Genomic DNA, 72,089 nt, shown 5'->3' with positions numbered 1-72,089 from the left:
TTTGCTGCACAAAGGGTTCTGCCATAGTTGGTGGCTCTACAATTGTAGTACAAATTATTTTCCAGAATGGTCCGGCCAGTTCACTATTCCATTCACAACCGTGCAGTAGTGTCCCATTTAATTCCATATCACCTCTAGTACTTCTAATTATATTTTGTCATGTTAACCAATATAATAGGTAAAAACTAGTATCTTGGATTTGTTTTAACATACATGTTTCTAATCAAAAGTGATTTCTATAATTTTTATATTACTATTTGTAATAGTGATTTCTTCTTCTGAAAATTTCCAATCTGCCTTCTGAAAACTTATAATTTGCTATATTTACTATATTTTTGCTATATTTTGCTATATTTTTTCTCATTTTCCTTCTTACTTTGATAGCATAAGTTTTGTATGTGATTTAAAAACAAAACTGATGTAAATAAAATGATTCATCTTACTTCCAGTGATCCTATTATTCTCTTCATTGGTTGGAAACTTTCCTTGTATCCATAGTTCTGTTACATTGTTTTATATTTCCATGGTTTGTCATGATATCACCCGTTATATCTTAAACATTTATCCATTTTGAACTTTTATTTGTAAACAATATAAAATGTTAATTGTTAATTTTTGCCTAGTGTCTTGCAAACTTTTTTTTTTTTTTTTTTTTTTAGTTTTCAGGAGAAAAAAGTCAAATAGAGAGTACTTATTCCAAAATTTGGATCTATCAGTTTATCAAACACAAGATTACTATTGTCATCACTGCTATATATTGTGTCCTTAATCTATTCTACCACTCTCTTTTTAGCAAATAGAAGATTATTTTTATGATTACCATTTTGTAATTAGGTTGAACTGTTAGGTCTTCACTTATATTTTCCTCATCAGTTCCTTAGATATTGTCATCTTCTTGCTCTTTCATATGAATTTTGCTATAAAATAATTCCATGGTAGTCACTTGCTATGGCATTGAATTACTAAAGTAACTTGAAACACAATTTTTTTTTATTATTATTTTGAATCAGCCCATCTATGAGCTATTAAAATTTCTTCAATTGTTTAGATCTGGCTTTTTTTGTAATTGTCTCCAAATATTGCTGGGAATTGTCTTGTAAATTGATACCCTAGTATTTCATATTGTTTCCTCTTATTCTAAATGGAATATTTCTTTTTATCTCTTCTGTTGATTTTTGTTGCTAGTAGATAGAAATTGATAATTTGGATGGGTTTGTTTTCTATTTTCAAAATTTGCTAAATTTGATAAGAAAATTATGTTAATTAGGGTATTCTAAATATATCATTATATCATTCATAAAGAGGAATAGTTTTGTGCCCTTCTTGCCATAACTTTTTTCTTGAGCTATTGTTATAATTCATATTTTTGGTACAATGTTGAATAATAGTAGTGATAACCGAAATTCTTTCTCCATCTATCCTTATTAGGAAAGCCTCTGGTTCATCTCGTTACTGATGATATTGAATTCTGATTTTTATATGCTTTAGTTTTGCTTTAAATATATGCTATTTATCATTTTGAGAAAGTATCCACTGATACCTATATTTCCCAGTGTTTTAAACACAAATGAATATTGCATTATGTCAAAGGCTTTTTCTGTCTCTTTTAATGTAATTGTATGATTTCTATGCTTCTTCATCTTGCAAAAAATACACAAAACAAATATAGAATATTTTTGGAGAAAAACACTACCAATTGGTGTTGAAGATAATGGCTTCATATTGGATGTGGAAAAATTATTAAAAGTGATTAAAAAAAGAAAATAAAAGGAAAAATGTGAAGAAAATATTTTCATTTTTAAGCATTCCTTACTCTAGTAATGTCAGCCAAATTGTAAAACATACTTAAACTAATAAAATATGAGACAATCTCTTCAGATTAATTTCCTACACTTCTCATATTGCTATGGGCCAGAACTTGAAACAAGGTACTAAGTGGAGTTACTAAGTGGAATTGAGGAGCCAGTGATTAAATCTAGTTTAGCACTGATTTAATCCTACAACAAATAATGGTTTCCTAGTGATATAATGATTGGTGTATACTCAGTGTGGAACATATAAGAAAGAACTCTCAGTGCCAGAAAGGACAAGTACAGTAGAAGCTCTCTGAACCTCAGCCAGGGATTCAGTCCAGGAGATTCAGAAGTCAGAGAAGGCAGTTGGAGAAATTCAGAAGCCAGCGAAGGCAGTCAGGTGGAATGAAGGAAGACCAGAAAAGTGGCTAGAATGAAAGGGAAAAGTAATGCAGAATGTTGAAGGGGATGAAGGGAAGGGGAAAAGAATAAAATAAAAATGCTGCAAAGTAGAGAACTCAAGAACAATTTAAGAGGAAATAAAGAACAGTTGGATACATGTTAATATAATTTCATCTGCATAAAAAGAAAGAAAAAAATGGGAAGAGAAACAAGAGTGATACAAGAAAATTACAGCTTAGAAGAGGAAGCAAAAAATCTTGAAGAAAATAATACCTTAAAACTAGAATAGACCAAATGGTAAAAGATGTACAAAAAGTAAGAAGAATCATGAAAAGCAGAATTGGCCAAATGGAAACAAGCACAAAAATTCAATGAATAAAAAAAAAGTCATTAAAAAGTAAAAAATGAAAGACAAAGTTCAACAGCTCATTATAGAAAATAATTTCTTAAAGATGAGAATTGAGGAAGTGAAAGCTAATGACTCTGAGATATTAAGAAATAATAAAACAAAAGCAACATAATGAAAAAAGCTAAGACATATTCCTTAGGAAAAAACAACTGATCTGGAAAATAGATCCAAGAGAAATAATTTTAAAATTATAAGATTAACTAAAAATGATAATAAAAATGATTAAACACCATCTTTCAAGAAATTATTAAGGAAGACTGCCTTGAAATTCTAAAAGTAGAATGTGAAATAGAAGTAGAAAGAATCCACTTATGACATCTTGAAAGAGATTCCAAAATGAAAACTCTAAGGAATATTATTTCAGAGCAACCTGATAAAGGGGAAAAATATTCAAAAGCAGTCAGAAAAGAAGCAAGTCAAAGGATCATGGATTCATTTTGGGTTTAACCTTATTTAGCTGTTTCACTTAAAATTAAAATGTTTAAAATGATATTTAGAAAACAAATCCTCAACAAAACTGAGTATAATCTTTCAGGGGATAAAATGGATGCTCATAAATAGGGGACTTTCAAACATTCCTAAAGAAAAGAGCAAAGCTGAATAGAAATTTTGACTTTAAAAAACAAGAAAAACACCAAAAGGTAAATGGGAAAGGGATTTAATAAGGTTACACTGTTTACATTACAAATGGGAAGATGATGTTTTAATTTATAAGAACATTACCATTATTAGGGCAGTTAGAAGGAGTATATATATATAGAGAGGGTACAGATGTGAGTTGAAAATGATGGGATGGGGGGGCGGAGCCAAGATGGCGGAGAAGACACACGCGACTTTCTAAGCTCTTCTCTTACCCTTTATCAAATTATACGGCCTCAAAAATAGTCTTGATCAAATTCCCAAAAGATAAAAAGTAGAACAACTCAAACCGGCCGAAGAAAATCTGGTCTTGCCAAAAAAGTTGGTTCCGGGGCCAGGGGAGATCGGCGCAGACTGGGAGAGAAAATTAGGTTCCGGGAGAGTCTCAAACCGAGGGTGAAGGCCACAAGCAAACCGCATACAGGGTTTCCTTGGGGCTTGTGATCCTGCACAGCAGGAGGGACCCAGCCGGGTTAGCCCAATCCACAGTGGGGAGCTCCGGGCTTGGGGCCATAAACTTTCCAGGGGCCGATTTGCATCAGGCAGAGATGCCTGGGGCAGGTTGGGGGTGGTCTGCAGTCAGCTGCTAATACTCACAGTCCCACAAGAGGCTCCGGCCTGGGGCGTGACACCTTTCCCATTAGTTCTGGCCCAGGGCAACCGATAACCACTCAGCCCACCCCAAGCAGTTTGAAAGCTGGCGGGGCTAATCCACCTCCTGTTAAAAGGGAAAACCTCCACACAGAGGCCTCCCATACCTCGGAGGCGGAAATCGGTTTCCTCCTCCCTTATTCTGCAGAGGAAGCTGGAACCCCTTGCCTGGGAGACCTACCCTAAAGGCTTTAAAACATGAAAAAAAGATGAAAAGAATAATCTACAGCTTCTATGCAGAAAAAGAGCAGGGTAAACAAACCAAGAAGACCTCAAACAACAAAAAATCATCAGACTGTCCTCCCTTTACATAATGCTCTGAAGGGGCCATTAAAAGTCTCAAAAGAGGTTAGAAGATAAATGGGGAAAGGAAAGAGGAAGCCCCTAAAGAGCAACAACCCTGAAATACGGTTGGAAAAGTTAAAAAATTCTCCAGGAAGTGGGGGAAACAAAATTAGTGAATTGGAAAAAAAAAGAACTCGCAAGAAAAGAGGGATCTGGAAGTGGAAAAAAGGAAAAATAATTCACTAAAAAAAAATTGGGTGAAATGGAAAAAATTCCACAGACCAAAACAATACATTCAAAAAACCCAATTTGGACATATAACAGAAAGAAGTAAAAAGTTATTAAAGAAAATAATTTTTAAAAATTAGAACTGAAAAATTGAAACTAAGTTCATTGAGACAGCAAGAATCAGTCAAGCAAAAAAAAAAATGACAAACTGGAAAAACCACGAATTATCTATTTGCAAAAACGACAGACTTAAAATAGATCTAGGAGAATAATCGAGGATTTTTGGCTTTCTGAAAAACCATGATGAAAAAAGTTTGATACTATTTTACAAGAAATCATCAAAAAGAGAACTCCCAGATGTAATAGAATCAGAAGATAAAAAGGCTTGAAAGAAACATCGAACCCCTAAAAGAAACCCCAAAAATAAAAACCCCAAGGAATATTGGGCAAAATTTCAAACTATAAGATTAAGGAAAAAATTTTAAAAAGCAGCCAAAAAAAAACCAAGGTGCCACAATAAGGATCACCCAAATCTGGCTGCCTCTACATTAAAAAGGGAAAGAAGGGCCCGGAATATGATATTCCGAAAGGCCAAGAACTTGAGATGCAGCCAAGAATAAACTCCCAGCTAAGCTGAGCATTTTCTTCCAGGGAAGAAAGATGGACATTTAATGAAACAAATGAATTCCATTTTGTTTCGGAAGAAAAACCAGAACTAAACAAAAAATTTGATCTCCAAGAATAGAACTCAAAGAGTTTGAAAAAATAACTCTTAAAATTGTATTTCTTTTGTGGATATACAAAAAAGAATAACATTAAAATTTGATTGTACTGATATAATAAATAAAAAGGGAAGGTAGATATGGAAAAGGGATGATGGCAGGAATAAGGTGGGAAGGAAGGGATAAAAAGGGAAACCACATCCCACAAAGAGGTTAAGGAAACTTATCATATCTGGGGGAATTTAGGAGGGAAACATTGTTGAATCTTTAATCAGGTTGGCTCGAAAAAATAATTGACATTTGTTTTAGGAGAAAAATTTCTCTCTCGCCCTTAAAAAAAGGGGGAGGGAAAAGGAAAAGAAAAAAGATAATAAAGGGAAGGAAGGGGAAAGACTCAAAGGGGGAGGAGGGATTATAAAGAGGATAAAGTATCGGAACAAGAGGGGAAAAAGTTTTAAAAAGGGGGGAAAGAGGGGTTGGGGGGAGGCAAGAATAAGTAAAGCACAAATCTGGGGTTAATTAGGATTTGGAGGAAATAAATTTGTAATTTAACCATAAATGTAAATGGGATAACCCCCATAAAAGAGGGAGCAGATAGCAGAATTGGATCAAAAATTAGAACCCTACAATGGGTTGTTTACAAAAACAATTTGGGGATGCAATAGGTAAAAGTAAAAGGCTGGAGCAAAATCTTTATCTTCCAGGTAATCAAAAAGGGGTAGCCATCCTTATCTCAGATCAAGCAAAAGTAAAAATTGATCTAATTTGGGAGATAAGGGGAACAAACCTTAAAGGGTAACATAAACAATGAAGCAATATCAATTTAAACATATATGCACCAAGTGGAATGGCACTCAACTTCCTAAGGAGAAGTTAAGAGGTTGCAAGAAAAATACACAACAAAACTGTAATAGTAGGAGATCTCAACCCCTTGCACCTCAGAATTAGACAAATCAAACCACAAAACAAATGAAAGAAATTAAAGAAGAAATAGAATATTAGAAAAATTAGGTATTTGGATCTTTGGAGAAAATTGAATGGGAGATAGAAAGGGAATATACTTTCTTCTCAGCAGTTCATGGAACCTATTCAAAATTGACCATATATTAGGACATAAAGACCCAAAAATTAAATAAGAAAGTAGAAATAGTAAATGCTTTTTTCATATCCTTATGCCAATAAAAACTAATTCAACAAAAAGTTGGGGGAAATAGCCAAAAGTAATTGGAAACTAAAAATCCATCTTAAAAGAATGATTGGGTGAAGAACAAATTATGGGCCAATTAATAATTTCACTAAGATAATGGACAATGATGAGACATCATACCAAAATTTGTGGGATGCAGCCAAAGCGGTAATAAAAGAGGGTTTTATATTTTAAACTTACTTGAATAAAACAGGAGAAAGAAAAGATTAATTGAATTGGGCTTGCAACTAAAAAAAAAAAAAGACCAAATTAAAAACCCCCAATCAAATACTAAATTGGTTCTAAAAAATTAAAAGGAGAAATTAAAAATATTGAAAGTAAAAAAAACTATTGAACTTTAATAAAACTAAGAGTTGGTTCTATGAAAAAGCCAATAAAATAGATAAGCCTTTGGTAAAATCTGATTAGAAAAAAGGAGGGGAGGAAATGAAATTAGTAGTCTTAAAAATGAAAAGGAGAACTTTCCACCAATGAAGAGGAAATTAAGAGAAATAATAAAATTTATTTTGCTCAACTTTTGGCCTTTGATAACCCAAGGAAATGGTTGGTACCTCCAAAAATACAGACTTCCCCAGACTAAAGAGGAAGAAGAAATTGGTTTGAATAGTCCCATTTCAGAAAAAAGAAATAGAACAGGCAATTAAAACAACCCCTAAGAAAAAATCCCAGGACCAGATGGATTTTTGAATTTTCCAAACATTTAAAGAACAATTGGCCCCAATGCTATATAAATTATTTGATAAAATAGGGAATGAAGGAGTCCTACCAAATTCCTTCTAAGGCCACAGACATGGTACTGGATACCTAAACCAGGTAGGCTGAAAACAGAGAAAGAAAAATTAAGACCAATCTCCTAATGAATATTTTGATGCCAAAAACTTAAATAAGATATTAGCAAAAAGACTACGAAAAATCATCTCCAAGATAATACACTATGATCAAGTAGGATTTATACCAGGAATGCAGGGCTGGTTCAATATTAGGAAAACTATCAATATAATTGGCCAGAATAACCAAATTAACAAAAACCATATGATCATCTCAAATAGATGCAGAAAAAGCTTTTGATAAAATCCAAATTTCCTATTAAAAACCGAGAGTATAGGAATAAATGGACTTTTCCCAAAAAATAATCAGCAGCATCTATTTAAAACCACGAAGCATCATATGTAATGGAGACAAACTGCAACCATTCCCCAATAAGATCTGGAGTGAAACAAGGTTGCCCAACCATCCCGTTACTATTTAATTTGTATTAGAAACCTAGCTATAGAATAAGAGCTGAGAAAAGAGAAAAAGGGAAAAGAATAGGCAATGAGGAAGCCAAATTATCACTCTTTGCTGATGACGATTATACTTAGAAACCCCAGAATTCTGCTAAAAAGTTTTGAAATAATCTACAACTTTACAAAGTTTGGGTTATAAAATAAACCCACAATAAGTCATCAGCATTCTTATATAATACTAATTAAAATCCAACAGTCAGAGTTACAAAGAGAAATTCCATTTAAAGTAACCACCTTGATAATATAAAATATTTAGGAAATCTATCTGCCAAGGGAAAATCAGAAACTTTATAAGCAAAATTACAGACCACCTTTTCACGAAATTAAGTCTGATCTAACCAATTGGAAAAATATTAAATGCCTTTGGAAGGGCCGAGCAAATATAATAAAGATGAAATATTACCTAAACTAATCTATTTATTTGGCGCCATACCAATCAGACCCTAAAACCATTTTAAAATGACCTAGAAAAAATAACAACAAAGTTCATATGGAAAAACAAAAGGTCAAGAATTTCAAGGGAATTAATGAAAAAAAAATCAAATGATGGTGGCTCAGCTGTACCAGATCTAAAACTATATTATAGAGCTGCAGTTACCAAAACTATAGGTTTGGCTGGGGAATATTAGTTGATCAGTGGAATGATTAGGTTCAAGGGATAAAACAGTCAACAAATATGGCAACCTAGTCTTTGACAAACCCAAAAGATCCCAGCTTTTGGGATAAGAACTTACTGTTTGATAAAAATTGTTGGGAAAATTGGAAACCAATATGGAAAACTTGGATTGATCCATATTTAACCGGTACACCAAGATAAGGTCAAAATGGGTTTCAAGACCTAGGCATAAGAATAAATTATTAATAAATTAGAGGGAACATAGGATATTTACCTCTGACCTGTGGAAGGGGAAGGTCTCTATGACCAAAAGCAGAATAGAGATCTTACTGAAAACAAAAATAGAAAATTTCGTTATACCAAACTGAAATTTTGACAAACAAAACGAATGCAGACAAAATTTAGAAGGGAAGCAATAAACTGGTTATTTTTTACAGTCAAAGGTTCTGATAAAGGCCTCATTTCCAAAATATATAAGAATTAACTCCAATTTATAAAAAATCAAGCCATTCTCTAATTGAAAAATGGTCAAAGGGATTAAACAGAAATTCTCGAGAAGAAATTGAACTATTTCTAGTCATGGGAAAAAGATGTCCAAGTCATTATTAATCAGAAAATGCAAATTAAAGACAACTCAAGATACCACCACACACCTGTCAGATTGGCTAAGATGACGGGAAAAATAATGATGATTGTTGGAGGGGATGGGAAAATGGGACATTGATTCATTGTTGGTGGAGTTTAGAACAAATCCAACCATTTTGGAGTAGTTTGGAACTATGCTCAAAAAGTTATCAAACTGGCATACCCTTTGATCCAGCAGTTTAAACTACTGGGATTATATCCCAAAGATTATAAAAAGAAGGGAAAGGGACCTGTTGGCACGAATGTTTGGGCAGCCCTTTTTGTAGTGGCTGAAACTGGGAAACTGAATGGATGTCCATCAGGTTGGAGAATGGCTGAATAAATTGTGGTATTGGAAATTAGGAATATTACTGTTCTGTGAAATGACCAACAGGATGATTTCCAGAAAGGCCTGGAGACTTCCGAACTGATGCTGAGTGAAATGAGAGGACCAGGAGATCATTATATTTCCAACTACTAGATGATGGACCAAGTTCTGATGGATCAGGCCATCCTCAGCAACGGATCAACCCAAATCATTTTAATGGAGCAGTAATGAACTGAACCAGCTATCCCAGAAAAAGAACTCTGGGAGAATTAAAAACCATTACATTGAATTCCCAACCCCTATATTTATTAAAACCGCATCTTTGATTTCCTTCACAAAGCCAATTGTAAAATAATTCAGGAGTCTGATTCTTTTTGTACAGCAAAAATAATGTTTTGGTCATGTATATTTATTGTGTATCTAAATTTATATTTTAATATATTTAAATCTACTGGTCATCCTGCCATTTAGGGGAGGGGTGGGGGGTTAAGAGGGAAAAAATTAAGAAAGGGGTTTCAATTGTTAATGCTGTAAAGTTACCCCATTATATTGTAAATAAAAGGCTAATTAAATAAAAAAAAAAAATAGGGAGGGACCTCTAAAAAATAAATTTGAATGAGAAAGAAGAGTGTACTGGAAAAAAGATAAAAATAAAGTAAATTGAAATTAAATTATCCTTCTAAAAAGAGGGAAAGAGCTTTAATGGGAGGAGAAAGTGGAGGACACTTCAACTCTATCAGAATTGACTCAAAGAGGAAATATTCTATACACTCAATTAGATGCAGAAATTTATCTTATTCTACAGGAAAGTAGGAGAGGAAAGATATAAGCGAAAGGGAAGATACTCACAGAAGGGAAAGCTTTGGAGGAAGCAATAGTTAGAAGCTTAATATTTGTGAGGACGGACAGGGTAAAAGGAAAAGAAATCCTGCAATAACGAGGAGGATAGGATGGAATGAAATATAGTTAGCAATCATTCCTGTGGGGGAAAAATAAATCAAGTTTCTCTAAGACATAATCTCTCAAATACAGAAAAATGAGTCAAATTTTAAAAATAAGAGCCATTTCACAATTTATAATTTAAAACATTCTCACATGAAGTATTCAAAGATGCACATAGTCATATAAAAAGATAAAGGCCTCATTTCCAAAATACATAAAGAATTGTATAAACTTTAAAAAAATACAAATAATTCCCCAATAGATAAATTGTCAAAGTATATGAACAGACAATGTTCACATGATGGAATTAAAGCAATCTATAGTCATATATATATATATATATATATATATATATATATATATAGTTCTAAATTACTAATGATTAGAAAAATGCAAATTAAGACAACTCTGAAGTACTACTTCACACTTCTCAGATTGGCTAAAATAACAGGAAAAGCTAATGATAAATGTTGTAGGGGATATGGGAAAACTAGGACACTAATGCATTACTAGTGGAGTTGTGAAATAATCTAGCAATTGTGAGGAACAATTTGGAATTATGCCCTAAGGACTATAAAACTGTGCATATGTTTTAATCCAGCATTGTCACTAATGAGTCTGTATCCCAAGGTAATCATAAATGAGGGGAAAGTATGGACATGTGCAAAAATATTTGTAACATCTCCTTTTATGGTGGAAAAGAATTGGAAAATGAGTAGATGCCCATCAATTGGGGAATAACAGAATAACTTATGGTATCTGACAGTAATAGATTATTATTGTTCTATAAAAATATAATGCACTGAAGCTGAGCAAAACAAAAAGAATTAGGGATACATTGTAAACAGTAACAGGAAGATTTTGTGATCAACTATAAAAAACTTGGTTCTTCTTAGGAGTTCAGTGTTTTCAGGCAATTTCAATAAACTTTGATTGAAAAACATCATCTACAGCCAGAGAGAGAAATATGGAGATTGAATGTAAATCAACACATGCAATGTTCCCTTTTTCTTTCCTTTTCTTCTCTCTCTAATTTTTTTTGTTCTGATTTTTCTCTTAACATGATTCATAAAAAATCTATTAAAATGAATATACATGTATAACCAGAAAAGATAAATAAAAACACTATAAATATTATTGACTGTAGAAATGAAAATTAAAACACTCCTAGTATATCCTATCCATTAGACTGGCTAATAGGATAAAAAGATGAAAAAAAGAAAAATTTGGCAGGGGATGTGGGAAAATTGAGACATTAAGTTATTTATTTAAGTTATGAACTGATTCCACCATTTTGTAGAGAAACTTAGAAATATGGCCAAAAGACTATAAAACTACACATATCCTTTGACCTAGGAATATCCAAAACGGATTTTTTTTCCATTTTAATGGAAAAGGACCTATAGGAACAAAAATACATAAAACAACTCTTATGGTTTAAAAATAATTGAAAATTTAAGAGATACCTATGAATTGGGGAATGACTAAACAAGTTGTGTTATATTAGTATGATGGAATACTATTAAAATAAGTGATTAACTAGATGTTCTCTGAAAAGAATATGAAAAGGTTTACATGAACAGATGGTAACTAAAATGATAGATCCAGGGGAACATTGTACACAACGATAGCAGTTTTTTAAGATGGTCAACTGTTAACTCAAAATTCTCAATTAAAAAATTAAAAATTTTGAAATCTCTTGATGGACAATTGCAATCTTTCCCCTTAAAAGTGGGGGTGGGTGAAGAAAAGTTTTTATTTAATTTTTTAAAGATTTTTTTAAAACTTTGGGTATTTTTTGTAATAAATTAAAAAAATAATTTTTAAAAGTTTGGGTTTTTAATTTTAAATTGTTAAAAACTGATTTATAATATAATTAATAAAAATTATTTTCCAAGGTTTTTCCCTGTATTTGGTGGAACCCTTTAAGAAAGGAACCATTCAAGGTCTTTTAAAAAACCAAGCTTTGGTTATTAGGAAAATAGTTTATTTTGCAAATGTCTCTACTGCTTTCTCCTTCAGACTATTTTTGACTGTGCAATTAAAAGTTATTAATTCTGAGATATCTCCTGAGATATTAACTTAAATGATTATGTGGCCTATCTTTGATTTCTGGGCAGATTCCTCAAATGATTTCATTAAAGGGGGAGTTTTAAAAAAAACAGTATTAGAAGGACTCTCAGACCCAGGATGGCATTTTTCTTAAATATGGATGAAATATTCCTTTGTTATTAAAATATATACATCATCACTAAATCCTGGACTCACATGGAAACGACTAAATAAAGAAGTGCAACTGTTGGGGGGAAAAAGTACTTATGTGAAAGAAGTGAATGAGAAATTGGAGAAGAATTAGACTCATGTGGACTTTTTTTAAACTACAATGAATTAACTATGGACTTTTCTATCTCTGAGATGACAATAGAACGCATGGTGGTGAATAGTGTTTTTATTGCACTAAGCTGACATCTTTCAGTACTAAAGAAAACACATCTGATTTTTATCCATGGAACAGTTGACTTCATGGAGAGGTAATATATTTATAAAAGTTATTCACATTTCTGATTTTATCCCAAAGTATATTTTGCCTTAAGATTATAGAGTAGATGCTCCTCTGAATGAATGTTTTATCACTTGAGAAGCAGGAAAGATTCATTTTATCAAAATAAAGAATTAAATCATTACCAATAATTCCAAGTGTTTATAGTTTTACGTGATCATATTTACTGTAAGTAGTTAAGAATATAACTGAAGAAATAGATTATTCACCAAATTATTTTAAAATGTAAAATACACAGGGCAGAATTTACAGGATTATCTATTGTGAAGTGATGTCTTTACAAAAAAAATCTAGAAAAGCATTAAGATAAGGCTTAAGAAAATACTCAGAAAATGGCATATGCTATTGATTTCAGAATAGAGTTTTAATGATATAGTTTAGGCTACTGACTAAGAGTATCTTCAATCATAGTCTTATATTTCTGTGGATTAGCCTCTTTTCCCATTTGGAATCATTACCAAGTATTTTCTTCTTTTATAAGAACAAAATATGTTATTATAGTGGAAATGTTTTGGGAAAGTAAGGCATTGATTCCTCAGTTTGAAAGATTCTATATTCAAAAATAACTAAAATGCATATTCCACTGTCAATGGGAAAATACATTGCCAAGGAGTCACCTAAAAGAACTGCAGTAAAAAAGTCATTGATGCACCAAAATATTCATTAAAGTAATTTTTGTAGCAGCAAAATGTAAAAACAATCTTGATGTCCAATTATTGTGGAATTCTTAAATATTAAAGAATGTGTACTATTAGAAAATACGAGTATCTAGATTTAAGATGAAAATTAGCTTTTTTATGTTTAATTAAAGCAGAGCAAAATGAGTACAATATTGAAAATTATTTCCACAGGGATAGCAAAACTGTAAATAGAACAATTGATCCAACAAATTTATAATGAGAAAATTATCACAGAAAATAATTAGGAAATTTTCTCTTTCATTTATTACAAAGAAGAGAAACTATGGGCAAGATTTATTTCATAAACTTTCAATTATATATATACACACATATATATATGTAATTTATAAAAATTTATTTCTAATACACATTGCTTTATGAATCATGTTGGGAGAGAAAAATATGAACAAAAGGGAAAAACCATAGGAGAGAAATAAAAAACAGAAAAAAAGAAGTGAACGTGGTATGTGTTAATTTACATTCAATCTCCATAGTTCTTTTTCTGGAGGTAGAATGCTTTTTCTATCCAAAGTTTATTGGGATCATTTTGGATAAATTAACCACTGAGAAAAACCAACTCTCAGTTGATCATTGCACATTCTTGCTGTTATTATTTACAATGTATTCCTGCTTTTGCTTGTTTTGCTCAAGAAATAGTTAATGTAAATCTTTCCAAGCCTTTCTAAAATCAGCTTGTTCATTATTTTTTATATAACAATAATATTCCATTATCTTAATATATTACAACTTATTCAGCCATTCTCCAATTGATGGACATTTGCTCATTTTCTAATTCGTTGCTACCACAAAAAAAATTTCTACAAGTATTTTTGCACATGTGGGCTTTTCCCCTTCTTTATGATTTCCTTGAGATACAGACCCAACAGTGGCACTGCTGAGTCAACGGATGTGCAAAATTTGATAACCCTATGGTCATAGTTCTAGATTGCTCTCCAGAATGGTCAGACCATTTCACAACTTCACCAACCATGCATTCCTACATGCTTTCTAGCATTTATCATTTTCTTTTCATGTCATTTTAGCCCATCTCTCTAATCAATGATTCAGAAAATTTCTTCATAAGACTATAGATGGCTTTAATTTTGTCATCTGAACATTGTCAGTTCATATCCTTTGATTATCAAATGGGGAATGACATATAGAAGGGAGAGATATATTGAGAAATGAAAATTATATGAAATATGATGAATAAGATGTTTATGCTTCATAATTATCTTTATAGGTAAAATCTGACTGCTGTCAACATACAGAAGATTATTCAACTTTTATATGCCAAATTAAAATTTGGAGATAGAATTTCTATCATTTCTTTTCCCCACCCCATAAGCTCTGCAAAGCAATTAGTGCTTTATTATTATTATCAGTTTTCTGTAAAGGAAAGTGAGGCCCATAAACATAAAACAGATTGTCCATAAAAAGGGTCAGATGTTGGAACTGAATTCAAGATGCTCATAACCACAAGTCTCATGTTATATCCAATAAACTCTTACTTTCCTCATTTCTCCCCAAAACCACACACACATGGAAAACAGGAACAATGTAACTGAGTTTGTCCTCCTGGGGCTTTCCCAGAATCCTGAGGTACAAAAAATTCTATTTTTTGTATTCTTAATTATCTACATTTTAACTGTGGTGGGCAATAACCTGATTATTATAACTGTTATTGGAAGTAAGAACTTGAAATCTCCTATGTACTTCTTTCTTGCCTTCTTGTCTTTTATGGATTTCATTTATTCCACTATCATTGTCCCTAAAATGACTTTAGACATGCTTAATGAAAAGGCAACCATTTCTTTCCAAGCTTGCATGGTCCAGCTCTTTTTGGAACATCTCTTTGGTGGTGCTGAAGTTTTCCTCCTCATTTTTATGGCATATGATCGCTATGTAGCCATCTGTAAACCCTTGTATTACTTAGTCACTATGAGATGGCATGTGTGTGTTCTGCTGTTGGTTGTATCCTGGATTGGAGGTTTCATGCATTCATTAATTCAGCTCCTTTTTATTATTAGGCTCCCATTTTGTGGGCCCAATATAATTGATCACTTCATTTGTGACATGTATCCTTTATTGGAACTTTCCTGTACAGATACTGATATAACTGGTATCTTAGTGGTTGCCAATGGAGGAGCAATATGTACAATTATCTTTTTATTATTGCTTATCTCTTATGGGGTAATTCTACATTCTTTAAAGTCTCAAAGTCTGGAAGGTCGACAAAAAGCCCTTTCTACTTGCATCTCCCACATCACGGTTGTTGTCTGCTTCTTTGTTCCTTGTATTTTCATGTATGTTAGACCTGTTTGTACCTTCCCCATTGATAAATCTGTAACAGTATTTTATACTATCATCACTCCTATGCTGAATCCTCTAATCTATACCCTGAGAAATACAGAGATGAAAAATGCCATGAAGAAGCTTTGGAAAAGAAATGTTTTGTTCAGCAATAAGGTAATGGTTGGTCCAGTTAACCAATGATATTTTAGAAAAGAAATGATAAATAATTGTTATATCCTTAATATCCTTTTCTTAGGCTAGAAAATCAGATCCTAAATATCTGAAGAAAAAACACCCATTTTTGTTCTTGTTGGAACTTTTTAAAAAATGTTTTATTGAAAAAATGCTAATTATATCCAGATGTAGTGATTTTAACTGCAAATTGTAGCATGTTTTTATTTTCTTTTAATTTCTTGCCTTCTCAATGGGTGATGAGAAGATGTGCCCAAAAACTTAGTCTGGAAATAAAATGTCATGATTCATTAGGTAAATATCAATTTAAATTAAGTAACATTTTAGGAGCAATTAAGTCCTCTAAAAAAGGTACAAAGATAATTTTGGGAATAATATTGCCCCAGTATACATAATGATTAGAATTGATATGTTATATAATGTGTTTGTGGTATGACAGTACATGTTCTAAAGAAGGAAAAAAACAAATCAATTTTTTTGTTAATTTGAAGTTTTTATGCTCTATTATTCTTTCAATGTAAACCAATCAGTTTCACATGTAGTATTTAATTTTATCATCTTAAAATGACATCTCAAGTCTTAAAATGTGATATAAATCTGGGAACATAGGAATGTTTTGATGAACTTGAAATTGTGTGTTTGTGTGTATGTATCGACACACACACACACGCATACACATATATATACATGCTAAACATTCAAAAAACGTGACCTGATCTTTTTAAATTAAATGTCAACAAATTTTCAAATTTCAAGTGTCAAACAATAATTTATTTATTCATTAATGTTTTTTCTATATTTTTGCAAAAAGAAAGGTAGCATGGCACAGTAGATGAACTTTTGGAGTTGTACTATAAAAGAGCTAAGCTTAATTCACCTGTGACACTTTATGAAATATTTGACCTTTCCTAATCTTTATAATTATTACTTTTTTTTACTAATAGTAACAAAAATAATCCAATTCTATTTTTTTTCATTGTCATATAAATAGTCCTATAATATAGCTCTTTGAGCATAATTCCAGATTGCGCTTCAGAATGTTTGGATCATTTCACAACTCCACCAACAACATTAGTGTCCCACTTTTCCTACACCCTCTCCAGAATTTATCATTAGCTTTTCTTGTCATCTTAGGTAACCTGAGGGATGTGAGGTGGTATCTTAGAGCTGTTTTAATATATAAGAGATTTTTGAAGTTGTATAACTATATTTGTTAACGTAAAATCATTCTAATAATTATCTCATTGAAATAAATGTTAGTACACCTCCAAAAACAATGAGGTCAACTGCAAAATTTTTGTAAATTGTTCTATTTCCACAAAGTTTGAGCTTTTCATCCAGATTTCTATATTTGGAAAACTATTAAATAGCTTGAACATTATAAATATTTGAGTTGTATGTATCTGTTGGAAGTTTGATGCTATCAAAATTTGTGGATCAAAATTAGATTGAATATAGATATTCAACAAATCATTTGAGTTCATAGCATTAGATACTTCTTTCAAGAATGATGAAAACTCAGTTTGTACTCTGTGTATTTGTCAGTTCCTATTGTATATTTCAGACCACTAAAAAAATTATAAATTGATATTTTATAGGTGTTAGTAAAAAAAAATCTGTAATGATGTGCTTTACCATTTTGATAATCACTTTACATGTTTTTCATTGATTACCTAGTCTGGATATTCTTAGAATTGGAATTGTCTTCCTTTGTTATTGTTTTCTCTTTTCCCAATAATAGAACTGGATAGGATGGTACAGATGATCATGGTAGGGGTGATAGTAGGAAAAACAAGTATAATAATAACTCACAAATATGGTTGCTGAATAAATAGAAGGAAATGACTTTCTTATCACTTTTCCCTTGCTTGACACCTCACCATCTGGATTATTTAAGATGAAATTAATTTCTTTAAAAGATCATTGTTTATTGGAAAAATATCTATTGTGTTTTAATAGGGATTGGTTTAGAAAATAACTTTTTTACCCAAAGGATGGGCTTCAAATGATATTGTTCATGTGGAGATGTGTTCAATCATATAAATCATAGGAATTATTTTTTACATGGTTTTATTTGTGGAGGATCAATAAATATTTTGAAAAGGAAACAATAGTAGAAAAATTATAAAATAATATAAAAAATATGTAATAGATTATTGGTAGCTAGAGTGGAGGAAAGGTACCCAAATAAATATATATGTGATCTTTTGTTGATGAAAATTTCAACCCAACAAACTCACTATTGTATGTCTACTGGCCTTCAATATATAGTGACAACAATAGCCCATATTGTTTTTTAACAGCTAACCATAATGTTATTCTACATTTGCATCTAGGGATATTGTGATTTGAATAGTGAATGAATATCTTGTGGAAAATGTGAAATATAAATACAGATATGTGTTTAATATATTAAATTATATCCATACATGAAAGCTCTATGTGATCTGAATTTTATTGTTAAATATTATTTTCAAGTTGTCAATACTACAATAATAATGATAATATTGTTGTCATATGAAATTGTTTTACTTTGAAAGAAAAATGCTTTCAATCACATCATTAGCTTGTTATTATTTTTGAAGTCCTTTTGTAAATGATTTATAGATAATCCATTCAATACAATGGAAAGTGTACTGTTATTATTTTTAACATTTGGCTTAACCATATGATAATTAAAAAGTATATCTGTTCTTGCTTCATGTATGTTCAATATATTTTCTTGTTATCCATTTCCTTGTTTCTTTTTCTTTTGTTTTACTTATGTGAAATTCATATTTGTGACATGCTCCACACATTATACACATTTTCATTTTTATTTGAAATACCTTCTTTCTTGATTCTTTTTATGTGATGTTGCGCTAACATTCATAATTTCAGAGGATTATATGATGAATGTTAATATGAAACATGGAAACTATTAACTATGATAAGACTTTTTATCTTAGCCTTTTTAAATAGCCAAAGTCTTATCATAGATAAAAGCACTGTAAAACAACCATATTATGTTCAGCATGTTCTTCTTTTTCTTAATTCTGATACAAACTTATTAATTATTCTAATTCAGGATGTTCTTTTCATTATTTCTATCTGCACCTGTGTCATTCTATCTTTCCTTGAACAATTAATAAGAGAAAATGGGTGATAAAAGTAGATACAAAAAATAGATGGATAGACAGATGAAAAAAGCAGATAGATAAATCAAGAGATAAACATTTATATAGAAAGAAATTTCAGTGAGAACAACTGTAGTTAATATAAATATACAGATATAGTTGTAAAAGAAAAAAGAAGTATCTTCAGCCTATCAATCTATCTATCATTATATCTATCATATCTTTTATCATCTTTTGTTTGTTTTGTGTGTGTGTGTGTGTGTGTGTGTGTGTGTGTGTGACAAATTCAGAGAGCAGGTATATGGTAGAAAATATTGAGTAGAATGAAATTTTCCATAATTAATGTGTTTTGGGGAACTTTTTATTTAATATTCTCTTTGATAAAAGTTTTTCTAACTTGCTCTTCTTTTTCCCCCTTCCTGATTTTCCAATTTTTTCCTCATCCTTTGTTTTCTTTTTGTGTTCTTTTTTGTTACCATACCCTCAGTCTTATGGTTCATTGCCTGATAGACTAACATATTTTCAGACATTCCTTATTTCAGCGAAGCTCTCTTGTCCTTCACCCAAAAGATGATTTCGAAAATTCTTCAAGGAATCTTTTTGCCTTCAACCCAATAAAAAAATTAAAGTAACAAACTTATAGATAAACAAAAGTACTTCAAGGCAAGAGATAATGAAATAACAGAACATTGCCAACAACAACTATATGTTTGATGAAGTGTAGATGTTCGTTGGTATGACAAATGGATTTCGAAAAAAAAGAAAAATTATATTAAAAAAATTTATAACCGGGTACCCCTTTCCTAAATTGTATTCCATATTGCGCTATGGCTACACATGTTTCCTATGGAAGACAACAAATTCCCATTTGTTTCCTTTTGTGTGTACCCCTAGATCTTTTTTTGTTGGCCATATACTTTCCTATAGGTGACCTCTTCCCACTCTTGCTTTGAATCCAGCACATACACACCTTATGAACCTCGGGCACACAATGCACATGTTTATGTATGTAAAATATTGGTACATATATTTATGCGGTATATTTCCACATATATATGTATTTCACTATATAACTTTATTGCCTTCTTGTTTCATAGGTTTGAACACCTTCTTACTGATGCCTCCTATAAAAAGAGCTGGAGAAAGAAATAACCAAATCATTTCAGTATATTTGCAAAGGAACTCCCTTAATGGTATCACAGAAAGTTAAAAATAACTCAAACAACGAACAAATGCTTTAAATGTCAATGAAGCCAGTTGAAATCGAAATCATGCATAATTTAATGGAATGAATGCCAACTTTGGAATCAGAAGACATGAGTTCAAATTCTACAAATTTATTATTTTTGTAAAACAAAATCAAGAAAAATAATGTCAGCTTTAGGAGTTTCAATTTCTTTCTCTGTCATTTCACAGCTTTGAACAATATGGCTCCCCTAGTTTAGTCCTTTCTAGTACCCCTAATTCAATAAGTTATTTTATTTTTGTACATGACATACAGACATGATTTAAAATAAACATATACACAAATGTTCTTTTTCTGTTTATCTGGATATTCAAAGATAAAAGCTTCTACAATAACAAATCCAAGTAGAAACTCTAAAATATGGCATTAAAAAGGGAATCCCTGATTATATGAATTTTCAACACTGTTATTTGAGCCTCTTTATCTAGACTTTGTGTGACATTTCTTCATAAATAAATCAGAGAATGAATGTGACTCATTTCAACAGTGAAGTTATTAGGTCAGTTCCAATAGACTTGTGACAGAGAGAGCCATCTACATCCAGAGAGAGGAGTCTGGTAACTGGATGTGTTTCAAAACATAGTATTTTCATCTTTTGTGTTGTTTGCCTTCTGTTTATTTTCTTTCTCATGTTTTTCCCTTTTTGATCTTATTTTTCTTGTGCAGCATGATAAAGGTGGAAATATGTATAGAAGAATTGCACTTGCTTAATATATATTGGATTTCTTGCTGTCTAGGGGAAGGGATGGGGGAAGAGAGGAAGAAAACTTTTGGAATACAAGGTTTTGCAGGAGTGAATGTTGGAAACTATCTTTGCATGTATTTTGACAATTAAAAAAATTATAAAAAAGAATTATCTTGTAAAAATAAAGTAATAAATCAGAGAAAATTTTAGATAACAAAAACAGTTTGGAGATTATTAAAATGGGTAATGTGTCATTCTTGGGCTACCATTCAATACAACAATGATTTATAGGTGGTAGTACAAATGTACTTCCAGGTTCATCTGTCTCAATCATCTGGATCTATATCTATTTCTATTGATATCTATGTAATCCATGTAGATATATACCCAGTTAGATATTATAGAAATGGATAATAGAACTAGAACTAGAGATAGAGACGATATAGAAATATTACTCATGTTTAACCCCTTCAAATCTTAATACCCACATGTACATAATACCCACATATGTCTATATGCATGCTCATTATCTTTCATTTTCAAAGAGGACAGATGGATGACATCATGGAGAATTGTCTTGACTTGTGTGTGAATTGGGTTTAAGTGTAGTAAAGTTGCACAAAGTCATCAACTTCACTCTTCCTTCCTGAATTATTGAATCCCAATCGCAAGACAAAAGTCAGGATAACTGGTTATGACCCAGAATGCAGTGGATGACCTTAGAATCTTTAGTGTCTGAACATGCTCTAAATACTCCACATGCCTGTTTTACCTGCCTTCATTGCTGGTGGAACAAATTGTTCTCATCCACTTTTTCCACTGAGAAAAGTCTTCATATGCTTGGCGTAGATATCCCTCTCATTTAACAAAATGTTTGAAGTCTGTTGGTTCCCCTCAACTTGGTTTAGCCCATCTGTTTAGACAGTTTGCTAGAGAGTGGCCACTGCACATAATACAGCTTTTCGAAGCCACAAGTGAGAGTTGGGCAACAAGTGAATATCAAAGGTGGTTGAGCAGCCCTGAAAAAAGATGGGCAAGTCCTTATACCAGAGATGTTAGTCTTTCCTAAACTTCCCCCACTACCAATATTCCAAAGACATTAGCCTAAAGGTCTAGCTTTTGGCTTGAAATGACCTCTGCCTTTATAATTCTACCCACCATCCAGACTGCAGAGAGACTTTAAATGATGAGATTTGACTTTTTATCTAAACTATTTTAGTAATTTTCATTGTCTAAGGGTAATTCCATCAATTGAGAGTCCAATCATAGCTTGGTTGTGATTATGGGAACTCAGAACCAGAGGTCTGGATGACATAAGATTAATTCTGACTGGGTCAGCAATAGACAAGTAGAAAATGACACACCTCTGTTCCTTGAATTTTTTTTCTCTCAATTATTACCAAAGATGCAGTCAGTCTTTATTGAAGGTCTTTGGTCATCCAGAAAGGTTATTGATTAAATTAACTTTTTACTATTATCCTAATAAATTTTGTTCAGAATTCTGCACTTTAGTATACCTTAATTTCTATTGCAACATATATATATATATATATATATATATATATATATATATACACAACTATGTATGTATATATGTATGTATGTATCTTTCTATCTACCTACTTATATGTCATTCCATCTATAAACACTTGGCTTATAAATGACATATATATCTTTCCCAAATTTCAGAGTTCTATGTTTGGCTTCCTCAATATTTTTTCTACTTTATGCCATCTGAATTATTTTTGTAAACTCCATTTTCCTTTTAATGGAGTCATGGAATACCATTTGGATTGAAAGTATTAATTTTCTCACAGGTGTTGTGAAGAGAGTGATCCTCCCTTGAGCATGCCATCATCTGTCTCAAGATTTCTTAAATGTTTTATAGTTGCAAGCCCTTTTGGTCCTAGAAATTTTTATGTGATTCTGCACATATAGGCATATAAATAAGTATTTATTGGTAACTAATCGATTTCATGACTCACATTCAGATGTGTGACCTCAAATGGTGACAAAACTCACAGTTGAAAAAAACTTCAATCTATCTGATCCTAGCTGTGATAATGACAGTGATAATCAACTTGACTTCCCCATTCTTCAAAATTTGACCCAAATAATTCTGAGCCAATTTTAAAAGGGATTTACATGTCAGAGAAGGTTATATTTTATCTTAAGTGCAAAGAGAGGCAATGAAGGTTTTTTTTTTTTCCCTTAGGAGCAAGATCTAAATTTTATTTTTTATTTATAGCAAGAGGATGAAACAATTTTGCTGCAACTTTGGCAAAATTCCTAACAAGAGCAATTATGCATTCTCCAAGGAATTCTGTGTCCATTGCATCACCAAGTTCTCAAAGTTCCTGAAGTGAACAGAAAATAAATCTTTGCATTGAGAGGAGAAATATATGGAGAATCTGCAAGGTTGCACAAAAGTTATTCATAAAGAAAGTGTCCCTCTACCAATTATTAAGGGACTTCCTGCATTTCTTAACTCCAATACTGCCTTCAAAGGAAAGAAAGCTCCAGCCCTAGGAGAAAAAAATGTCTCCAAACTGAATATTGAAAGGATTACAGAACAAGAAAGGATTTAGAAGTGCTGTATTCAGCATATTTCATATGCATGAATGCTATTGTTAAATTCAAGGTAGCAGTTACACTGAATTTACCTACTTTACAAACATATCTTGTATTTTCTGGCATCAAATCACGTGAATTCTCTGTTCTGGTAGTTTTGTAAATTATCCATTTTGTCAATGATTTCCTACACATGATTCCAGAGAAGGCAATGCCTTAAGATAGGGCTATTTGGAGGTTTGGAATGATTAAGTAAGAAGGTGATGAAATCTTAGACATGAAGTAGTTTCATATTCTTTCTCTGCCTCTGTTTCTCTGTCTCTGTGTTTCTCTCTCTATGTCTCTCTTTTAAAGCTAAACATTTCTTTTTTGGGGTACAGATACTATCTAAATGTTTCTATAAACTCACTGGAAAGAAGGATGTTAATTGGAACACTTCTAATCTGGATTCCTCTCACTCCAACTCTCTACCTGAATTAGCATTCAGCTATATATATATATATATATATCAAAATCAGAATTCTTTAAATTGTTTGTTGGCAGTTGCTATAAGTATATTTACTTATATCTCCTTATCCTGTTTTATATGAAAACTATGTATTCACAACTTTTTTCTACTCAACTGTTTCCATATCCATGTGTTGACATTGAAATAAAATAACCTTCTTGAAGGTTTTACCCAAGGAGTAAGTAGTCTAGCATAATTTTATATCATAAGGCCTTGAAATGTTTAGCAAGGCATTAATGAGTAGTAAAGATTGATTTTAAGGGAATTTTTAACAGAACTTGTCATTGGGTAATAAGATACTTTAGACTATATATATAGAGATAGTTATAGATATAGATATAGATATATAAGTATGTATATATATTTAGTAGTCTGCAAAAACTTTCCAGAATAGGGAATACCTAAAAAAATACATTGAAATCAAAGGCCATTTGAGGTTTAAATGCAGATAAGTTTGGAAACAAAACAAAATATTAGGAACATTTGAAATTTATTTTGTTGATTAAAACTAACCTTTACTTAAAAAAAAGAGTTAGAAATGTTTTGCTTAATCATCAGTTTACATGGAGAAATAAATTTATTTATTTTTAATATTTATATTTGGATGGAAAAATACCAAATTCCCTTTTGGGATTCTAAGATTCCCATTCTAAGATTCTATTCTAAAATTATATTATATATTACATCATAGCTCCCTTGTAATAAATTTGTTCTGGTGTGTTTGATTATGTGTGTTTCTGTGCAAATGAGAAAGAATAGAGACAGAGAGAAAAGGTGATAATATATCTTGCTATAAAATTTGTTGAAGTAGATATTGGATACATATGAATTTAAAACTGTAATGTGTATACCGTGAACTCATCATATTTTTTATTATTTTCACTTTTCTCTTTAAATAATCTATGTCTTTTTTGGGACAAAAAATATACCTTCTAAATTGCCTGTGATATAAATTAAAATATATCAGTAATTTAAAAAAAAAAGAGTTGAAAAAGAAAATGAATATATCATTCATTTTTAAATGAATGATGACAGACAGCAATGGTACACTATGTTGGATTTGGGGTCAGAAGACTTGGTTACAAATTTGATTTCCATATATACTTCTGTATCTTTTGAATAGTCATACCATTTCTTGGCCTCTCAGTTCCCTTCTGTAAATTGAGGGAATTGGGCTCAATGATGTTACATTGCTTCTCCAATTCAAAATATAGGTATTCTTTCAGTTCACAATTCATTTGGCTGATGTCTAATTTCTTCACTTAATAGATCAGAATGGTAAATGTTTAGAAGATTTATCCACTGGACAGAAAGCTAAGGAATTTATGTAAATTAAGTTATAAAACTAGAGTTGCATCTAAGCTTAAATTAGAGTTTTAGAAACCTAAGTCCCACAAGTAATATTCCTCCTAATGGTGATAACCTATGACAGGTATGTGGTCATTTGTAAGCCCCTGCATTACTATTACTTAACCATCATGAATACATCAGTAGGTAGTCTTTTGGTAGGATTGACTTGGATGGGAGGCTTTGTTCATGCCATATTATTGATGCTATTCATCATATGGTTACCTTTCTGTGATCCCAATGTTATTGACCATTTTCTTTGTGATTTCTTTCCTTTGCTGAAACTCTCTTGTGTTACTACCCATCCCTTTGGGATTTTTGTTGCTGCCAATAGTGGGATAATGTGCATACTAATTTTTTTCATACTTCTCGCATCTTATATCATCATTTTGAACTCCCTGAAAACACATAGCTCAGAAGGGCAGCACAAAGCTCTTTCAACTTGTGCATCCGAATTGCCATGGTCATTTTGTTTTTTGTGCCCTGTACATTTGCATATCTGCATCCTATAACCATTTTTCCCATTGATAAGGCTATGGCTGTGTTTTATACAATGATAACTCCAATGTTAAATCCCTCAATCTACACACTGAGGAATGAAGAAGTAAAAAAGGCCATAAGAAAATTATGGAGGGGGAGAGCAAAGATGGTGGAGAAGGCACAGGTGACTTTCTAAGCTCTTCTCTTACCCTCTTTCTCAATATTATATCGAGCCCCAAAAATAGGCTTGACTGCTATAATTCATAAAGATTAGAAGTATAACAACTCACCAGCAGAAGATAATTTGGAGTCTCACCAGAAAAGGTTTGTCCTTGGGGAAGGGGGGGGGGGCGCAGATGGGAGATCAGTACAATCAGGGAAAGAACCAAGGCCCCAAGCAGAGCCCCAAACCAGAAGTGAGAGCACAGATCAGAGCACAAGCTCCCAGCCCCAACGCCCAGTTTGGGGCTTTTTCTTGGGGCAGTGGTAAACCTGTACTGCAAGGGGGCACAGCCCAGGGCAGCCTCTAATCTGCACAGTGGGGGGTTTGGGGCAATAGAGCTTTCATAGGGCATAGGGGCAGAGACTTCCAAGCAGAGATTTCAAGTAGAGCCAGGCTATCTGCTGGTCAGCTGCTAATACCGACATCCCCACAATGGGCTCTGGCTGGGGCAGTGACATTTTCACCTCTTAGTCTATAGGCTTAGGGCTGTTTGCTATTAGTCTCTTTGGGTTTGCAGACCTGCTCTTTTTCTGTATAGAAATGGTCTATCATTCTTTTAATTTTTTTATTCATTTTTTTAAAGCCTTTAGGGTATGCCTTCTAGGCAAGGGGGTTACCAGCTTCCTCTGCAGAGAAGGAAAAGATGTAAACTGGCTTACATCTCCGAAGTATTGGAGTGCTCTGTGTGAAAGTTTCCCCTTCCCCCAACTGGAGGTGGATTCAGCACTGGCCGAACTATTGAAGTGGCTCAACTCTGCAAACCCAAAGAGACTAATAGCAAACAGGCACCAGACAAAACCCCAAAGGGGAATGTTACCTGTCCCCATTTATGTAATACTTTCATAGAACAGACCATTAAAAGTCTCAAAAGAGAGTTAGAAGAAAAATGGGGAAAGGAAAGAGAAGCTTTACAAGAGAGCAACAACTTCCTGAAAAATGAATTGGAAAAGATAAAAAATTACCAGGAAGTACAGGGAAACAAAATTTGTGAATTGAAAAAAGTAAAAAAATCTCTGGAAAGTAAGATTTGTGAATTGGAAAAGACAAAGAACTCGCAAGAAAGTAGGATCTGTGAATTGGAAAAAGAAAATAATTCACTAAAAAAAAAAAAAATTAGTGAAATAGAAAAAAATTCCATACAGCAAAACAATTAATTTAAAAACTCAATTGGACATATACAGAAAGAAGTAAAAAAAAAGCTAATGAAGAAAATAATTCATTAAAAATCAGAAGTGAATAAATAGAAACTGATTCATTGAGACAGCAAGAATTAGTCAAGCAGAACCAAAAAAATGACAAACTGGAAAAAACCATTAAATAATTACTTGGAAAAACAACAGACTTGGAAAATAGATCCAGAAGAGATAATCTGAGGATTATTGGACTTTCCAAAAATGATGATGAAAAAAAGAACCTAGCTACTATTTTACAAGAAATCATCAAAGAGAACTACCCAGATGTAATAGAATAAGAAGGTAAAATAGGCATTGAAAGAATTCATCGAACACCTTCTGAAAAAGACCCTAAAATAAAAAACCCAAGGAATATTGTGGCCAAATTTCAGAACAGATTAAGGAAAACATTTTACAAGCAGCCAGAAAAAAACATTTTAAATACTGAGGTGCCACAATAAGGATCACCCAAGATCTGGCTGCCACCACATTAAAGGAGCAAAGGGCCTGGAATCCAATATTCCAAAAGGCAAAAGAACTTGGAATGCAGCCAAGAATAAACTACCCTGCTAAGTTGAGCATTTTCTTCCAGGGAAGAAGAAGATGGACATTTAATGAAACAAATGAATTGCATTTGTTTCTAAGGAAAAAAAGAGAACTAAACAAAAAATTTGATCTCCAACCATAGGACTCAAGAGATGCAGAAGAGGTAAAAAGAACTCCTGAGAATTGTATTTCTGTTGTGGATATACAAAAAAAAAAAAACTACATGTATAATTTGATTTTACTAATATAACATAAAAAAGGAAGTATTTATGGAAAAGGGATAATGTCAGAAAAGGTGGGATGGGGGCATAAAAAGAGGGAACCACATCCCATGAAGAGAATAAAGGAAACTTATCATATCTGAGGGAATTTAGAGAGGGGAAGGAAAATTGTGTGAATCATACTCTTATCAGAGTTGGCTCAAAGAGAAAATAATTGACATACTTGTTTTAGAGAAAATTCTCTCTCACCTCATTAAAAAAGGGGGAGAGGAAAGGGAAAAGAAAAAGAGTAATAAGGGAAGAAAGGGGAAAAGATTCAAAGGGGAGGAGGGATTCTAAAGAGGGTGAGTGTCATGATACAAATGGGGTACATAAGTTTAAAAAGGGGAAAGAGAGTTGTGGGGGGCAAGAAAAAGTAAAGCATAATCTGGGGATATTAGGATGCAGGAAATACAGAATTAGTCATTCTAACCATAAATGTCAATGGGATGAACTCTCCCATAAAGAAGAGGTAGATAGCAGACTGGATCAAAAGTCAGAACCCTACAACATGTTGTTTACAAGAAACACATTTAAAGCAGGGAGATACATACAGAGTAAAGGTAAAAGGGCTAGAGCAAAATCTATTATGCTTCAGGTGAAGTCAAAAAAGCAGGGGTAGCCATCCTTATCTCAGATCAAGCAAAAGCAAAAATTGATCTAATTAAAAGAGATAAGGAAGGAAACTACAACTTGCTAATGGGTAGCATAGACAATGAAGCAATATATATACTAAACATATATGCACCAAGTGGGATGGCATCCAACTTCCTAAAGGAGAAGTTAAGAGAGTTGCAAGAAGAAATAGACAACAAAACTGTAAGAGTGGGAGATCTCAACCTTGCACTTTCAGAATTAGACAAATCAAACCACAAAACAAATAAGAAAGAAATTAAAGAGGTAAATAGAATATTAGAAAAAATAGGCATGTTAGATCTTTGGAGAAAATTGAATGGAGATAGAAAGGAATATACTTTTTCTACCATGAATAGGTAGTTCATGGAACCTATTCAAAAATAGATAATATATTAGGCCATAAAGACCTCAAAATTAAATGCAATAAGGCAGAAATAGCAAATGCTTTCTTTTCAGATCACGATGCAATAAAAAATACATTCAACAAAAAATTAGGGGTACATAGACCAATAAGTAATTGGAAACTAAACAATATCATCTTAAAGAATGATTGGGTGAAACATTAAATTGTAGATACAATTAATAATTTAACTCAAGATAATGAGAACAATGAGACACCATACAGAAAGTTGTGGGATGCAGCCAAAGTGGTAATAAGAGGAAATTTTATATCCTTAGAGGATTACTTGAATAAAACAGAGAAAGAAAAGATTAATGAATTGGGCTCGCAACTAAAAAAAAACTAAAAAAGACCAAATTAAAAACCCCCAGTCAAATACTAAATTTGAAATTCTAAAATTAAAAGGAGAAATTAAAATATTAAAAGTAAAAAAAAAACTATTGAACTAATTAATAAAACTAAGAGTTGATTCTATGAAAAAGCCAATAAAATAGATAAGCCTTTGGTAAATCTGATTAGAAAAAGGAGGGAGAAAAATGAAATTAGTAGTCTTTTAAATGGAAAGAGAGAATTTTCCACCAATGAACAGGAAATTAGAGAAATAATAAGGAGTTATTTTGCCCAACTTTGTGCCAATAAATCTGATAACCTAAATGAAATGGATGACTACCTACAAAAATATAGACTTCCCAGACTAACAGAGGAGGAAGTAAATTGCTTGAATAGTCCCATTTCAGAAAAAGAAATAGAACAGGCTATTAATCAGCTCCCTAAGAAAAAATCCCAGGACCAGATGGATTTACATGTGAATTCTACCAAACATTTAAAGAACAATTGACCCCAATGCTTTATAAATTTGATAAAATAGGGAATGAAGGACTCCTACCAAACTCCTTTTATGACACAGACATGGTACTGATACCTAAACCAGATAGGATGAAAAAAGAGAAAGAAAATTATAGACCAATCTCCCTAATGAATATTGATGTTAAAATCTTAAATAAGATATTAGCAAAAAGACTACAGAAAATCATCTCCAAGATAATACACTATGATCAAGTAGGATTTATACCAGGAATGCAGGGCTGGTTCAATATTAGGAAAACTATCAATATAATTGACCATGTTAATAACCAAATTAACAAAAACCATATGATCATCTCAATAGATGCAGAAAAAGCATTTGATAAAATCCAACATCCATTCCTATTAAAACACTTGAGAGTATAGGAATAAATGGACTTTTCCTTAAAATCATCAGCAGCATCTATTTAAAACCATCAGTAAGCATCATATGTAATGGAGACAAACTGCAACCATTCCCAATAAGATCTGGAGTGAAACAAGGTTGCCCACTATCACCGTTACTATTTAATATTGTATTAGAAACGCTAGCTATAGTAATAAGAGCTGAGAAAGAGATTAAAGGAATAAGAATAGGCAATGAGGAAGCCAAATTATCACTCTTTGCCGATGACATGATGGTATACTTAGAGAACCCCAGAGATTCTGCTAAAAAGTTATTAGAAATAATCCACAACTTTAGCAAAGTTGCTGGTTATAAAATAAACCCACATAAGTCATCAGCATTCTTATATATCACTAACAAAATCCAACAGTCAGAGTTACAAAGAGAAATTCCATTTAAAGTAACTACTGATTATATAAAATATTTAGGAATCTATCTGCCAAGGGAAAATCAGAAACTTTATGAGCAAAATTACAGACCACTTTTCACACAAATTAAGTCTGATCTAACCAATTGGAAAAATATTAAATGCTCTTTGATAGGGTGAGCAAATATAATAAAGATGACAATATTACCTAAACTAATCTATTTATTTAGCGCTATACCAATCAGACTCCCAAAAACTATTTTAATGACCTAGAAAAATAACAACAAAGTTCATATGGAAAACAAAAGGTCAAGAATTTCAAGGGAATTAATGAAAAGAAAATCAAATGATGGTGGCTTAGCTGTACCAGATCTAAAATTATATTATAGAGCAGCAGTTACCAAAACTATTTGGTATTGGCTAAGGAATAGATTAGTTGATCAGTGGAATAGATTAGGTTCAAGGGATAAAAACAGTCAACAAATATAGCAACCTAGTCTTTTGACAAACCCAAAGATCCCAGCTTTTGGGATAAGAACTTACTGTTTGATAAAAATTGCTGGGAACATTGGAAACTAATATGGCAGAAACTAGGCATTGATCCATACTTAACGCCATACACCAAGATAAGGTCAAAATGGGTTCATGACCTAGGCATAAAGAATTAAATTATTAATAAATTAGAGGAACATAGGATAGTTTACCTCTCAGACCTGTGGAAGGGGAAGGTCTCTATGACCAAAGCAGAACTAGAGATCATTACTGATCACAAAATAGAAAATTTCGATTATACAAACTGAAAAGTTTTGTACAAACAAACTAATGCAGACAAGATTAGAAGGGAAGCAATAAACTGGGAAAATATTTTTACAGTCAAAGTGTTCTGATAAAGGCCTCATTTCCAAAATATATAGAGAATTAACTCTAATTTATAAAAATCAGCTTCATTCTCCAATTGAAAATGGTCAAAGGATATGAACAGACAATTCTCAGATGAAGAAATGGAAACTATTTCTAGTCATATGAAAAGATGCCCAAGTCATTATTAATCAGAGAAATGCAAATTAAGACAACTCTAAGATACCACTACACACCTGTCAGATTGGCTAAGATGACAGGAAAAAATAATGATGATTGTTGAGGGGATGCGGAAAACTGGGGACATTGATGCATTGTTGGTGGAGTTGTGAACGAATCCAACCATTTTGGAGAGTAGTTTGGAACTATGCTCAAAAAGTTATCAAACTGTGCATACCCTTTGATCCAGCAGTGTTACTACTGGGATTATATCCCAAAGAGATTATAAAGAAGGGAAAGGGACCTGTATGTGCACGAATGTTTGTGGCAGCCCTTTTGTAGTGGTTAAAACTGAAACTGAATGGATGTCCATCAGTTGGAGAATGGTTGAATAAATTGTGGTATATGAAAATTATGGAATATTACTGTTCTGTAAGAAATGACCAACAGGATATTTCAGGAAGGCCTGAGAGACTTACACGAACTGATGCTGAGTGAAATGAGCAGGACCAGGAGATCATTATATACTTCAACAACAATACTATATGATGACCAGTTCTGATGGACCAGGCCATCCTCAGCAACAAGATCAACCAAATAATTTCCAATGGAGCAGTAATGAACTGAACCAGCTATGCCCAGAAAAAGAACTCTGGGAGATGACTAAAACCATTACATTGAATTCCAATCCCTATATTTATGCACACCTGCATTTTTGATTTCCTTCACAAGCTAATTGTACAATATTTCAGAGTCTGATTCTTTTTGTACAGCAAAATAACGTTTTGGTCAGGTATACTTACTGTGTATCTAATTTATATTTTAATATATTTAACATCTACTGGTCATCCTGCCATTTAGGGGAGGGGGTGGGGGGATAAGAGGTGATAAATTGGAACAAGAGGTTTAGCAATTGTTAATGCTGTAAAGTTACCCATGCATATATCCTGTAAATAAAAGGCTATTAAATAAAAAAATAAAAAAATAAATAAATTAATAAATTAGAGGATCACAGGATATTTTACCTCTCAGACCTGTGGAAGAGGAAGGAATTTATGACCAAAGAAGAACTAGAGATGATTACTTATCATAAAATAGAAAATTTTGACTATACCAAACTGAAAATTTTTGTACAAACAAAATTAATGCAGACAAGATTAGAAGGGAAGCAATAAACTGGGAAACTATTTTTACAGTCAAAAGTTCTGATAAAGGCGTCATTTCCAAAATATATAGAGAATTGACTCTAATTTATAAGAAATCTAACCATTCTGCAATGGGTAAATGGTCAAAGGATATGAACAGACAATTCTCAGATGAAGAAATTGAAACTACTTTAAACCATATGAAAAGATGCTCCAAGTCATTATTAATCAGAGAAATGCAAATTAAGACAACTATGGGATACCACTACACACCTGTCAGATTGGCTAGAATGACAGGGAAAGATAATGCTGAATGTTGGAAGGGATGTGGGAAAACAGGGACACTAATACATTGTTGGTGGAACTGTGAATACATCCAACCATTCTGGAGAGCAATTTGGAACTATGCTCAAAAAGTTATCAAACTATGCATACCCTTTGATCCAGAAGTGTTACTACTGGGCTTATATCCCAAAGAGATACTAAAAAAGGGAAAGGGACCTGTATGTATATGAATGTTTGTGGCAGCCCTCTTTGTAGTGGCTAGAAACTGGAAACTGAGTCGATGCCCATCAGATGGAGAATGGCTGAATAAATTTTGTTATTTGAACATTATGGACTATTATTGTTCTGTACGAAATGACCAACAGGATGATTTCAGAAAGGCCTGGAGAGACTTACATGAACTGATGCTGAGTGAATCAAGTAGGGCCAAGAGATCATATATACTTCAACAACAATAGTATATGATTACCAATTCTGATGGACTTGGCCATCCTCAGCAATGAGATCAACCAAATCATTTACAATGGAGCAATAATGAACTGAACCAGGTGTACCCAGGGAAAGACTTCTGGGCGATGACTAAAAACCATTACATTGAATTTCCAATCCGTATATTTTTGCCCACCTGCGTTTTGGATTTCCTTCACAGGCTAATTGTACAATATTTAAGAGTCTGATTCTTTTGTACAGCAAAATAGGTATGGTCATATATTAAAAAAAAAAAAAAAGAAAGAAAATTAGAATTAAGCAAGCGAAGCCAGTGAAGCTATGAGAGTCCAAGGAATATTAAAAAATGATGTGAAATATTATATAAGAAAAATGACAGATCTGGAGAAATATCAAGTAGAGAAAGAATAAAACTAATTGAATTTCCCCGAAAGTTTTAAACAAACAAGCAGATAAAAAAGGACCTTCACACAATAATGCAAGAAATAATCCAAGAAATATATGCTGGATTGATAGTACATGGGGAAAAAGTAGAAATAGAAAAGATTCACTGATCAGCATCTCAAAGAGATCTTTTCTTGATAACACATAGGAATGTTATTGCAAAATTTTGAAACCTAAATCAAAAAGAATTTTTCAAGAAACAAGAAAAAAAATAATCCAAATATGCGGGAGCTACAATTAGAACTGTACAAGACTCATTAGTAGCCTCAATAAAACTCCACAGGTCCTGGAGTATATCTAGCCACAATGAAAAGAAATAGTCTTGCAGACAAAAATGTCATATCCAGTAAATTTATCTACACTATTGAATAAGCAAAAATCGACATTCAAAGAGCTTTCAGATTTTTAGGACTTTCAACCAAATCCTAACATGATCAAAAATTTAATCCAATATCAAAGATCAATTTCAAGGCACTGAACATAGACAAAGTGTTTTGTTTTCTTTTTGCTTTTACACATGAGAAATGTATACTGAAAATTTAAGATTGACATCAATAATAGGATAGCTCAAAAGAAAGACTGAGGCAAACTTGAAATCAAAATAGAGATTTTGTTATGTGAATTAGGTGCAAAGGAAAAACAGACAAAGTGGCATTAGAGTGGGGAGGAGGACTTGTAGTTCTGAAAACCTACTCATATTGGGATTGGATTAAATAGGCAACTTTACATATTTAACAAAGGTATAGCAACCTCCAAAATCTATAAAGAAATAAAGGGTGAGGGATTGGTGAAAGGAAAAGCAAAGCACTGAGGAAGAAGTCAAGGAAGGAATCCATAGGTGGGAGGAGGTCTAAGGAGGACAGATAGCAAGGCAAGCTAAGGAGCATAATTTTTTTTAAGTAATTAGGGATAGGAAAGATATCTGTGAATGTATATGTCTGTGTGTGTTGGGGGTGTGAGTGCATGGATGTGTATGCATATATCTACATATGCATACATAAATATATTCTTTTTAACTATAGTCTGTTTGGGGATGGTGTAAAGGATGAAGGGGAGGGGAAAAGAATAAAATAAAAATGTTGTGAAGTAGAGAACTAAAGAACAATTTAAGAGGAAGTAAAGAACAGTTGGATACATATTAATATAATTTCATCTGCATAAAAAGATAGATCTTGTCTTTGTTGAAGAAATCCACTTCTATCAGAATACATCCTCATACAGTATTGTTGTTGAGGTATATAATGATTACCTGGTTCTTCTCATTTCGCTCAGCATCAGTTCATGTAAGTCTCGCCAATCCTCTCTGTATTCATCCTGCTGGTCATTTCTTACAGAACAATAATATTCCATAACATTCATATATCACAATTTACTCAACCATTCTCCATCTGATGGGCATCCACTCAGTTTCCAGCTTCTGGCCACTACAAACAGGGCTGCCACAAACATTTTGGATCATACAGGTCCCTTTCCCTTTTTTAGTGTCTCTTTGGGATATAAGCCCAGTAGAGACACTGCTGGATCAAAGGGTATGCAGAGTTTGATAACTTTTTTTGGCATAGTTCCAAATTACTCTCCAGAATGGCTGGATGTGTTTACAATTCCACCAACAATGTATCAGTGTCCCTGTTTTCCCAAAAGAAAGAGAAAAATGGTAAGAGAAACGACAGTGATATAAGAAAATTATGGGAGGGAGGGAAGGAAGAGTCAACAGCTTAGAAAAGGAGACAACAAATCTTGAAGAAAATAATACCTTAAAAACTGAATAGATCAAAGGTAAAAGATGTACAAAACCAGAAGAAGAACATCATGAAAAGCAGAATTGGCCAAATGGAAACAGGCACAAAAATTCACTGAAGAAAAGAATTTAAAAAGTAAAAATGAAGAATAAATTTCAACAACTCATTATAGAAAATAATTTCTTAAAAATGAGACTTGAGGAAGTGAAAGCTAATGACTCTATGAGATATTAAGAAATAACAAAACAAAAGCAACATAATGAAAAAGATAAGACATATTCCTTAGGAAAAACAACTGAGCTGGAAAATAGATCCAAGAGAAACAACTTTAAAATTATAAGGTTACCTAACAATGATAATAAAAATAAGATTATACATTATCTTTCAAGAAATTATTAAAGAAGACTGCCCTGAAATTCTAAAAGTAGAATGTGAAATAGAAATAGAAAGAATCCACTTATGACATCTTGAAAGAGATCCCAAAATGAAAACTCTAAGGAATATTATTTCAGAGCAACCTGATAAAGGAGAAAAATATTTCAAGCAGTCAGAAAGAAGCAAGTCAAGGATCACGGATTCATTGTCTGGTTAACCTTGGATTTCACTGCTTCTGCACTTAACAATTAAAATATTTGGAAAATGATATTCCAGAAAATGTAGAAGATCCTCAGTAAAACTGAGTATAATCTTTTGGGGATAAAATGGATGCTCATGAAAAAGGGGACTTTCAAACATTCCTAAAGAAAAGAGCAAAGCTGATAAGAAATTTTGACTTTAAAAAACAAGAAAAACATCAAAAGGTTAATAGAAAAGGAATTTAATAAAGTTACACTGTTTACATTAGGAACAGGAAGATGATGTTTTAATTAATTAATTAATTTTTTTTTTTTTATTTAATAACTTTTATTTACAGGTTATATGTATGGGTAACTTTACAGCACTGACAATTGCCAAACCTCTTGTTCCAATTTTTCCCCTTCTTCCTCCCACCCTCTCCCCCAGATGGCAGGATGACCAGTAGATGTTAAATATATTAAAATATAAATTAGATACCCAATAAGTATACATGACCAAACCGTAATTTTGCTGTACAAAAATAATCAGACTCTGAAATGTTGTACAATTAGCCTGTGAAGGAAATCCAAAATGCAGGTGGGCAAAAATATAGGGATTGGAAATTCAATATAATGGTTTTTAGTCATCTCCTAGAATTCTTTTGCTAGGCATAGGTGGTTCAGTTCATTACTTCTCCATTGAAACTGATTTGATTGATCTCATTGCTGAGGATGGCCAAGTCCATCAGAATTGGTCATCATATAGTATTGTTGTTGAAGTATATAATGATCTCTTGGCCCTGCTTGTTTCACTCAACATCTGTTCATGTATGTCTCTCCAGGCCTTTCTTAAATCATCCTGTTGGTCATTTCCTACAGAACAATAATATTCCATAATATTCATATACCTCAATTTATTCAACCATTCTCCAATTGATGGGCATCCACTAAGTTTCCAGTTTCTGACCACTACAAAGAGGGCTGCCACAAACATTCGTGCACATACAGGTCCTTTTCCGTTCTTTATGATCTCTTTGGTATATAAATTCAGTAGTAACACTGCTGGATCAAAGGGTATGCACAGTTTGATAACTTTTTGAGCATAGTTTATAATTGTTCTCCAGAATGGTAGGATGTATTCGCAGTTCCACCAACAATATATCAGTATCCCTGTTTTCCCACATCCCTTCCAACATTCAGCATTATCTTTCCCTGTCTTTCTAGCCAGTCAGACAGGTATCTAGTGGTATCTCAGAGTAGTCTTAATTTGCATTTCTCTGATTAATATTGACTTGGAGGATCTTTTCATATAGCTAGAAATAGTTTCAATTTCTTCATCTGAGAATTGTCTGTTCATATTCTTTGACTATTTATCAATAGGAGAATGGCTGGATTTCTTATAAATTAGAGTCAATTCTCTATATATTTTGGAAATGAGGCCTTTATCAGAACCTTTGACTGTAAAAATATTTTCCCAGTTAATTGCTTCCCTACTAATCTTGTCTGCATCAGTTTTCTTTGTACAAAAAACTTTTCAGTTTGGTATAGTCAAAATTTTCTATTTTGTGATCAGTAATGAGCTCTAGTTCTTCTTTGGTCATAAATTCCTTCCTCTTCCACAGGTATGAAAGGCAAACTATCTTGTGTTCCTCTAATTTATTTATAATCTCATTCTTTATGCTTAGGTCATGAACCCATTATGACCTTATCTTGGTGTACGGTATTAAGTGTGGATCAATGCCTAGTTTCTGCTATATTAGTTTCCCATTTTTCCAGCAATTTTTATCAGACAGTAAGTTCTTATCCTAAAAGCTGGGGCCTTTGGGTTTGTCAAACACTAGATTACTATAATTGTTTACTGTTTTGTTTTTTGAAGCTAACCTTTTCCACTGATCGACTAATCTATTCCTTAGCCAATACCAAATGGTTTTGGTAACTGCTGCTCTATAATATAATTTTAGATCTGGTACAGCTAAGCCACCTTCATTTGATTTTTTTTTTCATTAATTCCCTTGAAATTCTTGACCTTTTATTTTTTCCATATGAATTTTGTTTTTATTTTTTCTAGGTCATTAAAATAGTTTTTTGGGGAGTCTGATCGGTATAGTACTAAACAAATAGATTAGTTTAGGTAGTATTGTCATCTTTATTATATTTGCTTGCCCTATCCAAGAGCATTTAATATTTTTCCAATTGGATAGATCAGACTTTATTTGTGTGAAAAGTGGTTTGTAATTTTGCTCCTAAAGTATCTGATTTTCCCTTGGCAGATAGATTCCTAAATATTTTATACCATCAATAATTACTTTAAATGAAATTTCTCTTTGTAACTCTGTTGGATTTTGTTAGTGAAATATAAGAATGCTGATGATTTATGTGGGTTTGTTTTGTATCCTTGATGTTTTAATTTACGAGAACATTACCAGTATTACGGAAGTTACAAGAAGTATATATAGACAGAGGGTACAGATGTGAGTTGAAAATGATGTGATGATATCTAAAAATAAATTATGAATGAGAAAGAAGAGTGTACTGGAAGAAAAAGAGAGGTAAAATAAGTAAATTGAGGTAAATTATCTCATATAAAAGTGGCAAGAAATAGCTTTTACAATGGAGGAGAAAATGGAGGACACTTCATCTCTATCAGAATTGACTCAAAGAGGAAATAATGTTTACACTCAATTAGATGCAGAAATTTATCTTACTCTACAGGAAAGTAGGAGAGGAAAGATACTCATAGAAGGGAAAGGTTTGGAGGAAGCAATAGTTAAAAGCTTAATATTTGTGAGGATGGACAGGATAAAAAGAAAAGAGATCATGGAATAATGAGGAGGATAGGATGGATTGAAATATAGTTAGCCACCATTCCTGGAGGGAAAATTGAATCAAGTTTCTCTAAGACGTAATCTCTCAAATATAGAAAAATGAGTCAAATTAAAAAAATAAGAGACATTTCACAATTGATAATTTAAAACATTCTCAGATGAAGTATCCAAAGATACACATAGTCATATAAAAAGATAAAGGCCTCACTTCTAAAATACATAAAGAATTGTGTCAACTTTTAAAAATACAAATAATTCTCCAATAGGTAAATTGTCAAAGTATATGAACAGACAATGTTCAGATGATGGAATTAAAGCAATATATAGTCATACATATAAAAGCTCTAAATCACTATTGATTAGAAAAATGCAAATTAAGACAACTCTGAAGTACTACTTCACACTTCTCAGATTGGCTAAAACAACAGGAAAAGCTAATGATAAATGTTGTAGGGGATATGGGAAAACTAGGACTCTAATGCATTACTAGTGGAGTTGTGTCATAATCAAACCATTGTGGAGAGCAATTTGGAATTATGCCCAAAAGATTATAAAACTGTGCATATGTTTTAATCCAGCATTGTCACTAATGAGTCTGTATCTCAAGGTAACCATAAATAAGGGAAAAGTATGGACATGTGCAAAAATATTTGTAACATCTCCTTTTATGCTGGAAAAGAATTGGAAAATGAGTGGATGCCCATCAATTGGGGAATAACAAAATAACTTATGGTATCTGAAAGTAATAGAATATTATTGTTCTGTAATAATATAATGAACTGAAGCTGAGCAAAATAAAAAGAACTAGGAATACACTGTAAACAGTAACAGGGAGATGGTGGGATCAATTGGTTCTTCTCAGGAGTTCAGTGTTTGCAGGCAATTCCAATAACCTTTGATTTGAAAACACCATCTACAGGAAGAGAGAGAAATATGGAGATTGAATGTAAATCACACATGTTATTTTCCCTTTTTCTTTTTCTTCTCTCTCTCATTTTTTTTTGTTCTGATTTTTCTCTTAACATGATTCATAAAAAATCTATTAAAAGGAATATACATGTATAACCAGAAAAGATAAATAAAACAATCTATATCATTATTGATTGGAGAAATGAAAATTAAAAAAAATACTAGTATATCCTACCCATTAGACTGGCTAATAGGATAAACAGATAAAAAAAAGAAAATTTTGGCAGGGGATGTGGGAAAATTGAGCATTAATGAACTATTTAAGTTATGAACTGATTCCACCATTTTGTAGAGAAACTTGGAAATATGACCAAAGGCCTATAAAACCATGCATACCCTTTGACCTAGCAATATCCAAAAGGGATATATTTTTTTTCCATTTATAGAACTACTCTTATGGTGTAAAAAATTCTCTGTTCTCTGAATGTTCTCTGAAAACAACATGGAAAGATTTACATGAACAGATAGTAACTAAAATAATAGATCCAGGTGAACATTGTACACAACAATAGCAGTATTTTAAGATGGTTAACTGTGAATAACTCAGGAATTCTCAGCAGTAAAATCATCTAAGACAATTCTGAAATCTCATGATGGACAATGCAATCTATCCCCGAGGGTGGGGTGGGGGTGGGGGTGGAAGACTGACAGAGGCTAATTATACTTTTTCTTTACTTTGATTTTTTTTAATTGGTTTATTTTCTTTTATAATATCACTAATATGGAGTATATATTTTGTATGGTTATATATGTAAAACCAATATAAATTTTCTTACCTTCATAGTGAGGGGGTGTAGAGAAAGGGACTTTAATTTTAAAGGTAATAGTTGAAAATTGTATTTTTATGTAATACAATAATAATTTTTTTTTAAATTTCATGACTCTTTGTATTTATTTTCTAAATCCAATAAAATATTTACTTCTCATTCAACTACATTCTGTTCTACATTTTCTAATATAAATGTGCTAGTTAACTTTTAAACTTATAAAATATGTGTAAAATATTAAGCTTGACATAGATTTCCTTACAGTAACAAGTAGTATAAAATTTTAAAAGTTAATAAATATATTAATAATAATTCCACTTTGTTTCTTTCTATAGGACCTGTCAGAAAAATTAATTTATCTATATGTTCATGATGGACACATTATTTTCCATGTTGAATATTTGTTGCAACTTTAAAGAAATCACATTAAGTCTTTTAATAGCCCTAGTATATAAGGAAATAGTTTCTTTTGCAAATGTCTCTAGTGTTTTCTCCTTCATATTATTTTTCTTTCTTCACTTTGCAATTAAAAGTTATTAATTCTGAGAAATCTCTTGAGATATTAATTTAAATGATTGTGTGGCCTACCTTTGATTTCTGGGCACATTCCTCAAATGATTTCATTAAAGGAGGAGTTTAAAAAAAAACAATATTAGAAGGACTCTTAGACTAAGGATGGCATTTTTCTTAAATATCGATGAAATATATTAAAATATACATTATCACTAAATCCTGGACTTATGTGGAATCAATTAAACAAAGAAGTGCAATTGTTTCACTTATGTGAAAAAAATTGGATGAGAAATTGGAGAAAAATTAGGCTCATGTGGACTTTTTAAAAACTAAAATGAATTAACTATGGACTTTTCTGTCTCTGAAATGACAATAAAATGCATGGTGGTGAATAGTATTTTCATTGCACTAACCTAACAATTTTCAGTACTAAAGAAAACATATCTGATTTTTATCCATGGAGCAGTTGACTTCATAAACAGGTAATACATTTATAAAAGTTATTCACATTTCTGATTTTGTCCCAAAGTATATTTTGCCTTAAGATTATGGAGTAGATGCTCATTTGAATGAATGTTTTATCACTTGAGAAGTAGGAAAGAATCATTTTATCAAAATAAAGAATTAAATCATTGCCAAGAATTCCAATTGTTTATAGTTTTACATGATCATATTTAATGTAAGTAGTTAAGAATATAAATAAAGAAACAGAGTATTCACCAAATTATTTTAAAATACAAAATGTAGAGGACAGAATTTGTAGGATTATCTATTGTGAAGTGATATCTTTGCAAAAAAATCTAGAAAAGCATTAAGATAAGGCTTAAGAAAATAGTCAGGAAATGGCATATGCTATTGGTTTCAGAATAGAGTTTTAGTGATATAGTTTTGGCTATTGATTAAGAGTACCTTCAATCATAGTCTTACATTTCTGTGGATTAGCCTCTTTTCCCATTTGGAATCATTAGCAAGTATTTTCTTCCTTTATAAGAACAAAATATGTTATTATAGTGGCAATGTTTTGAGAATTTTAGAAGGCATTGATTCCTCAGTCTAAAAGATTCTAAATTCAAAAAATAACTAAAATTCATATTCCACTGTCCAGGGGAAAATACATTGCCAAGGAGTCACCTAAAAGAACTGCCGTAAAAAGTCATTGATGCACCAAAATATTCATTAAAGTAATTTTTGTAGTAGCAAAATGTAAAAACAATCTTGATGTCTAATTATTGCAGAATTCTGAAATATTAAAGAATGTTTATTATTAGAAAATATGAATTTCTAGATTTAAAAGGAACATTAGCTTTGTTATATTTAATTAAAGCAGAGAAAAATAGGTACAACATTGAAAATTATTTCCACAATGATGGCAACAATGTAAATATAACAATTGATCAAAAAATTTATAATGAGAAAATTATCACAGAAAGTAATTAGGAAATTTTGTCTTCTTTCCTTTATTACAAAGAAGAGAAATAATGGGCATGACTTATTTCATAAACTTTCAAGGGAGGGATATGTGTGTGTGTGTATGTAATTTATTTAAAAAATTATTTATTTCTAATAGACATTTCTTTATGAATCATATTGGTAGAGAAAAATCTAAACAAAAGGCAAAAACCATAGGAGAGAAATAAAAAAAAAAAACAGAAAAAAAGAAGTGAACATAGTAAGTATTTATTTACATTCAATCTCCATTATTCTTTTTCTGGAGGTAGAATGCTTTTTCTATCAAAAGTCTATTGGGATCGTTTTGGATAAATTAACCACTGAGAAAAACCAACTCTTTCATAGTTGATCATTGCACATTCTTGATGTTATTATTTACAATGTATTACTGGTTCTGTTTGTTTTGTTTGGCATCAGTTCATGTAAATCTTTCCAGGCCTTTCTAAAATCAGCTTGTTCACCATTTTTTTTAATAAAACAATAATATTCCATTATCTAAATATATTGCAACTTATTCAGCCATTCTCCAATTGATGGACATTTGCTCATTTTCTAATTCTTTGCTACCACAAAAACTAAGTTGCTACAAGCATTTTTGCACATGTGGGTTTTTCCCCTTCTTTATGATTTCCTTGAGATACAGACTCAATAGTGGCACTGCTGAGTCAAAGGATGTGCAAAATTTGATAACCCTGTTGTCCTAGTTCTAGATTGCTCTCCAGAATGGTTAGACCATTTCCCAACTTCAACAACCATGCATTAATGTCCCAGTTTTCTTACATGCTTTCTAGCATTTATCATTTTCTTTTCCTGTCATCTTAGCCTATCTCTATAATCAATAGTGATTCAGAAAATTACTTCATAAAATTATAGATGGCTTTAATTTTGTCATCTGAACATTGTCTGTTCATATCCTTTGATTATCGATTGGGTAATGACATATAGAATGGAGAGATATATTGAGAAATGAAAATTATATGAAATGTGATGAATAAAATATTTATGCTTCATAATTATCTTTATAGGTAAAATCTGACTGCTGCCAAGGTACAAGAGATTATTCAACTTTTATATGCAAAATTAAAATTTGAAGATAGACTATCCATCATTTCTTCCCCACACCTCAGAAGAACTGCAAAGCAATTAATGCTTCATTATTATTATCAATATTCCATAAAGGAAAGTGAGGCCCATAAACATTAAACAGTTTGTCCATAAAAAGGGTCAGATATTGGAACTGAATTCAAGACTCTCATAAGTACAAATCTCATGTTATATCCAATAAACTCTTATTTTCCTCATTTCTCCCCAAAACCACACACACATGGAAAACAGGAACAATGTAACTGAGTTTGTCCTCCTGGGGCTTTCCCAGAATCCTGAGGTACAAAAAATTCTATTTTTTGTATTCTTAATTATCTACATTTTAACTGTGGTGGGCAATAACCTGATTATTATAACTGTTATTGGAAGTAAGAGCTTGAATTCCCCTATGTATTTCTTTCTTGCCTTCTTGTCTTTTATGGATTTCATCTATTCCACTGTCATTGTCCCTAAAATGACTTTAGACATGCTTAATGAAAACGCAACCATTTCTTTCCAAGCTTGCATGGTTCAGCTCTTCTTGGAACATCTCTTTGGTGGTGCTGAAATTTTCCTCCTCATTTTTATGGCCTATGATCGCTATGTAGCCATCTGTAAACCCTTGTATTACTTAGTCATTATGAGATGGCATGTGTGTGTTCTGCTGTTGGTAGTATCCTGGATTGGAGGTTTCATGCATTCATTAGTTCAGCTCCTTTTTATTATTAGGCTTCCATTTTGTGGGCCCAATATAATTGATCACTTCATGTGTGACATGTATCCTTTATTGGAACTTTCCTGTACAGATACTTATATAACTGGCATCTCAGTGGTTGCCAATGGAGGAGCAATATGTACAATTATCTTTTTGTTATTGCTTATCTCTTATGGGGTTATTCTACATTCTTTAAAAGCTCAAAGTCTGAAAGGTCGACAAAAAGCCCTTTCTACTTGCATCTCCCACATGACGGTTGTTGTCTGCTTCTTTGTTCCTTGTATTTTTATGTATGTTAGACCTGTTTGTACCTACCCCATTGATAAATCTGTAACAGTATTTTATACTATCATCACTCCTATGCTGAACCCTCTAATCTACACCTTGAGAAATACAGAGATGAAAAATGCCATGAAGAAGCTTTGGAAAAGAAAAGTTTTGTTCAGCAATAAGGTAATGGTTGGTTTAGTTAACCAATGATATTTTAGAAAAGAAATGATAAATGGTTGTTAAAACCCTAATATCCTTTTTTTAGGCTAGAAAATCAGATCCTAAATAGCTGAAGAAATAACACACATTTTTGTTCTTGTTGGAACTTTTTAAAAAATGTTTTAATGAAAAATGCTAATTATATCCAGATGTAGTGATTTTAACTGCAAATTGTAATCTATATTTATTTTCTTTTAATGCACTTTTAGTTTTCTTTTAATTTCTTGCCTTCTTAAAGAGTAGTGAGAAGATGTGCCCCAAAAGAAATTATATATATATATATATATATATATATATATATAATGTCATGATTCATTAGATAAATATCAATTTAAATTAAGTAACATTTTAGAAGCAATTAAGTCCTCTAAAAAAGGTACGAAGATAATGTTGGGAATAATATTGCCCCAGTACATTTAATGATGGGGATTTATATGTTATATAATGTTTTTGTGCTATGACAGTAAATGTTTTAAAGAAGGGGAAAAATAAATCACTTTCTTTGTTAATTTGAAGTTATTAATGATCTATTATTGCTTTCAATGTAAACCAATCAGTTTCACATGTAGTATTTATTTTATCATCTTAAATGACATCTCAAGTCTTAAAATGTGATATAAATCTGGGAACATAGGAATGTTTTGTTTTAACTTGAAATTGTATGTTTGTGTATATGTATAAACACACACAGACACACACACACACACACACACACACACACACATACACATCCTAAACATTCAAAAAATGTGACCTGATCTTTTTAAATTAAACATTTCACAAGTTTTCAAATAGTTATATTAAATGATAATAACAATAATTTAATTATTCATTAATGTTTATTTTCTATAGTTTTGCAAAAAGAAAGGTAACATGACACAGTTGATGAACTTTTGGAGTTTAGTATGAAAGAGCTAAGCTTAATTCACCTGTGACGCTTTATGAAATATTTGACCTTTCCTAACCTTTATAATTATTACTTTTATTACTAATAGTAACAAAAGTAATCTAATTCTATTTCTTTCATTGTCATATAAATAGTCCTATAATATAGCTCTTTGAGCATAATTCCAGATTGCTCTTCAGAATGTTTTGATTATGTCACAACTCCACCAACATTAGTGTCCCACTTTTCCTACACACTATCCAGAATTTATCATTATCTTTTCTTGTCATCTTAGCTAACCTGAGAGGTGTGAGGTGGTATCTCAGAGTTGTTTTGATATATAACAGATTTTTGAAGTCGTATAACTATATTTGTTCATGTAAAACCATTCTAATAATTATCTCATTGAAATCAATATTAGTACACCTCCAAAAACAATGAGGACAACTGGAAAATTTTTGTAAGTTTTTCTATTTCCACAAAGTTTGAGCCTTTCATCCAGATTTCTATACTTGGAAAACTATTTAAAATTGCTTGAACATTATGAATATTTGAGTTATATGTATCTATTGGAAGCTTGATACTAACAATTTTGTGGATCAAAATTATATTTGAATGAAGATATTCAACAAATCATTTGAGTTCATACCATTAGATACTTCTTTCAAGAATTATGAAATCTCAGTTTGTACTCTATGTATTTGTCAGTTCCTATTGTATATTTCAGACCACTAAAACAATTATAAATGTATATTCTATAGGTGTTATAAAAAAATCTGCAATGGTGTGCTTTACTATTTTGATAATCACTTTACATGTTCTTCATTGATTACCTAGTCTGGATATTCTTAAAGTTGGAATTGTCTTCCTTTGTTAATTTTTTCTCTTTTCCCAATAATAGAACTGGATCGGATGGTACAGATGATCGTGGTAGCAGAGATAGTAGGGAAAACAAGTATAATAATAGCTCACAAATATGGTTGCTGAATAAATACAGAAGGAAATGACTTTCTTATCACTTGTGACCTTGCTTGACACCTCGCCACCTGGATTGTTTTGGTGAAATAATTTCTTTAAAAGCATCATTGTTTATTGGAAAAGTATCTATTCTAATTTAATAGGGATTATGTTTAAGGTAAAATGACTCTGTTGACCCAAAGGATAGGCTTCAAATGATATTGTTCATGTGGAGATGTGTTCAATCATAGGTAATCATAGGAATTTATTATTTACATGATTTATTTGTGGAGGATCAATAGGTATTTTGGAAAGGAACATATGACTAGATAGATTATAACATAATGTAATAAAATATGTAATAGATTATTGGTAGCTAGAGTGAGTGAATATGTACCCATAAATATATATGTAATCTTTGTTGATGAAAATCTCACTGCTACAAGTTCTATATGTATGTCTACTAGCTTCATATATAGTGTTAGGCTATATTGTTTTATAACAGCTAAGCATAATATTATACTACATTTGCATCTAGGGATATTATGATTTGAATAGTGAATGAATATCTTGTGGAAAATAGGAACTATAAATACAGATATGTGTTTAATATATTAAATTATATAAATACAGGAAAGCTCTGTGTGATCTGAACTTTATTAAGTTAAATATTATTTTCAAGTTGTCCATACTACAATAATAATGATAATATTGTTGTCATATGAAATTGTCTTACCTTCAAAGAAAAATGCTTTCAATTACATCATTAGCTTGTGTTATTACTTTTGAAGTCCTTTTGTAAATGATTTATAGATAATCCATTCAATATAATGGAAACTGTACTGTCATTTTTTTTAACATTTGGCTTCACCATATGATAATTAAAAATATATATCTGTTCTTGCTTCATGCATGTTCAATATATTTTCTTGTTACCCATATCCTTGTTTCTTTTTCTTTTGTTCACTTATATGAAATTCATATTTGTGACATGCTCCACACAGTATACACATTTTCATTTTATTCTAAATACCTTCTTTCTTGATTCTTTTCATGTGATGTTGCTCTAACATTCATAATTTCAGAGGATTATATGATGAATGTTAATATGAAACAGTAGTCTTTTTAAATAGCCAAAGTCTTATCATAGTTAAAAGTACTGTATAACAACAATATTATGTTCATCTTGTTCTTCTTTTTCTTAATTCTGGTACAAACTTATTATTAATTATTCTAATTCAGGATGTTCTTTTCATTATTTCTCTCTGCACCTCTGTCTTTCTATCTTTCCTTGACCAATTAATAAGACAAAATGGGTGATAAAAGTAGATACAAAAATAGATGGATAGACAGATGAAAAAAGCAGATAGATAACTCAAGAGATAAACTTTTATATAGAAAGAAATTTCAATAAGAACAGCTATAGTTAATATAAATATACAGATATAGTTGTAAAAGAAAAAAAAAGTATCTTCAGCCTATCAATCTATCTCTATCATTATATCTGACTATCATTACATCTTTTTATCATCTATTGTTTGTTGTGTGTGTGTGTGTGTGTGTGTGTGTGACGAATTCAGAGAGCAGGTATGTGGTAGAAAATATTGAGTAGAATGAAATTTTCCATAATTAATGTGTTTTGGGGAACTTTTCATTTAATATTCTCTTTGTATAAAAGTTTTCTAACTTGTTTCTCTTCTTTTCCCCCTTCCTGATTTTCCAATTTTCTTTCCTCATCCCTGTTTTCTTTTTTGTTCTTTTTGTTACTGTACCTCAGTCTTGTGGTTCGTTGCCTGATAGACAAACATATTTTCAGACATTCCTTATCAGCAAGAAGCTCTCTTGGCCTTCACCTAAAAGATGTCTTCCAGATAATCTTTTTGCCTTCAACCCAATAAGGCAATGCCAAGTAACAACTATAGATAAACAAAGTACTTCAAGGCAGAGATAATGAGAATAACAGACCATTGCTGACAGCATATATATGTTTGATGAAGTGTAGAAGTTCAGTTGGTATGACACATGGTATACATTCTCAAGAGAGTGAAGCAAATTATATTAAAAAGGAATTTATAACTTTGTAATACCACATTTCTAAATTGTACTTCCATGACTGCACTATGGCTACACATGTTTCCTATGGGAAGAGAACACAATTCCACATTTGTTTCCTTTGTGTGTGCCCTTAGATCTTTGTGTGTTGGCCATATACATTTCCTATAGGTGACCTCTTCCATACACTCTTGCTTTGAATCAGCACATACACACCTATGTGAACACAAACACAGGCACATATATGCACATGTTTATGTATTTAAAATATACAGTATGTATATTTATGTGTGTATATTTCCACATATATATGTATTCACTATATGTTTGCCATTGCCTTCTTGTTTCATAGATTTGAACACTCTTCTTACTGATGCTCTCTATAAAAAAGAGCTGGAGAAAGAAATAGCAAATCATTTCAGTATCTTTGCAAAGGAACTCCCTAATGGTATCACATAAAGTTAAAAAGAACTCAAACAACAGAACAAATGCTTAAATATAAATGAAGGCAGTTGAAATGTTTGAAATCATGCATAGTATAATGGAATGAATGCCAACTTTGGAATCAGAAGACATGAGTTCAAATTCTACAAATTTGTTATTTTTGTAAAACAAAGTCAAGAAAAATAAAGTCAGCTTTAGGGGTTTTTATTTCTTTCTCTGTCATTTCACAGCTTTGAACAATGTGGCTCCCCTAGTTTAGTCCTTTCTAGTTCTAAGATCTAATGATCTAAGACAATTCTGAAATCTCATGATGGACAATGCAATATATCCCCGAGGGTGGGGTGGGGTGGGGGTGGAAGACTGACAGAGGCTAATTATACTTTTTCTTTACTTTGATTTTTTTTAATTGGTTTATTTTCTTTTATAATATCACTAATATGGGGTATATATTTTGTATGATTATACATGTAAAACCAATATAAATTTTCTTACCTTCATAGTGAGGGGGTGTAGAGAAAGGGACTTTAATTTTAAAGATCATAGTTGAAAATTGTATTTTTATGTTATACAATAATAAATTTTTTTTAAAAAATTTCATGTCTCTTTATATTTATTGTCTAAATCCAATAAAATATTTACTTCTCATTCAACTACATTCTGTTCTCCATTCTCTAATATTAATGTGCTAGTTAACTTTTTAACTTATAAAATATGTGTAAAATATTAAGCTTGACATAGATTTCCTTCCAGTAACAAGTAGTATAAATTTTTTAAAGTTAATAAATATACTAATAATAATTCCACTTTCATTCTTTCTATAGGACCTGTCAGAAAAATTAATTTATCCATATGTTCATGATGGACACATTATTTTCCATGTTGACTTTTTGTTGCAACTTTAAAGAAAGCACATCAAGTCTTTTAATAGCCCTAGTATATAAGGAAATAGTTTCTTTTGCAAATGTCTCTAGTGTTTTCTCCTTCAGATTATTATTCTTTCTTCACTTTGCAATTAAAAGTTATTAATTCTGAGAAATCTCCTGAGATATAAACTTAAATGATTATGTGGCCTACCTTTGAATTCTGGGCACATTCCTCAAATGATTTCATTAAAGGAGGAATTTAAAAAAAAAAACAGTATTAGAAGGACTCTCAGACTAAGGATAGCATTTTTCTTAAATATCAATGAAATATATTACAATATACATTATCACTAAATCCTGGACTTATGTGGAATCAACTAAACAAAGAAGTGCAACTGTTTCACTTATGTGAAAAAATTGGATGAGAAATTGGAGAAAAATTAGTCTCATGTGGACTTTTTTTAAACTAAAATTAATTAACCATGGACTTTTCTATCTCTGAGATGACAATAAAATGCATGGTGGTGAATAGTATTTTCATTGCACTAACCTAACAACTTTCACTACTAAAGAAAACATATTGGATTTTTATCCATGGAACAGTTGACTTCATGAAGAGGTAATATATTTATAAAAGTTATTCACATTTCTGATTTTGTCCCAAAGTATATTTTGCCTTAAGATTATAGAGTAGATGCTCATTTGAATGAATTTTTTATCACTTGAGAAGTAGGAAAGAATAATTTTATCAAAATAAAGAATTAAATCATTACCAAGAATTCCAAGTGGTTATAGTTTTACTTGATCATATTTAATGTAAGTAGTTAAGAATATAAATGAAGAAACAGAGTATTCACCAAATTATTTTAAAATATAAAATATACAGGACAGAATTTGCTGGATTATCTATTGTGAAGTGATATCTTTGCAAAAAAATCTAGAAAAGCATTAAGACAAAGCTTAAGAGAATACTCAGAAAATGGCATATTCTATTGGTTTCAGAATAGAGTTTTAGTGATATAGTTTAGGCTATTGATTAAGAGTACCTTCAATCATAGTCTTACATTTCTGTGGATTAGCCTCTTTTTCCATTTGGAATCATTCCCAAGTATTTTCTTCTTTTATAAGAACAAAATATGTTATTATAGTGGGAATGTTTTGAGAATTTTAGAAGACATTGATTCCTCAGTCTAAAAGATTCTAAATTCAAAAAATAACTAAAATGCATATTCCACTGTCAATGGGAAAATACATTGCCAAGGAGTCACCTAAAAGAACTACAGTAAAAAAGACATTGATGCACCAATATATTCATTAAAGTAATTTTTGTAGTAGCAAAATATAAAAACAATCTTGATGTCTAATTATTGCAGAATTCTGAAATGCTAAAGAATGTGTACTATTAGAAAATATGAATTTCTAGATTTAAGATGAACATTAGCTTTGTTATATTTAATTAAGCAGAGCAAAATAGGTACAACATTGAAAATTATTTCCACCATGATAGCAAAAATGTAAACATAACAATTGATCAAAAAATTTATAATGAGAAAATTATCACATAAAGTAATTAGGAAATTTTGTCTTCTTTCCTTTATTATAAAGAAGAGAAACTATGGGCATGACTTATTTCATAAACTTTCAAGGGAGGGATATGTGTGTGTGTGTTAATTTGTTAAAAAAATATTTATTTCTAATAGATATTGCTTTATGAATCATATTGGGAGACAAAAATCTGAACAAAAGGGAAAAACCATCGGAGAGAAATAAAAAAAAACAGAAAAAAAAGAAGTGAACATAGTAAGTATTAATTTACATTCAATCTCCATAGTTCTTTTTCTGGAGGTAGAATGCTTTTTCTAACAAAAGTCTATTGGGATCATTTTGGATAAATTAACCACTGAGAAAAACCAACTCTTTCATAGTTGATCATTGGACATTCTTGCTGTTATTGTTTACAATGTATTCCTCATTCTGCTTGTTTTGTTCAGCATCAGTTCATGTAAATTTTTTCAGGCCTTTCTAAAATCAGCTTGTTCATCATTTTTTTTAATAAAACAATAATATTCCATTATCTAAATATATTGCAACTTATTCAGCTATTCTCCAATTGACGGACATTTGCTCATTTTCTAATTCTTTGCTACCACAAAAACAAAGTTGCTACAAGCATTTTTGCACATGTGTGTTTTTCCCCTTCTTTATGATTTCCTTGAGATATAGACCCAATAGTGGCACTGCTGAGTCAAAGGATGTGCAAAATTTGATTACCCTGTGGTCATAGTTCTAGATTGCTTTCCAGAATGGTTAGACCATTTCCCAATTTCAAAAACCGTGCATTAGTGTCCCAGTTTTCTTACATGTTTTCGAGCATTTATCATTTTCTTTTCCTGTCATCTTAGCCTATCTCTCTAATCAATAGTGATTCAGAAAATTTCTTCATATGACTATAGATGGCTTTAATTTTGTCATCTGAACATTGTCTGTTCATACCCTTTGATTATAGATTTGGTAATGACATATAGAAGGGAGAGATATATTGGGAAATGAAAATTATATGAAATGTGATGAATAAATTGTTTATGCTTCATAATTATCTTTATAGGTAAAATCTGACTGCTGCCAAGGTACAGAAGATTATTCAACTTTTATATGCAAAATTAAAATTTGAAGATAGAATTTCCATTATTTCTTTCCCCCAGCCCAGAAGCTCTGCCAAGCAATTAATGCTTCATCACTATTATCAGTATTCCATAAAGGAAAGTGAGGCCAATAAACATTAAACAGATTGTCCATAAAAAGGGTCAGATATTGGAACTGAATTCAAGACTCTCATAAGTACAAGTCTCATGTTATATCCAATAAACTCTTATTTTCCTCATTTCTTCCCAAAACCACACACACATGGAAAACAGGAACAATGTAACTGAGTTTGTCCTCCTGGGGCTTTCCCAGAATCCTGAGGTACAAAAAATTCTATTTTTTGTATTCTTAATTATCTACATTTTAACTGTGGTGGGCAATAACCTGATTATTATAACTGTTATTGGAAGTAAGAGCTTGAATTCCCCTATGTATTTCTTTCTTGCCTTCTTGTCTTTTATGGATATAACCTATTCCACTGTTATTGTCCCTAAAATAACTTTAGACATGCTTAATGAAAACGCAACCATTTCTTTCCAAGCTTGCATGATCCAGCTTTTCTTGGAACATCTCTTTGGTGGTGCTGAAGTTTTCCTCCTCATTTTTATGGCATATGATCGCTATGTAGCCATCTGTAAACCCTTGTATTACTTAGTCATTATGAGGTGGCATGTGTGTGTTCTGCTGTTGGTAGTATCCTGGATTGGAGGTTTCATGCATTCATTAGTTCAGCTCCTTTTTATTATTAGGCTCCCATTTTGTGGGCCCAATATAATTGATCACTTCATGTGTGACATGTATCCTTTATTGGAACTTTCCTGTACAGATACTTATATAACTGGCATCTCAGTGGTTGCCAATGGAGGAGCAATATGTACAGTTATCTTTTTATTATTGCTTATCTCTTATGGGGTTATTCTACATTCTTTAAAAGCTCAAAGTCTGGAAGGTCGACAAAAAGCCCTTTCTACTTGCATGTCCCACATCACGGTTGTTTTCTGTTTCTTTGTTCCTTGTATTTTCATGTATGTTAGACCTGTTTGTACCTACCCCATTGATAAATCTGTAACAGTATTTTATACTATCATCACTCCTATGCTGAACTCTCTAATTTACACCCTGAGAAATACAGAGATGAAAAATGCCATGAAGAAGCTTTGGAAAAGAAAAGTTTTGTTCATCTATAAGGTAATGGTTGGTCCAGTTAACCAATGATATTTAGAAAAGAAATGATAAATGATTATTAAATCCCTAATATCCTTTTTTTAGGCTAAAAATCAGATTCTAAATATCTGAAGAAAAAACACCCATTTTTGTTCTTGTTGGAACTTTTAAAAAATGTTTTTTTGAAAAATGCTAATTATATCCAGATGTAGTGATTTTAACTGCAAATTGTAGCATGTTTTTTATTTTCTTTTAATGAATTTTTAATTTTTTTTTAAATTTCTTGCCTTCTCAATGGCTGATGAGAAGATGTGCCCAAAAAATTAGTCTGGAAATAAAATGTCATGATTCATTAGGTAAATATCAATTTAATTTAAATAACATTTTAGGAGCAATTAAGTCCTCTATAAAATGTACAAAGACAATGTTGGGAATAATATTGCCCCAGTACATTTAATGATGGGAATTGATATGTTATATAATGTGTTTGTGTTATGACACTACGTTTTCTAAGGAAGGGGAAAAACAAATCCATTTCTTTATTAATTTGAAGTTTTTATGCTCTATTATTGCTTTCAATGTAAACCAATCAGTTTCACATGTAGTATTTAATTTTATCATCTTAAAATGACATTTCAAGTCTTAAAATGTGATATAAATCTGGGAACATAGGAATGTTTTCTTTTAACTTGAAATTGTATGTTTGTGTGTATGTATTGACATGCACACACACATGCATACACATACATGTACATCCTAAACATTCAAAAAACGTGACCTGATCTTTTTAAATTAAATGTCAACAAATTTTCAAATAGTGATATTAAATAATAATAACAATAATTTATTTATTCATTAATGTTTATTTTCTATATTTTTGCAAAAAGAAAGGTAGCATGGCACAGTAGATGAACTTTTCGAGTTGTACTATAAAAGAACTAAGCTTAATTCACCTGTGACACTTTATGAAATATTTGACCTTTCCTAATCTTTATAATTATTACTTTTTTTTACTAATAATAACAAAAATAATCCAATTCTATTTTTTTTCATTGTCATATAAATAGTACTATAATATAGCTCTTTGAGCATAATTCCAGATTGCTCTTCACATTGTTTGGATCATTTCACAACTCCACCAACAACACTAGTGTCCCACTTTTCCTACATCTTTTCCAGAATTTATCATTATCTTTTCTTGTCATCTTAGGTAACCTGAGGGGTGTGAGGTGGTATCTCAGAGCTATTTTAATATATAAGAGATTTTTGAAGTTGTATAACTATATTTGTTAACATAAAACCATTCTAATATTTTGTCATTGAAATAAATGTTAGTACACCTCCAAAAACAATGAGGGTAACTGGAAAATTTTTGTAAATTGTTCAATTTCCACAAAGTTTGAGCCTTTCATTCAGATTTCTATATTTGGAAAACCATTAAATAGATTGAACATTATAAATATTTGAATTGTATGTATTTTTTGGAAATTTGATGCTAGCAATTTTGTGGATCAAAATTATATCAAATGAAGATATTCAACAAATCATTTGAGTTCATAGAATTAGATATTTCTTTCAAGAATGATGAAATCTCAGTGTGTACTCTGTGTATTTGTCAGTTCCTATTGTATATTTCAGACCACTAAAACTATTATAAATTGATATTTTATAGGTGTTAGTAAAAAAAAAATCTGTAATGATGTGCTTTACCATTTTGATAATCACTTTATATGTTTTTCATTGATTACCTACTCTGGATATTCTTAGTGTTGGAATTGTCTTCCTTTGTTATTGTTTTCTCTTTTCCCAAAAATAGAACTGGATAGGATGGTACAAATGATAGTGGTAGCAGTGATAGTAGGAAAAACAAGTATAATAATAACTCACAAATATGGTTGCTGAATAGATATAGAAGGAAATGACTTTCTTATCACTTGTGTCCTTGCTTGACACCTCACCATCTGGATTATTTTGATGAAATAATTTCTTTAAAAGCATCAGTGTTTATTGGAAAAATATCTATTCTACTTTAATAGGGATTATATTTAAGGTAAAATGATTCTGTTGACCCAAAGGATAGGCTTCAAATGATATTGTTCATGTGGAGATGTGTTCAATCATAGGAAATCATAGAAATTCATTATTTACATGATTTATTTGTGGAGGATGAATAGGTATTTTGGAAAGGAACATATAGTAGAAAGATTATAACATAATATAATAAAATATGTAATAGATTATTGGTAGCTAGAGTGAGTGAATATGTACCCATAAATATATATGTAATCTTTGTTGATGAAATTTTTACTGCTACAAGCTCTATATGTATGTCTACTGGCTTCATATATAGTGTTAGCCGATATTGTTTTGTAAGAGCTAACCATAATGTTATACTACATTTGCATCTAGGGATATTATGATTTGAATAGTGAATATCTTGTGGAAAATGTGAAATATAAATACAGTTATGTGTTTAATATATTAAGTTATATACATACATGAAAGCTCTGTGTGATCTGAATTTTATTAAGTTAAATATTATTTTCAAGTTTTCAATACTACCATAATAATTATAACATTGTTGTTATATGAAATTGTTTTACCTTGAAAGAAAAATGCTTTCAATCACATCATTAGCTTGTTATTATTTTTGAAGTCCTTTTGTAAATGATTTATAGATAATCCATTCAATGCAATGGAAAGTGTACTGTTATTTTTTTTTAATATCTGGCTTAACCATACGATAATTAAAAAGTATATCTGTTCTTGCTTCATGTATGTTCAATATATTTTCTTGTTATCCATTTCCTTGTTTCTTTTTCTTTTGTTTACTTATGTGAAATTCATATTTGTGACATGCTTCACACATTATACACATTTTCATTTTTATTTGAAATGCCTTCTTTCTTGATTCTTTTTATGTGATGTTACTCTAACATTCATAATTTCAGAGGATTATATGATGAATGTTATTATGAAACAGTAGTCTTTTTAAATAGCCAAAGTCTTATCATAGTTAAAAGCACTGTATAACAACCATATTATGTTCAGCATGTTCTTCTTTTTCTTAATTCTGATACAAACTTTTTAATTATTCTAATTCAGGATGTTCTTTTCTTTATTTCTATTTGTACCTATGTCATTCTATCTTTCCTTGACCAATTAATAAGACAAAATGGGTGATAAAAGTAGATACAAAAAATAGATGGATAGACAGATGAAAAAAGCAGATAGATAAATCAAGAGATAAACATTTATATAGAAAAAAATTTCAGTGAGAACAGCCATAGTTAATATAAATATACAGCTATAGTTGTAAAAGAAAAAAGAAGTATCTTCAGCCTATCCATCTATCTCTATCATTATATCTGACTATCATATCATTTTATCATCTTTTGTTTTTGTTTTTTTTGTTTGTGTGTATGTGTGTGAGACAAATTCAGAGAGCAGGTATATGGTAGAAAATATTGAGTAGAATGAAATTTTCCATAATTAATGTGTTTTGGGGAACTTTTCATTTAATATTCTCTTTGTATAAAAGTTTTCTAACTTGTTTCTCTTCTTTTCCCCCTTCCTGATTTTCCAATTTTCTTTCCTCATCCTTGTTTTCTTTTTTGTTCTTTTTGTTACTGTACCTCAGTCTTATGGTTCATAGACTGATAGACTAACATATTTTCAGACATTCCTTATCAGCAAGAAGCTCTCTTGTCCTTCACCTAAAAGATGATCTCTAAAATGTCTTGCAGGTAATCTTTTTGCCTTCAACCCAATAAAGCAATGCCAAGTAACAACTATAGATAAACAAAGTACTTCAAGGCAGAGATAATGAGAATAACAGAACATTGTCGATAGCAATTATATGTTTGATGAAGTTTACAAGTTCAGTTGGTATGACACATGGTATACATTCTCAAGAGAGCGAAGCAAATTATATTAAAAAGGAATTTATAACTTTGTAATACCACATTTCTAAATTGTACTTCCATGACTGCACTATGGCTACACATGTTTCCTATGGGAAGAGAACACAATTCCACATTTGTTTCCTTTGTGTGTGCCCTTAGATCTTTGTGTGTTGGCCATATACATTTCCTATAGGTGACCTCTTCCATACACTCTTGCTTTGAATCAGCACATACACACCTATGTGAACACAAACACAGGCACAAATATGCACATATTTATGTATGTAAAATATACAGTATGTATATTTATGTGTGTATATTTCCACATATATATGTATTCACTATATGTTTGCCATTGCCTTCATGTTTCATAGGTTTGAACACTCTTCTTACTGATGCTCTCTATAAAAAAGAGCTGGAGAAAGAAATAGCAAATCATTTCAGTATATTTGCAAAGGAACTCCCTAATGGTATCACAGAAAGTTAAAAACAACTCAAACAACTGAACAAATGCTTAAATGTCAATGAAGCCAGTTGAAATGCTTGAAATCATGCATAATATAATGGAATGAATGCCAACTTTGGAATCAGAAGACATGAGTTCAAATTCTACAAATTTGTTATTTTTGTAAAATAAAGTCAGCTTTAGGAGTTTCAATTTCTTTCTCTGTCATTTCACAGCTTTGAACAATATGGCTCCCCTAGTTTAGTCCTTTCTAGTTCACCTAATTCTATAAGTTATTTTATTTTTGTACATGACATACAGACATGATTTAAAATAAACATATACACAAATGTTCTTTTTCTGTTTATCTGGATATTCAAAGATAAAAGCTTCCACAATAAAGAAAAATCCAAGTAGAAACTCTAAGATATGGCATCAAAAAGGAATCCCTGATTATCTGAATTTTCAACATTGTCATTTGAGCCTCTTTATCTAGACTTTGTGTGACATTTCTTCATAAATAAATCAGAGAATGAATGTGACTCATTTCAACAGTGAAGTTATTCAGGTCAGTTCCAATAGACTTGTGACAGAGAGAGCCATCTACATCCAGAGAGAGGAGTCTGGTAACTGGATGTGTTTCAGAACATATCATTTTCATCTTTTGTGTTGTTTGCTTTCTTTTTATTTTCTTTCTCATGTTTTTCCCTTTTTCATCTTATTTTTCTTGTGCAGAATGATAAAGGTGGAAATATGTATAGAAGAATTGCACTTGCTTAACATATATTGGATTTCTTGCTGTCTAGGGGAAGGGATGGGGGGAAGAGAGGAAGAAAACATTTGGAATACAAGGTTTTGCAGGAGTGAATGTTGAAAACTATCTTTGCATGTATTTTGAAAATTAAGAAAAAAACATTATTATAAAAAAGAATTACCTTGTAAAAATAAAGTAATAAATCAGAGAAAATTTTAGATAACAAAAACAGTTTGGAGATTATTTAAATGGGTAATGTTTTGTCATTCTTGGGCTACCATTCAATACAACAATGATTTATATTTGGCAGGTTCATCTGTCTCAATCATCTGGATCTATATCTATTTCTATTGATATCTATGTAATCCATGTAGATATATACCCAGTTATAATAGATATTATAGAAGTAGATAATAGAACTAGAACTAGAGATAGAGATGATATAGAAATATTACTCATGTTTAACCCCTTCAAATCTCAATACCCACATATACATAATACCCACATATGTCTATATGCATGCTACTTATCTTTCATTTTCAAAGAGGACAGATGGATGACATCATGGAGAATTGTCTTGACTTGTGTGTGAATTGGATTTAAGTGTAGTAAAGTTGCACAAAGTCATCAACTTCACTCTTGCTTCCTGAATCACTGAATCCCAATGGCAAGACAAAAGTCAGGATAACTGGTTATGACCCAGAATGCAATGGATGACCTTAGAATCTTTAGCGTCTGAACATCTTCTAAACACTCCACATGCCTGTTTTACCTGCCTTCATTGCTGGTGGAACAAATTGTTCTCATCCACTTTTTCCACTGGGAAGTCTTCATATGCTTGGGGTAGATATCCCTCTCACTTAACAAAATGTTTGAAGTCTGTTGGTTCCCCTCAACTTGGTTTAGCCCCTCTGTTGAGACAGTTTGCTAGAGGGTTACCATTGCACATAATACACCTTTTTGAAGCCACAAATGAGAGTTGGGCAACAAGCCCTGAAAAAAGATGGGCAAGTCCTTACACCAGAGATGTTAGTCTTTCCTAAACTTCCCTCACTACCAGTATTCTAGAGACACTAGCCTAAAGGTCTAGCTTTTGGCTTGAAATTACCTTTATCTTTATAACCCTACCAGCCATCCAGACTCAGAGAGATTTTAGATAAAAAGTCAAATCTTATCATTTAAACTATTTTAGCAATTGCAATTACCTAAGGGTATTTCCATCAATTGAGAGTCCAGTCATAGCTTGGTTATGATTATGGGGACTCATAAGCAGTGGTCTGGATGACATAAGCTTAATTCTGACTGTGTCAGAAATAGACAATTAGAAAATGACAAACCTCTATTTCTTGATTTTTTTTTCTCTCAATTGTTACCAAAGATGCAGTCAGTCTTCATTGAAGATCTTTGGTCATACAGAAAGGCTATTGATTAAATTAACTTGTTATTATTATCCTAACTAATAAATTTTGTTCAGGATTCTGCACTTTAGTATACCTTAATTTCTATTGTAATATATATACACACAACTATGTATGTGTGTGTATATATACATATATATATATATATATATATATGTATGTATCTTTCCACATACCTACCTATATGTCATTCCATCTATAAACACTTGGCTTATTAATGATAATATATCTTTCCCAAATTTCAGAGTTCTATATTTGGCTCCCTCAATATTTTTTTCTACTTTATGCCATCTGAATTATTTTTGTAAACTCCATTTTCCTTTTAATGGAGTCATGTAAATACCATTTGGATTGAAAGTATTAATTTCCTCACAGGTGTTATGAAGAGAGTGATCCTCCCTTGAGCATACCATCATCTGTCTCAAGATTTCTTATACTTTTTCCATTTGCAAGCCCTTTTTGTCCTAAAAATTTTTATGTGATTCTGCACATATAGGCATATAAATCAATATTTACTGGTAAGTAATCGATTTCATGACTCACATTCAGATATGTAACCTCAAATGGTGACAAGACTCACAGTTGAAAAAAACTTCAATCTATCTGATCCTAACTGTGATAATGACAGTGATAATCAACTTGCCTTCCCCATTCTTCAAGATTTGACCCAAATAATTTGGAGCCAAATTTAAAAGGGATTTACATGTCAGAGAAGGTTATATTTTATCTTACGGGTAAAGAGAGGCACTGAAGTTTTTCTTTTTTTTTTCCTTAAGAACAAGATCTAAGTTTTATTCTTTATAGCAATGTTGGCAAGAGGATGAAACAATTTTGCTGCAACTTTGGCAAAATTCCTAACTAGAGCAATTATGCATTCTCCAAGGAATTCTGTGCCCATTGCATCACCAACTTCTCAAAGTGCTTGAAGTGAACAGAAAATAAATCTTTGCATTGAGAGGAGAGATATGGAGAATCTGCAAGGTTGCACAAAAAGTTATTCATAAAGTGTCCCTGTACCAATTATAAAGGGACTTCCTGCGTTTCTTAACTCCAATACTGCCTTCAAAGGAAAGAAAGCTTCAGCCCTAGGAGGACAAAAATATCTCCAAACTGAACATTGAAAGGATTATAGAACAAGAAAGGATTTAGAAGTGCTGTATTCAGCAGATTTCATATGCATGAATCCCATTGTTAAATTCAAGGTACCAATTACCCTGAATTTACCCACTTTATAAACATATCTTGTATTTTCTGGCCTCAAATCATGTGAATTCTCTGGTCTGGTAGTTTTGTAAATTATCCATTTTGTCAATGATTTCTTATACATGGTTCGAGAGAAGGCCAAGCCTTAAGAGAGGACTATTTGGATATTTGGAATGATTAGGTAAGAAGGTCATGAAATCATATTCTCTCTCTGCCTCTGTTTCTCTATCTCTGTGTTTCTCTCTCTATGTCTCTCTTTTAAAGCTAAAAATTTCTTTTTGGGGTTATAGATACCATCTAAATGAATGTTTCTATAAACTCACTGTAAAGAAGGATGTTAATTGATATGAGAAGTGGGACACTTCTCATCTGGATTTCTCCCTCTCCAACTCTCTACCTGAATCAGCATTTATATATATATATATATATATATATATATATATATATATATATATATATTTCAAAATCTTTTGAGCAGAATTTTTTTTAAATTGGTTGTTGGCAGTTGCTATAAGCATATTTACTTATATCTCCTTATCCTGTTTATATGGAAACTATATATTCACAACTTTTTCTACTCAACTGCTTCCATATCCATGTATTGACATTGAAATAAAGATAACCCAAAGAGTAAGCAGTCTAGCATAATTTTATATTATAAGGGCTTGAGATGCTTAGCAAGGATTTAGTGAGTAGTAAAGGTTGTTTTTAAGGGAGTTTTTAACAGAACTTGTCATTGGGTAATGAGATACTTTAGACAAATACATACAAAACAAATACATTGAAATAAAAGGCCATTTGAGGTATAAATACAGATAAGTTTAGAAACAAAAACAAAATATTAGGAACATTTGAAATTTATTTTGTTGATTAAAATTAATCTTGATTTAAGAAAAATGATTTAGAAATGTTTTGCTTGATCATGAGTTTACTTGGCTAAATAAATTTATTTATTTTTAATATTTATATTGGGATGGAAAAACACCAAATTCCCTTGCATTCTAAGATTATATTATTTATTGCATCATAGCTCCCTTGTAATAAATTTGTACTTGTTTGTTTGATTATGTGTGTTTCTGTGCAAATGAGAAAGAAACAGTAACAGAAAGAAAAGGTGATAATATATCTTGCTATAAAATTTGTTGAACTAGATATTGGATATATATGAATTTAAAACTGTAACGTGTATACTATGAACTCATTATATATTTTTATTATTTTTACTTTTCTCTTAAAATAATATATGTCTTTTGGGACAAGAAAAATATAAATTCTAAATTGCTTGTTATATAAATTAAAATATATCAGTAATTTAAAAAAATGAGTTGAAAAATAAAATGAATATATGATTCATTTTTAAATGAATGATGACAGACAAAAATGGTACCCTACGTTAGATTTGGGGTCAGAAGCCTTGGTTACAAATTTTGATTTCCATATATACCTCTGTATCTTTTGAATAGTCATACCATTTCTAGGCCTCTCAGTTTCCTCTTCTGTAAATTGAGGGAATTGGGCTCAATGATGTTACATTTCTTCTCCAATTCAAAATATAGGTATCCTTTCAGTTCAAAATTCATTTGGCTGATGTCTAATTTCCTTACTTAATAGATCAGAATGGCAAATGTTTAGATGATTTATCCACTGGACAGAAAGCTAAGGAATTTATGTAAATTAAGATATAAAACTAGAGTTGCATCTAAGCTTAAATTAGAGTTTTAGAAACCTAAGTCCCACAAGTAATATTCCTCCTAATGGTGATGGCCTATGACAGGTATGTGGTCATTTGTAAGCCCCTGCATTACTTAACCATCATGAATAGATCAGTATGTAGTCTTTTGGTGGGATTGACTTGGATGGGAGGCTTTGTTCATGGATGATATTGATTCTATTCATCATTTGGTTACCTTTCTGTGATCCCAATGTTATTGACCATTTTCTTTGTGATTTCTTTCCTTTGTTGAAACTCTCTTGTGTTATTGTTCATCCCTTTGGGATTTTTGTTGCTGCCAATAGTGGGATAATGTGCATACTAATTTTTTTCATACTTCTTGAATCTTATATCATCATTTTGAACTCCCTGAAAACACATAGTTCAGAAGGGCAACACAAAGCTCTTTCAACTTGTATATCCTACATTGCCAAGGTCATTTTGTTTTTTGTGCCCTGTACGTTTGCATATCTGCATCCTATAACCATTTTTCCCATTGATAAGGCCATGGCTGTGTTTTATACAATGATAACTCCAATGTTAAATCCCTCAATCTACACACTGAGGAATGAAAAAGTAAAAAATGCCATAAGAAAATTATGGAGGGGCAGAGCCAAGATGGTAGAGAAGGCACAGGTGACTTTCTAAGCTCTTCTCTTACCCTTTCTCAATATTATATCGAGCCCCAAAAATAGGCTTAACTGCTACAATTCATAAAGATTAGAAGTATAACAACTCACCAGCAGAAGATAATTTGGAGTCTCACCAGAAAAGGTTTGTCCTCAGGGTTGGCAGGAGGGGGTGGGGGGTGGGGTGGGGTGGGAGATCAGTACAATCAGGGAGAGAACCAAGGCCCCAAGCAGAGCCCCAAACCAGAAGTGAGAGCACAGATCACAGCACAAGCTCCCAGTCCCAACTCCCCAGTTTGGGCTTTTTCTTGGGGCAGTGGCAAACCTGAACGGCAGGGGGGCACAGCCCAGGGCAGCCTCTAATCTGCACAGTCGGGGATTTGGTGCAATAGCGCTTTTGTAGGGCATAGGGGCAGAGAATTCCAGGCAGAGATTTCAAGTAGAGTCAGGCTATCTGCTGGTCAGCTGCTAATACCCACAGCCTCACAAGGGGCTCTGGCCTGGGGCAGTGACATTTTCACTGCTTAGTCTCTAGCCTTAGGGCAGTCTCTAAACCACACAGCTCAACTGGGCACTTCAATAGCTCAGCAAGTTCTAAATCACCTTCAGTTGGGGGAAGGGGAAACTTTCACACATAGCACTCCCATACTTAGGAGCTGGAAGCCAGTTTACATCTCTCCCTGCTCTGCAGAGGAAGCTGGTAACCCCCTTGCCTAAAAGGCACACCCTAAAGGCTTTAAAAAATAAATAAAAAAATTAAAAGAATGATTCACCACTTCTATACAGAAAAAGAGCAGGTCTGCAAACCCAAAGAGACTAATACCAAACAGGCACCAGACAAAACCCCAAAGGGGAATGTTATCTGTCCCCTTTTACATAATGCTCTCATAGAAGAGACCATTAAAAGTCTCAAAAGAGAGTTAGAAGAAAAATGGGGAAAGGAAAGAGAAGCTTTACAAGAGAGCAACAACTTCCTGAAAAATGAATTGGAAAAGATAAAAAATTCCCAGGAAGTACAGGGGAACAAAATTTGTGAATTGGAAAAAGTAAAAAAATCTCTTGAAAGTAAGATTTGCGAATTGGAAAAGACAAAGAACTCTCAAGAAAGTAGGATCTGTGAATTGGAAAAAGAAAATAATTCACTAAAAAAAAAATTAGTGAAATAGAAAAAAATTCCATAGAGCAAAACAATTCATTTAAAAACTCAATTGGACATATACAGAAAGAAATAAAAAAAAGCTAATGAAGAAAATAATTCATTAAAAATCAGAAGTGAACAAACAGAAACTGATTCATTGAGACAGCAAGAATTAATCAAGCATAACCAAAAAAATGACAAATTGGAAAAAAACCATGAAATATCTACTTGGAAAAACAACAGACTTGGAAAATAGATCTAGGCAAGATAATCTGAGGATTATTGGACTTTCCGAAAACTATGATGAAAAAAAGAGCCTAGATACTATTTTACAAGATATCATCAAAGAGAACTGCCCAGATCTAATAGAATCAGAAGGTAAAATAGGCATTGAAAGAATTCATCGAACACCTTCTGAAAAAGATCCTAAAATAAAATCCCCAAGGAATATGGTGGCTAAATTTCAGAAAAAAACAGATTAAGGAAAAATTTTACAAGCAGCCAGAAAAAACAATTTAAATACCTCAGTGCCACAATAAGGATCACCCAAGATTTGACTGCCTCCACATTAAAGGATCGAAGGGCCTAGAATCTGATATTCCAAAAGGCAAAAGAACTTGGAATGCAGCTAAGAATAAACTACCCAGCTGAGCTGAGCGCATTTTCTTCCAGGGAAGAAGATGGACATTTAATGAAACAAATGAATTCCATTTGTTTCTAAGGAAAAAACCAGAACTAAACGAAAAATTTGATCTCCAACCATAGGGCTCAAGAGATGCAGAAAAGGTAAAAGGAACTCTTCAGAATTGTATTTCTGTTGTGGATATACAAAAAGACTACATGTATAATTTGATTTTACTGATATAACATAAAAAAGGGAAGTAGATATGGAAAAGGGATGATGGCAGAAAAGGTGGGATGGAGGGATAAAAAGAGGGAAACCACATCCCACAAAGAAAGCAAAGGAAACTTATCATATCTGAGGGAATTTAGAGAGGAGGAGGAACATTGTGTGAATCTTACTCTCATCAAAGTTGGCTCAAAGAGAAAATAATTGACATATTTGTTTTAGAGAAAATTCTTTCTTGCCTCATTAAAAACGGGGGAGAGGAAAAGGGAAAAGAAAAAGAGTAATAAGGGAAGAAAGTGGAAAAGATTCAAAGGGAGGGAGGGACGGATTCTAAAGAAGGTAAGCATTGTGATACACGGGGGTACATAAATTTAAAAAGGGGAAAGAGGGTTGGGGGGGGCAAGCAAAAGTAAAGCATAATCTGGGGTTATTAGGATGGCAGGAAATACAGAATTAGTAGTTCTAACCATAAATGTGAATGGGATGAACTCCCCATAAAGAGGAGGCAGATAGCAGACTGGATCAAAAGTCAGAGCCCTACAATATGTTGTTTACAGGAAACACATTTAAAGCAGGGGGATACATACAGATTAAAGGTAAAAGGCTGGAGCAAAAGCTATTATGCTTCAGATGAAGTCATAAAAGCAGGGGTAACCATCCTTATCTCTGATCGAGCAAAAGCAAAAATTGATCTAATTAAAAGAGATAAGGAAGGAAACTATATCTTGCTAAAGTGTAGCATAGACAATGAAGCAATATCGATACTAAACATATATGCACCAAGTGGTATACCATCCAACTTCCTAAAGGAGAAGTTAAGAGAGTTGCAAGAAGAAATAGACAACAAAACTGTAATAGTGGGTGATCTCAAGCTTGCACTCTCAGAATTAGACAAATCAAACCACAAAAAATAAGGAAGAATTTAAAGAGGTAAATAGAATATTAGAAAAATTAGGTATGTTAGATCTTTGGGGAAAATTGAATGGAGAAAGAAAGGAATATATTTTCTTCTCAGCACTTCATGGAACCTATTCAAAAATCGACCATATATTAGGAGATAAAGTCCTCAAAATTAAATGCAGGAAAGCAGAAATAGTAAATGCTTTCTTTTCAGATCACGATGCAATAAAAACTACATTCAACAAAACATTAGGGGTAAATAGGCCAAAAAGTAATTGGAAACTAAACAATCTCATCCTAAAGAATGAATAGGTGAAACAGCAAATTATAGATAAAATTAATAATTTCACTCAAGATAATGACAACGATGAGACATCATACCAAAATTTATGGGATGCAGGCAAAGCGGTAATAAGATGAAATTTTATATCCTTAGAGGCTTACTTGAATAAAACAGAGAAAGAAAAGATTAATGAATTGGGCTGGCAACTAAAAAAACTTTAAAAAGACCAAATTAAAAACCCTCAATCAAATACTAAATTTGAAATTCTTAAATTAAAAGGAGAAATTAAAAATATTGAAAGTAAAAAAATTATCGAACTAATTAATAAAATTAAGAGTTGGTTCTATGAAAAAGCCAATAAAATAGATAAGCCTTTGATAAATCTGATTAGAAAAAGGAGGGAGGAAAATGAAATTAATAGTCTTAAAAATGAAAAGAGAGAACTTTCCACCATTGAAGAGGAAATTAAAGAAATAATTAGGACTTATTTTGTCCAACTTTATGCCAATAAATTTGATAACCTAAGTGAAATGGATGACTAACTCCAAAAATATAGACTTCCCAGACTAACAGAGGAGTAAGTAAATTCCTTGAATAGTCCCATTTCAGAAAAAGAAATAGAACAGGCTATTAATCAACTCCCTAAGAAAAAATCCCCAGGACCAGATGGATTTACATGTGAATTCTACCAAACATTTAAAGAACAATTGGCCCCAAAGCTTAATAAATTATTTGATAAAATAGGGAATGAAGGAGTCCTACCAAATTCCTTTTATGACACAGACATGGTACTGATACCTAAACCAGACAGGTTGAAAACAGAGAAAGAAAATTATAGACCAATCTCCCTAATGAATATTGATGCTAAAATATTAAATAAGATATTATTAAAAAGACTACAGAAAATCATCCCCAGGATAATACACTATGATCAAGTAGGATTTATACCAGGAATGCAGGGCTGGTTCAATATTAGGAAAACTATCAATATAATTGGCCATATTCATAATCAAATTGACAAAAATCATATGATCATCTCGATAGATGCAGAAAAAGCATTTGATAAAATCCAACATCCATCCCTATTAAAAACACTTGAGAGTATAGGAATAAGTGGATTTTTCCTTAAAATAATCAGCAGCATCTATTTAAAACCATCAGTAAGCATCATATATAATGGGGAAAAACTGCAACCATTCCCAATAAGATCAGGAGTGAAACAAGGTTGCCCACTATCATTGTTACTATTTAATATTGTATTAGAAATGCTAGCTTTGGTAATAAGAACTGAGAAAGAGGTTAAAGGAATAAGAATAGGCAATGAGGAAACCAAATTATCACTCGTTGCTGATGATATGATAGTATACTTAAAGAATCCCAGAGATCCTACTAAAAAGTTATTAGAAATATTCTACAACTTTAGCAAAGTTGCTGGTTATAAAATAAACCCACATAAGTCATCAGCATTCTTATATATCACTAACAAAATCCAACAGTTGGAGTTACAAAGAGAAATTCCATTTAAAGTAACAACTGATAGTATAAAATACTTAAGAATCTATCTGCCAAGGGAAATTCAGAAACTTTATGAGCAAAATTACAAAACACTTTTCACACAAATTAAGTCTCATCTAAACAATTGGAAAAATATTAAATGCTCTTGAATAGGGCTAAGTATATATGATAAAGATGACAATATTATCTAAACTAATCTATTTGTTTAGTGCTATACCAATCAGACTCCCAAAAAACTATTTTAATGACCTAGAAAAAATAACAACAAAATTCATATGGAAAAATTAAAAGTCAAGAATTTCAAGGGAATTAAGGAAAAAAAAAATCAAATGAAAGTGGCTTAGTTGTACCACATCTAAAATTATATTATAGAGCAGCAGTTACCAAAACCATTTGGTACTGGCTAAGGAATAGACTAGTTGATCAGTGGAATAGGTTAGGTTCAAGGAACAAAACAACTATAGTCAACAACTATAGCAACCTAGTGTTTGACAAACCCAAAAACTCCAGCTTTTGGGATAAGAACTTACTATTTGAAAAAAAATTGCTGGGAAAATTGGAAATTAATATCGCAGAAACTAAGCATTGATCCACACTTAACACCGTAAACCAAGATAAGGTCAAAATGGGTTAATGACCTAGGCATTAAGAATGAGATTATAAATAAATTAGAGGAAGAGGAAGGAATTTATGACCAAAGAAGAACTAGAGATGATTACTGATCACAACATAGAAAATTTTGACTATACTAAACTGAAAAGTTTTTGTACAAACAAAACTAATGCAGACAAAATTAGAAGAGAAGCAATAAACTGGGAAAATATTTTCGAGTCAAAGATTCTGATAAAGGCCTCATTTCCAAAATATAGAGAGAATAGACTATAACTTTTAAAAAATCAAGCCATTCTCCAATGGTCAAAGGATATGAACAGACAATTCTCATATGAAGAAATTGAAACTATTTCTATCCATATGAAAAATGCTCCAAGTTATTATTAATCAGAGAAGTGCAAATTAAGACAACTCTAAGATACCAGTATACACCTGTCAGATTGGCTAGAATGACAGGGAAAGATAATGCGGAATGTTTAAAGGGATGTGGGAAAACAGGGACACTAATACATTGTTGGTGGAACTGTGAATACATCCAACCATTTTGAAGAGCAATTTGGAACTATGCTCAAACTGTTATCAAACTGTGCATACCCTTTGATCCAGAAGTGTTACTACTGGGCTTATATCCCAAAGAGATCATAAAGAAGGGAAAGGGACCTGTATGTGCACGAACGTTTGTGGCAGCCCTCTTTGTAGTGGCTAGAAATTGGAAACTGAGTGGATGCCCATCAGTTGGAGAATGGCTGAATAATTTGTGGTATATGAACATTATGGACTATTATTGCTCTGTAAGAAATGACCAATAGGATGATTTCAGAAAGGCCTGGAGAGACTTACACAAACTGATGCTGAGTGAAACCAGCAGGGCCACGACATCATATGTACTTCAACAACAATACTATATGATGACCAATTCTGATGGACTTGGCCATCCTCAGCAATGAGATCAAACAAATCATTTCCAGTGGAGCAATAATGAACTGAACCAGCTACGCCCAGCGAAAGACCTCTGGGAGATGACTAAAAACCATTACATTGAATTCCCAATCCCTATATTTTTGCCCACCTGCATTTTGGATTTCCTTCACAGGCTAATTGTACAATATTTCAGAGTCTGATTCTTTTTATACAGCAAAATAAAGGTTTGGTCATGTATATAAAAAAAAAAAAAGAAAATTAGAATTAGGCAAGGGGAAGCCAGTGAAGCTATGAGAAAAGCTCTTTGAAAATTAGAATTAAGCAAGGGGAAGCCAATGAAGCTATGAGAGTCCAAGAAATATTAAAAAATGATGTAAACCTTATATAAGAAAAATGACAGATCTGGAGAAATATCAAGTAGAGAAACAATAAAACTAATTGAATTCCTGGAAAGTTTTAAATAAACAAACAAACAAAAAAGGATCTTCACAAAATAATGCAAGAAATAATCCAAAAAATATGTCCTGGATGGAAAAGTAGAAATAGAAAAGATTCACTGATCAGCACTGATCACAAAAATCTTTTCTTGAAAACACATAGGGATATTATTGCCAAATTTTGAAATCTTAAATCAAAGAAAATTTTTCAAGAAACAAGAAAAAAAAATAATCCAAATATGCAGGAGCTACAATTGGAATTGTGCAGGACTCATTAGTAGCCTCAATAAAATTCCACAGTCCCTGGAAACATATCTAGCCACAATGAAAAGAAATAGTCTTGCAGACAAAAATGTCATATCCAGTAAATTTATCTATATTATTGAATAAGCAAAAATGGACATTTAAAGAGCTTTCATATTTTTAGTACTTTCAACCAAATCCTAACATGATCAAAAATTTAATCCAATATCAAAGATCAATTTCAAGGCACTGAACATGGACAAAGTGTTTTGTTTTCTTTTTGCTTTTACACATGAGAAATGTATACCATATATTTAAGATTGACATCAACAATAGGATAGCTCAAAAGAAAGAATGAGGCAAACTTGAAATCAAATTAGAGATTTTCTTATGTGAATGAGGTGCAAAGGAAAAACAGACAAAGTGGCATTAGAGTGGGGAGGAGAACTTGTAGTTCTGAAAACCCACTCACATTGGGAATGGATTAAATAGGCAACGCTACATATTTAACAATGGTATAGCAACCTCCAAAATCTATAAAGAAATAAAGGGGGAGGGATTGGTGAAAGGAAAACAAAGCATTGAGGAAGAAGTCAAGGAAGGAATCCACAGGTGGGAGGAGGTCTAAGGAGGAAGGATAGCCAGGTAAGCTAAGGAGCAGAAATTTTTTTTTAAGTAATCAGGGATAGGAAAGATATTTGTGAATATATATGTCTGCATGTGTTGGGGGTGTGAGTGCATGGATGTGTATGCATATATCTACATATGCATACATAAATATATTCTTTTTAACTATAGTCTGTTTGGGGATGGTGTAAAGGATGAAGACGAAGGGAAAAGAATAAAATAAAAATGTTGTGAAAGAACAATTTAAGAGGAAGTAAAGAACAGTTGGATACATATTAATATAATTTCATCTGCATAAAAAGAAAGAGAAAAATGGGAAGAGAAACGAGAGTGATATAAGAAAATTATGGAAGGGAGGGGAGGAAGAGTCAACAGCTTAGAAA

The 72,089-nt window shown here is 31.8% G+C and overlaps 3 protein-coding genes and 2 pseudogenes across 3 annotated transcripts; all 5 read left to right on the top strand.

Moving 5' to 3' along the window:
• Positions 1-14,914: 14,914 nt before the first annotated feature.
• LOC100924068 (olfactory receptor 4A47-like) lies at positions 14,915-15,868 on the top strand. Its single transcript, XM_003773777.2, has one exon. It carries the CDS (start codon positions 14,915-14,917, stop codon positions 15,866-15,868), a length of 954 nt encoding a protein of 317 aa, XP_003773825.2.
• Positions 15,869-25,013: 9,145 nt separating this feature from the next.
• LOC100933438 lies at positions 25,014-26,342 on the top strand (annotated as a pseudogene).
• A 17,801-nt stretch (positions 26,343-44,143) lies between these two features.
• LOC100920854 (olfactory receptor 4A47-like) lies at positions 44,144-45,097 on the top strand. The gene has a single exon (XM_003774580.2). The coding sequence runs from the start codon at positions 44,144-44,146 to the stop codon at positions 45,095-45,097; it is 954 nt and encodes a 317-aa protein (XP_003774628.2).
• An 8,115-nt stretch (positions 45,098-53,212) lies between these two features.
• Positions 53,213-54,166, top strand: LOC100933179 (olfactory receptor 4A47-like). Its single transcript, XM_003774552.1, has one exon. It carries the CDS (start codon positions 53,213-53,215, stop codon positions 54,164-54,166), a length of 954 nt encoding a protein of 317 aa, XP_003774600.1.
• A 4,831-nt stretch (positions 54,167-58,997) lies between these two features.
• LOC100933688 lies at positions 58,998-64,148 on the top strand (annotated as a pseudogene).
• The last annotated feature ends 7,941 nt before the right edge of the window (positions 64,149-72,089 follow it).

This window comes from Sarcophilus harrisii, chromosome 6 (assembly GCF_902635505.1).
Source record: "Sarcophilus harrisii chromosome 6, mSarHar1.11, whole genome shotgun sequence".
In the NCBI taxonomy this organism is placed as follows: domain Eukaryota; kingdom Metazoa; phylum Chordata; class Mammalia; order Dasyuromorphia; family Dasyuridae; genus Sarcophilus; species Sarcophilus harrisii.
Note: the sequence above shows the minus strand (reverse complement) of the source record. Positions and strands in the feature narration are given on the sequence as shown.

What these genes read in the sequence shown, in the direction of transcription:
- LOC100920854 (XM_003774580.2), top strand. Translation starts at nt 44,144, where the DNA reads ATGGAAAACAGGAACAATGTAACTGAGTTTGTCCTCCTGGGGCTTTCC.
- LOC100924068 (XM_003773777.2), top strand. Translation starts at nt 14,915, where the DNA reads ATGGAAAACAGGAACAATGTAACTGAGTTTGTCCTCCTGGGGCTTTCC.
- LOC100933179 (XM_003774552.1), top strand. Translation starts at nt 53,213, where the DNA reads ATGGAAAACAGGAACAATGTAACTGAGTTTGTCCTCCTGGGGCTTTCC.